The sequence below is a fragment of the Zingiber officinale genome, chromosome 1A (genome assembly GCF_018446385.1).
Source record: "Zingiber officinale cultivar Zhangliang chromosome 1A, Zo_v1.1, whole genome shotgun sequence".
NCBI classification, from domain to species: Eukaryota; Viridiplantae; Streptophyta; class Magnoliopsida; order Zingiberales; family Zingiberaceae; genus Zingiber; species Zingiber officinale.
This window is the reverse complement of record NC_055987.1, coordinates 186,909,700-186,981,624: the sequence shown is the minus strand read 5'-3', so window position 1 is coordinate 186,981,624 and position 71,925 is coordinate 186,909,700. Positions and strand designations below refer to the sequence as shown.

At 37.4% G+C, this 71,925-nt stretch overlaps 6 protein-coding genes across 8 annotated transcripts; 3 read left to right on the top strand and 3 right to left on the bottom strand.

Annotated features, from left to right (window-relative positions):
- The first annotated feature begins 28,269 nt into the window (after positions 1-28,269).
- On the top strand, positions 28,270-31,043 carry LOC122038721 ((S)-2-hydroxy-acid oxidase GLO1). 2 transcript variants are annotated; one of them, XM_042598621.1, is made up of 12 exons: positions 28,270-28,429; positions 28,517-28,670; positions 29,105-29,229; positions 29,333-29,379; positions 29,460-29,537; positions 29,626-29,750; positions 29,824-29,890; positions 29,970-30,032; positions 30,109-30,178; positions 30,265-30,365; positions 30,438-30,542; positions 30,630-31,043. In XM_042598621.1, exons 2-12 carry the CDS (start codon positions 28,528-28,530, stop codon positions 30,813-30,815), a joined length of 1,110 nt encoding a protein of 369 aa, XP_042454555.1. In that variant the 5' UTR covers positions 28,270-28,429; positions 28,517-28,527; the 3' UTR covers positions 30,816-31,043. The 2 variants fall into 2 exon arrangements, with proteins under 2 accessions (XP_042454555.1, XP_042454556.1); XM_042598622.1 differs by lacking the exon at positions 28,270-28,429 and having other exon boundaries at positions 28,580-28,674.
- Positions 31,044-31,699: 656 nt separating this feature from the next.
- LOC122038720 lies at positions 31,700-36,303 on the bottom strand. The gene is made up of 3 exons (XM_042598620.1): positions 35,802-36,303; positions 32,340-32,447; positions 31,700-32,249 (listed from the first exon to the last, which is right to left on the bottom strand). The coding sequence occupies exons 1-3, from the start codon at positions 36,096-36,098 to the stop codon at positions 31,938-31,940; spliced, it is 717 nt and encodes a 238-aa protein (XP_042454554.1). The 5' UTR covers positions 36,099-36,303; the 3' UTR covers positions 31,700-31,937.
- Positions 36,304-36,616: 313 nt separating this feature from the next.
- LOC122013455 (RING-H2 finger protein ATL70-like) lies at positions 36,617-37,433 on the top strand. Its single transcript, XM_042569743.1, has one exon. The coding sequence runs from the start codon at positions 36,748-36,750 to the stop codon at positions 37,222-37,224; it is 477 nt and encodes a 158-aa protein (XP_042425677.1). The 5' UTR covers positions 36,617-36,747; the 3' UTR covers positions 37,225-37,433.
- Positions 37,434-39,875: 2,442 nt separating this feature from the next.
- LOC122013447 (protein YABBY 2-like) lies at positions 39,876-42,442 on the bottom strand. Its single transcript, XM_042569740.1, has 6 exons — positions 42,107-42,442; positions 41,073-41,180; positions 40,846-40,960; positions 40,574-40,622; positions 40,294-40,369; positions 39,876-40,135 (listed from the first exon to the last, which is right to left on the bottom strand). Exons 1-6 carry the CDS (start codon positions 42,173-42,175, stop codon positions 40,019-40,021), a joined length of 534 nt encoding a protein of 177 aa, XP_042425674.1. The 5' UTR covers positions 42,176-42,442; the 3' UTR covers positions 39,876-40,018.
- A 14,422-nt stretch (positions 42,443-56,864) lies between these two features.
- On the top strand, positions 56,865-57,410 carry LOC122013438. The gene has a single exon (XM_042569728.1). The coding sequence runs from the start codon at positions 56,910-56,912 to the stop codon at positions 57,384-57,386; it is 477 nt and encodes a 158-aa protein (XP_042425662.1). The 5' UTR covers positions 56,865-56,909; the 3' UTR covers positions 57,387-57,410.
- A 1,952-nt stretch (positions 57,411-59,362) lies between these two features.
- On the bottom strand, positions 59,363-71,582 carry LOC122038719 (protein FAR1-RELATED SEQUENCE 5-like). 2 transcript variants are annotated; one of them, XM_042598619.1, is made up of 4 exons: positions 71,150-71,582; positions 70,970-71,067; positions 60,587-62,682; positions 59,363-59,785 (listed from the first exon to the last, which is right to left on the bottom strand). In XM_042598619.1, the coding sequence occupies exons 3-4, from the start codon at positions 62,666-62,668 to the stop codon at positions 59,738-59,740; spliced, it is 2,130 nt and encodes a 709-aa protein (XP_042454553.1). In that variant the 5' UTR covers positions 62,669-62,682; positions 70,970-71,067; positions 71,150-71,582; the 3' UTR covers positions 59,363-59,737. The 2 variants fall into 2 exon arrangements, with proteins under 2 accessions (XP_042454553.1, XP_042454552.1); XM_042598618.1 differs by having other exon boundaries at positions 71,156-71,582.
- Between the last annotated feature and the right edge of the window lie 343 nt (positions 71,583-71,925).

Sequence of the window (71,925 nt, the reverse complement as noted above, 5' to 3'; positions counted from 1 at the left end):
ACCCACTGATGGACCTAGACACATCGGATTGGACCCATTTCAGCGGTAGTGGTATTCTGGAGTTGCAAGGACTCAGAATCTGGTGGCAAATCATTATTTAAATATTTATAGGTGTTGGGAAAAATTTAAAATACAATCAGCCTCCGTTGGGCCTGATATGCTTGGATATCAGGCCCAACGTGGGCCTGATATCCAAGCATATCAGGCCCAAAGTGGCCTTGGCACTGTTCCGTGCCAACTGGCACGGAGCCATACTTCGTAATCCATGGTGTATAAATTATGTTTGACACCATAAATACCATCTCCGCACCAAGACCTTCACTGGGGACTTGATTTCATGAAAATCCAAGTAGGGGAGGGTCATCAGTGGGTTTTGGTCAAAACCCACTGGTGGACCTAGACACATCGGATTGGACCCATTTCAGCGCTATTGGTATTCTGGAGTTGCAAGGACTCAGAATCTGGTGGTAAATCATTATTTAAATATTTATAGGTGTTGGGAAAAATTTAAAATACAATCAGCCTCCGTTGGGCCTGATATGCTTGGATATCAGGCCCAACATGGGCCTGATTTGAGTGCATATCAGGCCCAACGTGGGCCTGATATGAATATCATTTAATAAAGCAGTATTATTTCAAAATAATAATAAATAATCTTACACATAAATCGAGGCGATTAAATAAAATAAATTAATGAGATATCAGGCCCAAGTTTCAATCTGCAAAAGCGCACACTCTCCTGCTTCGGTCTTCATCTTCTTCTCGAAGCCATTCAACGCAGCTCCGGGCCAAAACCCACTCTTCCTTCACCGACGTTCAAGAATCATTTCCGTACGTAGGTCGGTTGCTCATTTAGTTAAGCTTTCTATAACCGGTTAACCTAGGGTTTGTGTGGGTGTGTTAGAATAAGAGCGTAGTCGTTATTACGGGAACTAAGAGTTGTTTTTCTGTGTGTGGTTATACAGTACCTAGGTTCACAATGGCAACAAAAGAAGTCTCCACAAGTCTGTGTGCTGATCGACCAAATTATCAAAGTTACGTCAACAGAGGAAGAACTAAAAGAATGAACTGGAAAAGTACCATTTGCCACTTCAGAAAGTTTATCTCTTCTGTTAACCCGACTGCAGAACAAGAACAGATGATTCGAGGCACACCTTTTTCCTGGATCCTCGACCTCCCTGATAGTTCTTTTGTAAGAGCTCAGGTACAAAATATGTTTGATAACTGGGATCATGAGGAAAAAAACTTTATCTTCCATGGGAAGAAGCTCAATTTTACAAAGGTAGATGTGGGACTGATTCTTGGCCTACCCGACAATGGAGATATAGTTCGTCTCGATTTAAATGAGGCTTCAAGTGCACTGTACATGGAGTTTTTCCGAGAATCGGATTGTTTGGCCAAACAGTTAGAGAAACTGATTAGGAAGTCTAGATCAAACGACAAGCTGTACTGTCAGCTTTTTATCCTGTATTTTTTTACAACAGTTCTGTTTTGTGGGAGTAGCAGTGTTCTCAGAATACCTGTGCTCTCCCTAATTGACTGTGTAGATGATTTTGACAACTTAGCTAGGTTTAACTGGTGCAATGCAGTATACAGTTTCATGGCTCAACAATTAGACTCCATTGGATTGGAGCTTACATTAAGACCAAAACCACAGGTTGCTGATGCAACGCCCAAGGCCCCCTTGCTAAAGGGATTTCCAAATATTTTAGCTGTAAGTCCGATTACATATATAGCAAGATATGTGTAAAGATTATGAATTATTTTTATAATCATATTGTAGGTATGGGTGTGTGAGCACATCAGCATTATTGAGCCAGACCATCCAGAAAAATTGCCAAGAATACTCCGATGGAGGTGGCCTAACTATCATGTTGACACAGTAAAAAAAATGATAGACCGTGTAACTGCAGATAAAATTTTAGTAGATTTAATTCCGACAGAATCAGAGTTTAATTTACTACCAAACCGGCCTCAGCCATCTGAGTATCTTGAGTTGGTTGGCCAAGGATCTTTACATCAAGCCGAAGAAGGCCAACTCCAGTGTGACGATACCGTAGATTGTAGTTTGTGCAAGGAAAAGGATAACAAAATTGAGAGTTTAAAGCAAGAATTACATAAAGCTTCTCAAAGTTTGGAGGAAGCTAATAAAAACCTGGCAACGGTGATAGAAGAAAAGGATAGTCTAGTAGCAGCAAAGGATATTGTGATTGCTGATATGGAAGCTATGCTTAAAGAAAAGGATCAACAAATAAGTGAACTGCGTAAAGAACGAGATACGAGTGGCAACAAGGCTGACACTATAAATTCTGACGTGGATAACAGAATTTTAACTGTAAAAGACAAAATCATAGCCGATGCCGAAAATAAGATTAAAGAGCTCCAACAAGTCATACAAAGCATATCAGGGGAGCCAAGAGCATCAGAAGGCATAGACCCTAATCTGCCTATAATTCCAACTAATTTTCGGGTAGACCCCAAAAGAAAGAGAACCCAGAGAAGGTTGATATCCCAATGCACCAAAAAAAGGCAAACAGTTGTTCTTAGTGTCGAACCAGATGCTCCTGCACCATCAAAGACAGAAAATACAAGTTCATCACAGATAGAAACACAATGTCATGAAATTAACAAGGTCAAAACCAAAATATTGAAGGTACGGTCGAGAGTAGGTAAGTTGTTATTGTATAATCCTTAATGACATAGTATTATTTTAATTATCTCAGCAAGCGAAAACATTTTTTAAAAAGATCAAAGATGATGTGATAGCCGATGCATTGTTGAAGCTCAGTCAGTTAAGGTAACGTAGTTGCCAACTTAAATTCTTAACCCACATGTCAACAAAGGATTATTATTGGAGTTTAATGATAATTTTTTTATTTTCAATTTATTAAATACCATTGACTGTATACTTATGTGTAGGGTGACGGTGCAACCAATATGGGCAAATGATAATTTCTCCTTAGATATGCAATCTTTTATGACAATATTTGATTGGACACAATATACCAATGGGGATTGCATAAATGTTTATTGGAATATTCTTGCTAATGAAGCCAAACACTCTAACTCACCATACCACCCATCCATATTTTGTGGGGTTGGATTCCAAGTATGTCCCTTATCTCATTGTAAATTGTTTACATTATATATTGGATGCAGTCACCATAATAGCTCTATTATTTGCATAGGACTTGTTCGGAATGATGCACGTGGATGCATTGAAACAAACTGCAAAAACTGATGACGACAAGGACATTAGATATATTTTTTGTCCTCTACATAACCAAGATGATCATTGGCATCTAATAGTCATGGACCTGGAGGAACGACAAATAATTCATTATAACTCTCTTGGCACCACAGAAAATTACACTTCTGTTTTTAATCAAACTGTAAGTAACAAATTTCTTATATCCAATAATCATTGTTTATGTATTAATTACTATGGTTTGATATTTGTAGGTGTTGTTTTTTAAGGAGCTGAACTGGTCATACTATCACATATGGCATAAAGGTTTAGAACCATTCTCCGGGAGAGAGTATAAAACGATGCAAGTTATTAGCCCCACACAAAGCAAATCGTAAGTATTAGTGTATGTTCCATAATAATTCTATTTGCCTTTTTTATGATGGATTGTGCATTTGTTTTGTAGGTTGGATTGTGCTTTTTTTATAATGCGCTATGCAGAGAGTTTGATGTTCCGGAGATCTACAGACTTTGTACAAGCTGATATGAGAGCTTATAGATTTAGACTTGGACACAAAATCATGTCTGACAAAAACTTTAAACTATAGAAATAGTGAACAATTGTAATAATTTATTGTAGTAGTGATTTACTGTTTGTGTAACTAAAATTTATGGTGAATAAAAATAATGTAAATTAAATTTATAAAAAAGGATACCATACCAAGGCCACTTTGGGCCTGATATGCTTGGAGATCAGGCCCACGTTGGGCCTGATATGCACTCATATCAGGCCCACGTTGGCCCTGATATCCAAGCATATCAGGCCCAACGGAGCCTGATTGTATTTTAAAATTTTCCCAACACCTATAAATATTTAAACAATGATTTGCCACCAGATTCTGAGTCCTTGCAACTCCAGAATACCACTAGAGCTGAAATGGGTCCAATCCGATGTGTCTAGGTCCATCAGTGGGTTTTGACCAAAACCCACTGATGGCCCTCCCCTACTTGGATTTTCATGAAATCAAGTCCCCCAGTGAAGGTCTTGGTGCGGAGATAGTATTTATGGTGTCAAACATAATTTATACACCATGGATTACGAAGTATGGCTCCGTGCCAGTTGGCACGGAACAGTGCCAAGGCCACTTTGGGCCTCATATGCTTGGAGATCAGGCCCACGTTGGGCCTGATATGCACTCATATCAGGCCCACGTTGGGCCTGATATCCAAGCATATCAGGCCCAACGGAGGCTGATTGTATTTTAAATTTTTGCCAGCACCTATAAATATTTAAATAATGATTTTCCACCAGATTCTGAGTCCTTGCAACTCCAGAATACCACTAGAGCTGAAATGGGTCCAATCCGATGTGTCTAGGTCCATCAGTGGGTTTTGACCAAAACCCACTGATGGCCCTCCCCTACTTGGATTTTCATGAAATCAAGTCCCCAGTGAAGGTCTTGGTGCGGAGATGGTATTTATGGTGTCAAACATAATTTATACACCATGAATTACGAAGTATGGCTCCGTGCCAGTTGGCACGGAACAGTGCCAAGGCCACTTTGGGCCTGATATGCTTGGATATCAGGCCCACGTTGGGCGATAGAATACTGCTTTATTAAATGATATCCACATCAGGCCCAACGGAGGCTGATTGTATTTTAAATTTTTCCCAGGACCTATAAATATTTAAATAATGATTTGCCACCAGATTCGAGTCCTTGCAACTCCAGAATACCACTAGAGCTGAAATGGGTCCAACTGATGTCTAGGTCCATCAGTGGGTTTTGACCAAAACCCACTGATGGCCCTCCCCTACTTGGATTTTCATGAAATCAAGTCCCCAGTGAAGGTCTTGCTGGGGAGATGGTATTTATGGTGTCAAACATAATTTATACACCATGGATTACGAAGTATGGCTCCGTGCCATTGGCACGGAACAGTACCAAGGCCACTTTGGGCCTGATACAAGCATATCAGGCCCAACGGAGGCTGATTGTATTTTAATTTTCTCCCAACACCTTTAGAAATTTAAATAATGATTTGCTACCATATATGGCGTCCTTGAAACTCCAGAATACCACTAGAACTAAAATCGGTCCAATCCGAGGTGTCTAGGTCCATCAGTGGGTTTGGACCAAAACCCACTGATGCCCCTCCCCTACTTGGATATAATAGAAATCAATTCCCCTGTGAAGGTCTTGGTGGGGATATGGTATATATGGTGTAAAACATAATTTATACACCATGGATTAGAAGGTATGGCTCCGTGCCAGTTGCCACGGAACACTGCACAGCTTTTCTTTTCTACCGTATGGTAAGTGAATTTTAAAATTGATGTTATTTTATTATTTTGATCAGGCCCCTGTTAGCATTCTTGGAGTTTATATTAGGGGGAGAAAGAATATTGCTTTATTAATTGATACTCATATCAGGCCCACGTTGGGCCTGATATCCAAGCATATCAGGCCCAACGAAGGCTGATTTTATATTATTTTTTCCCAGCACATATATATATATATAAATAATGATTTGCCACCATCTTCTGAGTCCTTGCAACTCCAGAATACCACTAGAGCTGAAATGGGTCCAATCAGAGGTGTCAAGGTCCATCAGTGGGTTTTGACCAAAACCCACCGATGGCCCTCCCCTACTTGGTTCTACCTGAAATCATGTTCCCTGTGAAGTTCTAACTGGGAAGATGGTATATCTGGTGTCAAAACGTATTTATACCCCATTTCTAATAAGGTATTGCTCCGTGACAGTTGGCATGGAACTTAGTGACGTGCTCTGGAAACCGACTGTTGGTCCGAGCCTATTTGATTTTTTAAACAATCCCAACCGTTACCATGTTTTCAGTTTTGAGAAGATAGAAATGGTGTGCATTACAACTTATATACATTGTCTCTTTCCACCGATAAGCACCAGCATTGCATTTTGTATATTGTGATTTATATTTGACTAATCACTATGCAATATTATTAATATTCCAGTGACAATTTCTAATCTTCTCATACACTACATACCACCGTATTATACAACAAAGACTACATACAAAGATATTAAAAGTCCTACACTACGTAATAAGTGCATTTACATTCTATACAAGTTTTTGCCTTACAAGACTGGATATTTAATCCAATGTTTGAAAATATTTATCCCTCAAAATTGCTACCATTACATCAATTCTAATCTTTTTCATGTCTTCTTGTTTGAAGTCTATCTTCATATCATATAGGAGACATCGAATGTATTGCATCACAAAGAAGCCACAGTCAACGCTGTAAAGAACAACAGCATTTTAATTGTCAATATTTTTTTATCAATTATTTATATTCACACGTTCTGCTCGATTTACCTTGCTTGTTGTTGTGGACATTCAATTGTGTGAGAGACCCATCTATCAAACGGATAATGCCTTTCCAAGTTTGGATGAATAGCAGCAACGTGCTCACGACTATATAATTTAAAATCTGATACCTGAAGATTGAAAAGGAAATTTCCATTTTCCATCAACTAGCATTTATATTAAAATACAAACCTACACATTATTATTAGATGCTCACCGCTGCTTCAAATTCATATTTGTATTTACTTCCACTTGCAAGAGAATTGTACTGATTGAACGTCATTGATTTGGTGTCCACCACCAGCAAGTGGAAGTGTGCATTATCACTGCACAAAGGTATAAATATATACCTTACCTCTTCATCTCGTCTATCGGTCTTTATCATGTGTTGGAAGGCAAACTTACTTGACGATTTCATTAATGACTACAAATATGCAAAGTCATACATACATAACCAACTAATAAAAAGAATTCTATTTTTTACTATAATCAAATCAATTCCTTACTGTGAAGAATGTTGAACAATATATTGACTTGTTGTATGTGCTTCCAGACGGGAATGCCCCCTAAATAAAATTTTACAATACGTGTCGATTACATCCCCTCTTGTCAACATTTCTCCATTCACACCAGATAAAAGGGAATACAAATTTAAACAAAAGGGTGGTTCCTCCCAAACTATATCATTTGTAAACCTACAAAGTAAACAAATCACAAATTATTTTTACAAATTTCTTTTTGATAACCTTAGCACAAATATGTAATCAGATATGCATATATTATACTTTACTATTCAACTATTTAATTTACATACTTTATTTCCTCCAAGGCTTTTAACAAGTACGCCACCTCTTCGTCTTGTTTTTTTTCTTGGAAGACTTAAATTGCTTCTTCACATACTATGCATACAAACAAAAAAGGCAATTAGATAATCCATTATATCTAACAAATTGCAAAGAAATTTTCATATATCGTCTTACAGCAATTGCTTGTTTCCTCATTTTGTCATATTTGGCAAACATTTCTACATCCTTGTCTGCCTCTTCATCAGATTTGTCTCCATCATTTGTACAATATTAATTTCTTCTTCCATTTCATCCAAACCTATTTTTCCTTTCCCCTTGCCCACAACAACATATTCTTTGACAAATTTTTTTCCTTCTCCTATACTTGTAACTTTTTCCGCAGGCTCACTTATATGTATATTTCTACGCTGCCTCTTAGGTAAAGTTTTGAGCCACAATGGGCTATCAATTGGAGTATCCCTGTAATCATAGCGACTTCTGTCACGTCCTCTCCTACTTCTTGTTGTAACACCTACAGGTTCAATTTGAGGATCGTCTATAGGCTCGCTATATTGAGATTCCATGCCTTTTTTTTAACTATTTTAAGTAACTCTTTCACCCTCTCCTTCAATTGCATGTTCTCCATTGTTAGCTCTTTATTTATGTTTGCTTGAATAATGCAATTACAACAATCCTTATTAATCTGCCTTCCTCCTACACTCACTTCAATTTGTGATGCCTCCATTGCATGTGGACTGTCATCAACGCCAGCAAGGTTCTCAACCAATGATCTTTCATCTTGGTTAGGGATTAGGTCAATCACAACCTGTAAGAATATTAAACAACATGTTAAAACCATACTTTTTAACCAAACTATAGTCAAAGTATTCTAAATTTACCTCTTCAGATGAAACTTGGTTAATCATTTCTCTCACCTTACTAATATGTGAAGGAATATTCCTCCACTTATTTATTCTGGCTCCTTTTATTTTGTATGGTTTTTGGATTGGAACATGCTCCAAAAACCATGCCTGATTCACCATGACAAGGGTTAACTATTTTATAATTGTTCGCAAAATATTAAAAATTTTCACACAAATTAAACACTTACTGCCAAAAGACCAGCAAATCCCTTTAGGTAAGGGAGGTTGGTGTTAGCATGTTTTGTCTCAGTTGATGAAAATATGTCCCCAATCTTAGGTAATTGTGGAGCCATAAATTCATGGATTGCTTCAACCCAGTTGAATCTATCAAGATTCTCAAAATCATCTACTATATCTATAAGACTTAACGGGACCTTATATGTACTAGAAGAAAATAAGACACAAACAAATATATACAAAATATAGAATTTGCAAAATAATAAAACATCATCTTCGCCTTCAACGCAATTGTCATAAAATTTAAGCAACTCCTCAATTCTTGATCTAGTAGCTTCTTTTTTGTTTGAGAAGTAAGTTAGAAAAAGGTCACTGGATGTTTTAGCTGAATCAATCGGAATTGAAGCTCCTCGGTCTGCAATACCGAGAAGCAATGAAAAGTCTCCTCTTGTGAAGCAAACCGGAACACCTGACCAAGTTAAATTATTATTAGACTTCTACCAACACATACAAAAGTATTAGGAACACCGCGGACATGATACAATGTCATATCAAGCACTGATACTCCATCGTATCAGGCCCACGTTGGGCCTGATAAGATGCCGTATCAGGCCCACGTTGGGCCTGATACGATGCCGTATTAGGCCCACCTTGGGCCTGATACGGCATCGTATCAGCCCCACGTTTAGCAAAAGCTTAAATTTTATCATACAACTACTTTGTAATTAAAATACAAATTTATAAATTGTACCTGAGATTCTAAAGGTTTGACTACTTGAATCCCAATTTTCAAATATATTTACCAAAATCCCACGGATGTGCTGCATATCTTCTATGTCCAAAAAAATACGAAAGGGTGACTGTTTGATCAGCACTATGTGTCGGTCATGTAAAATAACACTGCCTCCATGCGTTCCTTTCTTCGTGAATGGTTGAAAAAAACTTTTAAAGTGACCGAGGACACTGTTCCAATGCAGTTTCTGTCCAACATCAACTGAACCCTATACTTTATAAAAATAAAAAAATTTAAATCATACTAGTTCAGCTTCTCAATATCACAGAGTTTGTAAAATGATAACCTTTACAGCTAATTGATGTGGAGAGGATGATGATTCACCTGATCTACATCTTTGCGCCATTATGATACTAGCTGATTAATGTAATGTAAACCCTAGAATCCTTCACTGATGGCTCACGAACACTCCTGGTTTTTAATTAAACTGAAATGCTAGCTAGATGGCGCTTGAGAAAAACTCGAACTGATGCCTCACGAACACTAAACTAGGGTTTCACAAGACCGAGCTGCACTCGCATGTCACGAAGGAGGGAGGTACCCTAATGATCGTTTTTTTTTTAATATCTAAGTTTTTTAAAAATGTGGTTCGGATGCCTGGGAATTGATGACTGATCAGAGGTGTTGGTTGGCGGTAGGGTTATATTCGGTAATATACATCACTTACCTGCTCCTTTTGGTAAATACAAAACCGTGATGCGCTTTTTGGTAAATACATTAACTGTAGTACGCCTTTTGGTAAATTATCGTTTTATATTTATCAAAAAAAGCACGGGTCCAACAATTATAATTATATATATATATATATATATATATATATATATATATATATATATATATATATAAATTAATTAATAGTACTGCAATAAATGTTTTTTTATTAATTTTTCAGTTATTTAAAAATTGAGTTTTAGTTTGATAATTTTTTTAATGATAAATTAAATTAGCTTCATTGATTAATATTAGAGTGATCGGTCAGATAAATTTTTTTTTTTACCGGTTATGAGAGTAAATTGAGAAGTGCTCACGCGTTCCATTTAGAGGAAAAATTCTTATAAATACGTTATAATTGGGGATCGAATCGTAGGTGTTGTTGTACCACGTGGTTGTTTTGATGTGATCAACCAAGTTAGGTTGAGTCTTGTTTGTTATTGATCTCTGTGTCTAAGTGTGGAGAAGCTTAGGAGCGCAGGAAGTCGAGTGAAAGACGCAAGTAGCGAGAAGGACGTTACGGGAAGGGAGCCGACGGGCTCGGTGCGTCCGAAGGACGAAAGAGCTGCAGAAGAGTACACCAGTGGACGAGAAGAACGTGTGCGACGTTCGAGGGATGAGAAGCCGGGGCGGAAGCCTGTTCGAGGAGAAAGCTGAAAATTGGGTTCGGGTGAGCTCTATTTTGATTGACCACAATCACAATCACCCAAGCAATTGGGACTTCGGAAGCTAAAGTGAAGATGAAAAATGCTAGAAAAGCAGCTGGAGGCACCCTCAATAGTCATTGGAGGCACCTTCGTCATCATCAGATTGAGGGCACCCTCAACAACATTGTAGGCGCCCTCAATGCCCTTGAGGGCGCCCTCGACCTGGTCAGATTGACCGTTGGCAAACGGATAAAGTTTTATCCGCTTATCTCCTTGGAGGCGCCCTCAACCCCTTTGAAGGCGCCCTCAACACTCGAGATAGAATTTTCAAGAGCTATATAATGACCCATAGAGCTAGGAAATAATCAATCAACTCTAGTAATCAATTCTTAGCAACATTTGAGCTTTCTTAGTGTGTAAAAAGCTTCTTCGCCTACAGTGAAGGAGATATTTCTTGTGGATCTTTGCAACTGTCTTAGATTAACAACCACCTAAGTTGTCAAATTAATTTTGTGTCTCTTCTTTAATTCTGCTCTTTTAGTTTTTATTATTTTAATGTTGTAATTTTTAGAGTTGAAAGAACGAGGATGATATCTTTTTCTATTTCAAGCAATTCACCCCTCTCCTCTTATCGACCCGCTATTCCAATAGATGTCTGGGTGACAATCTGAATATCCTGTCATTGCACCATATCTTTAGAATAAAAAATGATAAATTTAATTTTATATATATATATATATATATATATATATATATATATATATATATATATATAATTTATTGCCCATTAAATTAATGGGCTAAATTGAATATCTGCCAAGTAAAAAAAGTTTAAGGTATTCCTTTAATTTCTCGACTACTTTTCGTTATCACGTTCTTGAAGTGACAACAATAAGGGTGCTAAAAGGGAAAATTTTGGTCTCTTCAGATGGATTTAGTGGTTAGCACATGAGGTATTGTCATAACGAGGTCTGGAGTTCGAATCTCGACAAAATCGAGGTAAATGTCTCCTTTATGTGCTTCTCCTCCGTGTTGGCCCTGGACGAATTGACGAGAGTACTGAGACGAACTTATTCATCTTTTACCATAATAAAAAGAGAAATTTTACCTGCAGTCCCTAATCATAATTTAAACCATAAAATCACAAACCCTCTTCCACTATAACAAAAAGCTCTTCTGATAAAACGTTACAAACCTGAAACTGCAACGAGGAACGCAAGATCGCTAAACTTTAGCGGACTGACCAATGCTATATATAAATTGAGCATGCAGAAAACCAATGCAAAATCAACAAAGTAACTCGATCGAATTGTAGTTAGTCACAACGCTAACCATGAGGGAGCGGTTTCATGCTGCAGTACTTCTCCTTCTCCTTCTCCTGCTCCTGTTGGTCGTTGCTCCCCTGATAATGCCTCTGCCTGACCCTGCCTTAATCTTGATGACCTGCGGAGAGGTGGCGATGTCCCTGGCGCCATGCCTGCCTTACTTGCTCCGCTATGAGATCCAGCCGGTGGCCGTCTGTTGCGGGGACGTCCGCATCCTCAGCAACTTAGCGCTTAAAAGAGATAAAATAAAATTAGCAGAATTGACCGGATCAAATCATCAAATCAAATCAAATTAGTATTTGATTTATTCTAATAATTCTGTTATAATTATTAGAATAATTCTCAGAATTATACTAAGAATAATTCTTTTATTTATTAATTGATTAATTGACCAAATACTTTTTGAAATTATATATTGTATTGTCCTTAGGACAAATATAATGAGCATTTTATTGCTCTCATATGATTTCTTGCACTTTCCCTATTCTTTTTTTTAATGGTATCAGAGCCATCTCTTTTTATCTTCCCTCAATTTCTTGAGACGGAGATCCAATAAACGACGAACTCTTTTTTTAATTTTTTCCCCCTCAAACCTCTTCTTCTTTCCTACGTATTTTAATTTTTCTTTTTTTTTTCTCTGTTTTCTTCCGCCACCAAGCCCTTTGCCCTTTGTTTCTCTTTCCTCTTCCTTAATCTCTGTGTTTCTCTTCCAAAAAATAAAAAAAAGTTTCCTTAACGATTCTATCTCTATGTTTTTTCTCCACGGCCGTCGATCATAAGGTAGAAGCTCTTTCTTGTGACGCCGTCCAACAGTGGCCGCCGGACAAGTTATTTTTACTTTAGATGTCAAATACTCAACGACATCAAAGAGACCAAAAGCAAAGTTCAGACCGATATCAGATTTGTCACATCATTGGTCATACTGGAAATATGTCCTAAAAGACTTAATTGTCTCGGGTAAAATGTAAAATTTGTTTCGGAATTGGACATTTTGATATTCAATGTCCTAGCTCATTTGACTCAAATTTCATTGGTTGTCCTACATCCTCAAGACAACCATCTAATTCACAAGTATATCCTAAAGTCCTCTCATCTATGCCTACTTGTGATAAAACCCCAAAGTTTTCATCTACTGATTAATATATTGACACTGGAGCAACTCATCATGTCACATCAGATTATGATATCCTTATAGACGTAATGTTATATTATGACTCAGATATGGTTCAAGTAGGCGATGGTTCAGGTTTGCAAATTGCTAATCTTGGAAATACAAATGTTCATTTATCTAATCAAACTTTTCACATGCGCAATGTCTTTTATGTTCCATCTATCACTAAAAATTTATTTTCTACACGTCAATTTTGTCTTTAAAACAATGTCATTTTTGAATTTCATCATAATCATTATCTTATAAAGGATAGAGGAACAAATGCTATTGTGTTTTATGAAAGAATCAAAAATTATCTCTACTATCTTCAGAGTTCTTCAATCAAAGCTTTTGTCAGAGAATATACAAATAAACCAGCTTGGTATGCTCAACTTGTTCATCCTTCCCTTCATATTGTTCAATCAATCATCAATATGTATGGTTTACCTACTTTCATTACCCCCTCTCCATCTTATTTATGTAGGGTCTGCATGGAATCTAAAAGTCATAAACTACCTTTCTCTTCATCTGATCATGTTTCTAATTTTCCACTTGAGATAATTCATTCTGATGTTTGGGACCCTACACCTATTTTGTCTAATCAATATTTCCAATATTATGTTACTTTCATTGATCATTTTAGTAAATATACTTGACTCTATCCTATGAGAAGGAAATCTGATTTATTTGATATATTCTGTAATTTTCAAATTCAAGTTGAATAATATTTTAATCGTAAAATACTCTCTTTTCATTCTGATTGGGGAGACGAATATCAAGCTCTCCATCATCATCTTATCTCTTATGAAATTGTTCATCGAGTTTCTTGTCCTCACACTGCAGAACAAAATGACTTTGTTGAGCAAAAACATAAATATATAGTTGAAACTGTCTTAGCTCTTCTTCATCATGCATCGGTTTCGCGTAAATTTTGGGATGAAGCTGTTAGCACTGCAGTATATCTCATAAATTGACTTCCTACTCCATTGCTCAATCATAAGTGTCCTTTTGAAAAACTTTATAATCAAACCCCTGATTACACTTTCCTTCGAATTTTTGGTTGCGTATGTTATCCATGGTTACGTCCCTATTCTAAACACAAACTTGACTCTTATTCACTACAATGTGTTTTTCTTGGTTATAGCAATTTGCACCATGGTTATCGTTGCTTGCATATACCAACAGGACAAATTTATATTTCACAACATTTTACTTTTGATCAAGGTTTAAAATTTTGACCCGTGCCGAGATTTCGATCTTGGACCGGAACGATATGATTTCGGTATCGTATCATGTCATGCCGATATAGTTTTAATATTTTTTAAATATAAAATATATTAATTAAAAACTAAAATATTTAACATAAATATTTAAAAAATAAACAAGATAAAAAAATCTTTTAAAAAAGGAAAAGATATGAAAATAGATAAATAAATAAATAAAAATTTTATTATAATTTTTAAATTAAAATAAATAAAATTAATTAGATAATTTTATTAGGATTTAATAAAATCTCTTTATATTATCTCTATCATAGCTAGTAGTTGATTAAAATAATTAACCTAAGTTTAATTAAAAAAAAATCTGAAATCCAACACCACTTACAAGCCCACACGACTTCAGCGCTGTCGCGGGGTTGCACGACCAGCCATGACCGCGGGGATTGCGTGACTCCTTCAGCGCGACCACATTGGTCGTGCGACCCCTCTGCAGTGACCGCAAGGTCGCACCATGCCTTCGCGGCGGCAACGGAAGGGTTATGCGACCCCTCCGCTACTGTTGCAAGATCGAGCGACCCCTTCGTTGTGACCACGGGGTCGTGCAACACGTCGCAGCTATCGTGGGTCTGGTGCGGGGGTCGTGTCGGTGTCGGTGTCGGTTGTCGAGCGAAATGAGATGTTTCGCCCGTTTCGATCGTTTCGGCACGGTACTTTTGTTGGAGTGTATACTGAAAGCCTAAGCTTTTGTAAACATTTATGTTAAATAAAGAATCACATTTGGTCAATTTATCTACATTTGTTTGTAGTTGTTCAATTAATTTATATTGTAGATAACATAGTATGTGGTGTCACATATAGAAGATGATGTTATTAGTACCTTATAAATTATAAACAGTAGCTCACGACCAAAATGGAAAGGAACAAACCATTGGGAGGTCGTAGTGTAATTAGGAATTAGTTTATCTTGACTATATAATTACACTAGTACACTTAGAGTGTATTGAGTAGGATCATTTGAGGTCGTTTCTTTTATACTGACTTTATAAAGAAACAAAGACCTCGGTTATTATGGAAGTGTGTGCTCTTAATCCTAATATAATAACAAGCACATATATTTGATATTTATTTCTTTAATTTATCAATGGGTGAGATTTAGTTCGATGAATCAATAAGCCTGATAAGTTGGGAAATGGTATCACTTATAGTGTGTGTTGTTGATTATAGAAGGAAACTGTGTCCTAGAGATACTAGGTTGATAATGTCCTCAAGAGGAGCTCATAAGGATTGTCATGTTAAACCCTGCAGGTGGACTTAGTCCGACATGACGATAAGGTTGAGTGGTACTACTCTTGAACTAAGATATTAATTAAATGAGTTGTCAGTAACTCACTTAATTAGTGGACATTCGATATCTTAAATACATGGAGACTAACACACTCATAATAAGAAGGAGCCCAAAAAATGTAATTTGGGATTGATGCGGTAGTTCAATAATAGTTCTCTAGTGGAATGAATTATTATTGATAAAATTAAGTTGTGTGTTCGGGGCGAACACGGGATGCTTAATTTTATCGGGAGACCAAAACCAATTCCTCCTCTCGGTCCCTATCGTAGCCTATTATTTATAGAGTACTATACCCACCTATACCCACCAATAGGGGGCCGGCCAAGCTAGCTTGGGAACCAAGCTAGGGTCGGCCTAGGTATAAGATTGGGTGGCCGACCCTAGCTTGAACCCAAGCTAGTGGGGGTCGGCCAAATTAAATTAAAAAAGAAATTTAATTTTAATTTTTATTATGTGGAAGATATAATTTATTAAAGAGAATTAAAATTAAAATATCTCTCTTGTAAAAGATCTACAATAGATTAAAGAAAGAGATTAGATCTCTTTCCTTATTTGTAGATTGGTGAGATATTTTATTTTCTCTTTAAAAATTATTCACATGTTGTAAAATTAAAATTATAGAAATTTCCTTTTTATCAACCATGAAGAGATTTTGAAGAGAAAATTTATTTTTTAAAATTTCCGGAAACAAATTAGGAAGTTTTAATTGTTGATTGAAACTTGTCCAATTTGATTTCATTAATGTGGCCGGCCATAAGATTTCAATTGGGGAAATTTTATTTTATTTTTCTCAATTAAATCATGTCAAGGAAATTGAGGAAATTTTATTGTAATTAAATTTCCTAATTTGCCTAGGCCAAGGAATATAAAAGAAGGGGTGAGGGTGCCTTCATTAAACAACCTCTATTATTTTCTCTCCCTCTTTTGTTCCTTGGTGTGGCCGGCCATCCTTTCCCTCTCTTCCTCTTGTGGTGGCCGAACCTCTCTCTTCCCTTGGAGCTTTTGTGGTGGCCGGATACTACTTGGAGAAGAAGAAGAAGAAGGAGAGGAAGCTAGCGTCTCTTGGAGCTTGGTTAGTGTTTTGATTTTCTTCCTTGGTGAAGCTTCTTTCTTTGTGGCCGAACCTAGCTAGGAGGAGAAGAAGGTGGTTGGTGGTTTTTCATCTCGGAAGATCGTTGCCCACGCAACGTCCGAGGTTAGAAGAGGAATACGATAGAAGATCAAGAGGTCTTTCTAGAAGGTATAACTAGTAGTTTTTCCTTTTCCGCATCATACTAGTTATTTATGGAAATAATACCAAATACAAGAGGCTTACGTTCTAGTATTTCGAATATGTTTTTCGATGTTGTGTTCTTTTGTTTTATTTATCCTTGTGATTTGATTGTTCTTTTCGGTTAACCTAAAGTTATTTTAGGAAATTAAATATTAGCTTTCTATAAAAGGTTTTGTCTAGTCGGTGGTGGTTGCTCCCATATACAAGAAGGTCATGTGTCTCGCCACGTCAGTACTGGGAACCAATTATGGAAATTAATATTTAATGGAATTAATAACTTAAGGCGATTTGGGTCGAACGTGTTAAGTTTCGCAGGAGACCCAAGTCAAAACCTAAAAGAACGAATAGATTAAGTTTTGGATCAAACGTGTTAAGTTCCGCAGGCAATCCAAAATTTAATTTAAAAGAACACATGGTAGCTAGGAAAAGGTTCAGATCTTTGTACAAAATTTTTGTACAGTGGAACTTCTAGGTTTTCCGAGTAGCAACCAACAATTGGTATCAGAGCTAGGGTTTTGCCTCTATGTGTTTGGTATTAGTTTAATTATGCACATGTCATACATAATTTAGGCAGGATAATAGTAGGATATGCTAACTTTGTGGATGCAGAATCCAACTATTATGACTTTTAGATATTATGTGTGTGATTGGACCCTTGGACATGTCAAGGGCATTTATATGTGTGTGCATGATTGTATTAAAAATACAGCAGGAGCTGTATTTAGTTTTATTAGGATTTTATTTTTTGATCTAGATACATGTACATTCCTTTTATGGAATATAGGATCAAAATTGTAAAATTCTATTTATGTCGCGGATCAAATCTTGTAAAGCGTGGAACCTTCTGAGGACCAGAGGCGCAGCGGAACAAGGAATAAGATGGATGCGACAATTAGACCCGGTGGCGGTGGCCAAATATGGCAGCAGCTTGGGATGACAACACACGGAGGACAACTATAAAAGCCATAATAGTTGAAAATTAGATTTTCTATTTATTGCTTTTATATTATGCTATGTGTGCATGTTAGTATACATGACTAGTAGGCTAGCATAGTTAAAATTCCTCGTTTATAAATAACTAAGTGAGAGAGGGATTTTTAAATAAATCCCATGGTCTCCATTACTGGTTTGTAAGTGATGCAAACAAGCTTGCGCGTTGGCTCTGAGTGCCTTCCTCCATAACGGATGAGCTTGTTTGTGGATCACTAGAACAGACTTCCATTTTTGGATGACTATAGGAAGTTAATTAAGAGCGTGTGATCTTCCCCAACGGAAGGGCCATAATCTTATTAATGGACTTAGTGTCAAGTAATGGTATACACTTAGACACATCTAATAGTATCCTCCCCATCGGAGTCACTGCTATTATTTGTGTGACCAAAAGACACCAACTATTAATTTTATTTGTCAAAAAGTTAGGTTGACAAGATAATAAAATTAATGGGTTAAAACCCTCCTTTTACAAATGTTGAATTTGTATACGTCCACACTAACGTGGCATACAAAATTCACGGTGTTTTGAGGTGTTGGTTAATTTAAAATAGTATTGTTTGAGGAATCAATATTATTCTAAATTTAAGAGTTCTGACCAAAAGTTATTTGTGATTCTTAGGATGACTTTTAACCCACTGTCCATCATACTTCAACAGAATAGACTTACTGGACCAAACTACATAGATTGGAAAAGAAACCTAGACATTGTTCTTACTGCTGAAAGCTATAAATTTGTACTGACTGAGCAGTGCCCTGAAGCACCTACTGGTGAATCTACTCAAGAAGAGATTGAATATCATAGGAAATGTGAGATGGCGCGGTGTTACATTTTGGCTTCAATGTCAAATGTATTGCAACATCAGCATCAGGATTTACCAACGGCTTATGATATTATGAACAATCTCAAGGAACTCTTTGGTCATCAGGATAGGACTTCTAGGCAAGAAGCCATGAAAAAGATAATGACAGCCACCATGCAAGAGGGTACTCCTGTGAGGGATCATATCCTAAAAATGATGGCTTATCTGAACGAGATACAGATCCTTAGAGGAGAAATTGATGGGGAAACCCAGATCGATATGATCCTCCAAACGCTACCTAGAAGTTTCGCCCGAACTATAATATGAATAAGAGGGTTTATTCATTAGCGGAACTACTGACAGCAGAAGGATTATTTCATCACAATGCTCAAATTCACTATGCTCGAAAATGATTCTACTTCTAAACCGAGAGGAAAGAAGAAGAAACAAGCTGCAAAGAAAGTGAATAAATCTCGAGTACGGGATTTAAAGTTGGAATAGAAGTCAAGGGCAAGTGCTTCATCCGCAAGCAGTAAGGCGAGCTATCCTCGTAGGAACCAAAACAAAGGTATATCTCATACTCTAGTTGTTGAAACATGTTTAGCGGTGTTATCTACCAGCACCTGGTGTGTAGATACGAGAGCCACTGATCATGTCTGCAATTCCTTGCAGGGGTCCAGGAAACCCGACGACTATCTGAAGGAGAGATTACCGTCTACATGGGCAATGCTACTAAGGTGGCAGCTGTTGCAGTGGGAGACGTCTACTTATCTTTTAGTAGAAATAGAAATTTGATTTTAAGAAATTGTCTTTATGTACCCAGTTTTAGAAAGAATTTAATTTCAGTTTCTAAACTGTTTTTAGATGGATATTCAGTTTCTTTCAGTAACGATGTAGTTATTAAAAGAAATAAAGTGATTATCTGTTCTGGTACATTAGTTGGCAATTTGTATACTTTAAATCCAATTTCTTCCACAAAGCAAAACATGGAAATTTATAACTCATCTTCTAACTCTAATAAGAGAAAAGAACCTTCGGAAATGAACCAAGCATATCTTTGGCATCTAAGGCTTGGTCATATTAACTTAAGTAGGATTCAAAGGCTTATAGCCGATGGACTTTTGAGTTCATTTGAGTTGGAAAATTTTCCAACTTGTGAATCTTGCTTGGAAGGTAAAATGACCAAGAGGTCGTTCAAGGCCAAGGGGTATAGAGCCAAAGAAGTGTTGGAATTGGTTCATTCTGATTTGTGTGGTCCTATGTTTGTCCAGGCAAGAGGTGGTTTTGAATATTTTGTCTCTTTTATAGATGATTATTCAATATACGGATATATTTACCTAATGCGCCGCAAGTCCGAGTGCTTTGATAAGTTCAAAGAATATAAGGCTGATGTGGAAAAACGATTAGGTAAAAGTATCAAGACACTACGATCTGATCGTGGTGGTGAATACCTCTTAGGAGAGTTTAGGAATTACTTATCAGAGGCCGGGATTCAATCCCAATTGTCTGCACCTGGAACACCCCAACAGAATGGTGTAGCAGAACGAAGGAATAGGACTCTTATGGAGATGGTTAGATCGATGATGAGTTATTCAGAATTACTAAATTCGTTTTGGGGATATGCTCTGGAAACAGCAGTATACGTTTTGAACTTAGTACCTTCTAAAACAGTTTCTTCTACTCCCATAGAATTGTGGAATGAGCGAAAACCCAGTCTAAGACATATTCGGATTTGGGGTAGTCCAGCACATGTGCTGAAACCAGATGCTGATAAGTTAGAATCCCGTACAGAAGTTCGCGTGTTTGTAGGATATCCCAAAGGAACGAAAGGTGGTTTATTTTATAGTTCTAAAGACCAGAAGGTCATTGTTAGCACCAATGCCCAGTTTTTAGAAGAAGACTATATAATGGATCACAAGCCCAGTAGTAAAGTTGTTTTAGAAGAACTAAGAGAGGACACGTCTACTTTAGTACCAACAGTACAAGATGAAGTACCACAAGAGATTGCAACACGTGTCACACATGATACACATCAACAGACAGTGCCTCGTCGTAGTGGGAGGGTTGTGAGGCAGCCTGAGAGATTCATGTTTTTGGGAGAGTCTTCGGACTTGATCCCGGGTAAACATGAACCTGATCCCCGGTCATATGACGAAGCACTCCAAGATATAGATGCAGCATCTTGGCAAAAGGCGATGAATTCTGAAATAGAGTCTATGTACTCTAATAAGGTCTGGGAGCTTGTAGAACCACCTGATGGTGTAAAAGCCGTTGGATGTAAGTGGATCTACAAAAGGAAAAGAGGGACAGACGGGAAGGTAGAAACCTTCAAAGCTAGGCTTGTTGCGAAAGGGTATACTTAGAAAGAGGGAATCAATTATGAGGAAACCTTTTCACCGGTAACCATGCTTAAGTCTATCCGGATACTCTTATCCATTGCTGCTCATATGGATTATGAGATTTGGCAAATGGATGTCAAGACAACTTTCCTTAATGGAAGTCTTGAAGAAAACATCCATATGAAGCAACCAGAATGGTTCATTGAAAAAGGCAAAGAGCATCTAGTGTGTAAGCTCAATCGGTCCATTTATGGACTGAAGCAAGCTTCAAGATCTTGGAACATCCGGTTTAATGAAGTAATCCAGTCATACGGATTTATTCAAAGTCCGGATGAGTCTTGTGTATATAAGAAGTGTAACGGAAACGTGGTGGTATTTCTTGTACTATACGTAGATGATATTTTGTTAATTGGCAACAATGTCAAGGTATTATCAGACGTAAGGGTATGGTTGTCCAAACAATTTGATATGAAGGACTTAGGAGAATGTGCACACATTCTTGGGATCAAAGTTATAAGAGATCGCAAGAAAAGAATGTTGTGTCTATCCCAAGCTTCATATATAGATACAATCCTTGCTCGTTTTAGCATGCAGGATTCCAAGAAAGGTTTCTTACCTTTAAGGCATGGAATAGCTCTATCTAAAGAGATGTCTCCGAAGACATCAAAGGAGATAGAAGACATGAAAGCAGTTCCTTATGCTTCGGCTGTAGGAAGCCTTATGTATGCAATGCTATGTACGAGACCTGATATTTGTTTTACCGTGGGCATGGTCAGCAGATATCAGAGTAACCCTGGACAAGGACATTGGACTGCGGTAAAGCATATATTAAAGTACCTGAGAAGGACTAGAGATTATATGCTAATTTACCAAGCAGACGATTTGCTCCATGTGGGTTACACGGATTCAGATTTCCAATCAGATAGGGACAATAGTAAGTCTACATCAGGCTATATGTTTACTTTAGGAGGTGGAGCCATTTCATGGAGGAGTGTTAAACAGAAATGCGTATCGGACTCAACCATGGAAGCTGAGTATGTAGCAGCCTCTGAGGCAGCTAAAGAAGCAGTATGGCTCAGGAACTTTCTAATGGACTTAGATGTGATTCCTGGTTTGCCCAAAATTATCACAATTTATTGTGATAATAGCGGTGCAGTTGCAAACTCGAAGGAACCACGAGCTCATAAGGCAAGTAAACATATAGAGCGCAAGTACCACCTGATACGAGATATCGTGAAGCGAGGAGAAGTTGTCATCGCCAAGATTGCATCGGATAACTGGCAGATCCTTTCACTAAGGCCCTTCCGGCGAAAGCTTTTGATCGGCATGTGGAGGGAATGGGAATCAGATGTATGGTAGAAGATATGGCAGCTTAGTCATTAGTATAAGTGGGAGATTGTTGGAGTGTATACTGAAAGCCTAAGCTTTTGTAAACATTTATGTTAAATAAAGAATCACATTTGGTCAATTTATCTACATTTGTTTGTAGTTGTTCAATTAATTTATATTGTAGATAACATAGTATGTGGTGTCACATATAGAAGATGATGTTATCAGTACCTTATAAATTATAAACAGTAGCTCACGACCAAAATGGAAAGGAACAAACCATTGGGAGGTCGTAGTGTAATTAGGAATTAGTTTATCTTGACTATATAATTACACTAGTACACTTAGAGTGTATTGAGTAGGACCATTTGAGGTCGTTTCTTTTATACTGACTTTATAAAGAAACAAAGACCTCGGTTATTATGGAAGTGTGTGCTCTTAATCCTAATATAATAACAAGCACATATATTTGATATTTATTTCTTTAATTTATCAATGGGTGAGATTTAGTTCAATGAATCAATAAGCCTGATAAGTTGGGAAATGGTATCACTTATAGTGTGTGTTGTTGATTATAGAAGGAAACTGTGTCCTAGAGATACTAGGTTGATAATGTCCTCAAGAGGAGCTCATAAGGATTGTCATGTTAAACCCTGCAGGTGGACTTAGTCCGACATGACGATAAGGTTGAGTGGTACTACTCTTGGACTAAGATATTAATTAAATGAGTTGTCAGTAACTCACTTAATTAGTGGGCATTCGATATCTTAAATACAGGGAGACTAACACACTCATAATAAGAAGGAGCCCAAAAAATGTAATTTGGGATTGGTGTGGTAGTTCAATAATAATTATCTAGTGGAATGAATTATTATTGATAAAATTAAGTTGTGTGTTCGGGGCGAACACGGGATGCTTAATTTTATCGGGAGACCAAAACCAATTCCTCCTCTCGGTCCCTATCGTAGCCTCTTATTTATAGAGTACTATACCCACCTATACCCACCTTCTATACCCACCAATAGGGGGCCGGCCAAGCTAGCTTGGGAACCAAGCTAGGGCCGGCCTAGGTATAAGATTGGGTGGCCGACCCTAGCTTGAACCCAAGCTAGTGGGGTTCGGCCAAATTAAATTAAAAAAGAAATTTAATTTTAATTTTTATTATGTGGAAGATATAATTTATTAAAGAGAATTAAAATTAAAATATCTCTCTTATAAAAGATCTACAATAGATTAAAGAAAGAGATTAGATCTCTTTCCTTATTTGTAGATTGGTGAGATATTTTATTTTCTCTTTAAAAATTATTCACATGTTGTAAAATTAAAATTATAGAAATTTCCTTTTTATCAACCATGAAGAGATTTTGAAGAGAAATTTTATTTTTTAAAATTTCCGGAAACAAATTAGGAAGTTTTAATTGTTGATTGAAACTTGTCCAATTTGATTTCATGTGGTCGGCCATAAGATTTCAATTGGGGAAATTTTATTTTATTTTTCTCAATTAAATCATGTCAAGGAAATTGAGGAAATTTTATTGTAATTAAATTTCCTAATTTGCCTAGGCCAAGGAATATAAAAGAAGGGGTGAGGGTGCCTTCATTAAACAACCTCTATTATTTTCTCTCCCTCTTTTGTTCCTTGGTGTGGCCGGCCATCCTTTCCCTCTCTTCCTCTTGTGGTGGCCGAACCTCTCTCTTCCCTTGGAACTTTTGTGGTGGTCGGATACTACTTGGAGAAGAAGAAGAAGAAGGAGAGGAAGCTAGCATCTCTTGGAGCTTGGTTAGTTTTTTGATTTTCTTCCTTGGTGAAGCTTCTTTCTTTGTGGCCGAACCTAGCTAGGAGGAGAAGAAGGTGGTTGGTGGTTTTTCATCTCGGAAGATCGTTGCCCACACAACGTCCGAGGTTAGAAGAGGAATACGATAGAAGATCAAGAGGTCTTTCTAGAAAGTATAACTAGTAGTTTTTCCTTTTCCGCATCATACTAGTTATTTATGGAAATAATACCAAATACAAGAGGCTTACGTTATAGTATTTCGAATATGTTTTTCGATGTTGTGTTATTTTGTTTTATTTATCCTTGTGATTTGATTGTTCTTTTCGGTTAACCTAAAGTTATTTTAGGAAATTAAATATTAGCTTTCTATAAAAGGTTTTGTCTAGTCGGTGGTGGTTGCTCCCATATACAAGAAGGCCATGTGCCTCGCCACGTCAGTACTGGGAACCAATTATGGAAATTAATATTTAATGGAATTAATAACTTAAGGCGATTTGGGTCGAGCGTGTTAAGTTCCGCAGGAGACCCAAGTCAAAACCTAAAAGAACGAATAGATTAAGTTTTGGATCAAACGTGTTAAGTTCCGCAGGCGATCCAAAATTTAATTTAAAAGAACACATGGTAGCTAGGAAAAGGTTCAGACCTTTGTACAAAATTTTTGTACAGTGGAATTTCTAGGTTTTCCGAGTAGCAACCAACAACTTTAAACCATGCTTTTGATGAGTCTTTATTCCCTTTTTCAGTAGCTTCTTCGATCTCTCTCCAAATACAAGTGGCACCTTCTTGATGCCACCTAATGTTGTCAGAAGTGATAGCATCCTAGGTCCTACTCCAGAACTCTCTAATAACTCCCCTATACCATCAGAATCACCTCAAGTTGCTGCTCCAATCTTGGAAGCCTCGCCATTCGAAGATAATATGCTTTCTAGTTCTGGATCCTCGGATAATGTAAGTCCGTCATCTATATCACCATGTCAGCCTACTTCCTCGTCTCCATCAACAAGTGATTCAGATGATAATGTTCCTCGTCGCATGCTTCTCATTAGTGATATTTATGAGCGTTGCCACCAAATGCAACTCGATATCCCCTTCCATGAGCTCTCGTGGTCTCTTCAAAATCTATTGAACCAACTTATTTTACACAAACAAGCAAGGATCCAAACTGGCGTAGTGCAATGGCTACATAATTTGATGCACTTCTTCGAAATGGAACATGGAGTTTAGTTTCGCGCACTCCCTCAATGAATGTTGTGGACTCTAAATGGGTATTCCGTCTTAAGTATCGAGTTGATGGTTCTCTTGAACGACACAAAGCTCGACTTGTAGCTAAAGGATTTAATCAACAACCAGGTATTGACTTTAATGATACTTTTAGCCCAGTCATCAAAATTACATCTGTCAGACTATTATTATCAATAGTTGTTAGTTCTAATTGGTCTGTATGATAATTGGACATTTCAAATACGTTTCTCCATGGTCATCTTGAGGAAACTGTATTTATGGAGCAACCATTTGGGTTCATTCATCCACAATTTCCATCTCATGTTTGCCAACTTAAAAAATCCTTATATGGTCTTCGACAAGCTCCTCATGCATAGTTTCATCGACTATCTAATTGGTTACAAGCTCAAGGATTTTCTGAATCAAAGACTGATTCGTCTCTATTTCACAAATATAATGATGGATCTATGATATTTTTTTCTTATTTATATGGACGACATTCTGATAACCGGCAATGATCACAAGGGTATCATAACTTTATTAAGTCTTCTCAAACAAGAATTTCCTACTCGAGATTTGGGTATTGATCATTTTTTTCTTGGTATTGAGCTTAGTCCACACGAGGATGACTATCTTCTCTCTTAGAGTAAATACATTACTAGACTTCTTCAAAGAGCCAAAATGGATGGAGCACGTCTGATCCCTACACCAATTGTTATAAACAACTCTCTAACTTCATCCTCTCCTGCTCTGTCTGATCCATAGATTTATCGAAGTATTGTTGGAGCCTTACAATATGTCATTATCACACACCCTGATATTACTTTTGCAATAAATCATGCTTGTCAATTCATGCATGCTCCAACTGAACAAAATTGGGATAATGTAAAAAGAATACTTCGCTATCTTAAAGGTACTATTCTACATGGTTTTCTTTTATATCGCCAATTGTCTCGAGATTTACATGCATATAGTGATGCGAATTTGGCAAATTCTCTTGAAGATAGACGCTCTACTAGTGGATATGCAATATTTCTTGGACGAAATCTTATCTCATGGAATTCGAAAAAGCAACCTACGGTATCTTGTTCAAGCACTGAGGCAGAATATAAAGTTATAGCAAATACAACGTCAGAAATTATTTGGCTTCAATCATTTCTCTCTGAACTTCATCTTACATCAAATATTGGACAAAAAATTTGGTGCGACAATATTGGAGCATCATATCTCACAGCAAATCCAATCTTTCATGCTGATACAAAACATGTGTAAATTGATTTTTATTTTGTTCGTGGACATGTGACAATTCAGCAGTTATCCGTCTCTTATATTTCTGCTGAAGATCAAATCGCTGATATCTTTACTAAGTCATTATCCAGACAACGTTTCAACAAGTTAACAAGTAAACTCAACGACAAAGATCTCCCGTTAAGTTTGTCGAGGGGGAGGGGGTAAAAGAGATAAAAAAAAATTATCAGAATTGACCAGATCAAATCATCAAATTAGAATTATTTTTAGAATAATTCTGTTATTTATTAATTAGTTAATTGACCAAGTACTTTTTGAACATTATATGTTGTATTGTCCTTAAGATAAATATTAATGAACGATAGATTTTATTGCTCGATCTCATATTATTTCTTACTCTCTCCCTATTCTTTTTCTTATAGCGCTCATCGTAGGTGACCGCCGTGCCGTCTGTAACTGCCTGAAGCAGGCGGCGGCGTACGTGCAGAGCCTCAAGGAAGCCAACATTGCTGCCCTGCCGGCTTCATGCGCCACCCCGATGCCCTTCCCTTCCAGCTCGCACGCTGACTGCAACCTGTAGGACATATTACACATGCATGCTGTTAATTAACCTCTGCTTCTATCGATCTATTAATTGTTCTGATCTGATTGACGCAGGATAACTTAACATGGACTACTGGACGATCTAGTGAATAATAATTAAGCATGTCATGCATGCATGGGGAATGAATACCTTGCCATTATCATGTATCTAACCTAGTTACATAATGGTGTGCTGTGGCTTGTGGTTTGTGTACCACTGTTGGTGAGATAATGGAGTGAAGTTTGTGTATGAATTCGTCTTCTATCATTCTTGCGATAGATTCATGTGCTAGACGACTCTGATGGACCATGATCCTAGACTAACTGACTTGGCTCATAGTTAGTAGCAACACAATCAATCGAACCAACAAATTGACAAAACCAACTTGCCTTGCCTACCTGGATTAGCCGTGACACACTCGACCCACCTTGCTCGCCCATTTTGATGACTTGATCGAAGTGACCGACTTCATTGTCATGGTTAGACCAACCGGCATGTTAGGCTCGTCTACCCTAGCTAGGCAGCTCACCCCTCTTGAATCAATTGGCTTACTTATAGTTTGCTTGTACGGATCAGATTGATTGACCCAATCTAACTTGCTTGCCACATTTGGACTGTCCAATTTGTTCAATTATATTTATCTAGCTCAATTGAATCATCCAACTCGATCAGACCATTTAAGTTTAACTGAATTGCTAGACTCAACTCAGATCAAATTCAGAGCCGGCCCCGGGAGGGTCAAGGTGCCGTCGTTGCATTTCGATTAATTCAATTTAACTTATAATTTGCTCACCCCTACGTCAAACTGAAATGGTAGAAAAAGAGAAGATTATCCTTATCAAAATATGGAGAATATTTGTGGATCGAATTCTGTGGCTTTTATTAGCTCTCTTTTTTTTCTTACTCCCCTTCGATGTGGCAGTGGCGATGGTTTCCTAATTCTTTGGATAAGAAGAAAAAAAATATATGTATGTGAAAATGTTTGGGATGTAGAACTGCAAGCCAACGGTTGTGGATGAGAAAGCAGTGTTGGAGATGCACTTCTTCATGGCCACCTCCAAAAGCTAATCCAAAACCCACCCCTGAAATGCCCATCCCACCCCCCTTCCTCATCGTTTTGTCTTTTGTAGCCCTAGCTTGTTCTAACTCCTGCAAACCAACAAAGGAACCACCATCTCACATCCCCAGCCCATATATTTACTGTCCTCCACTCCACACCCTCCGTAGTTTCATTTCTCCTGGTATCAGCGAGCAAGGTTAGTTTCTCTCTTCTTTCTTTCTTTCTTTCTTTCTTGCAGAAATTTGTATTGAGTTATTTATTGTCTCTCTTTTCTTTTCTGTAGGCTGTAAAACCATGAGCATGGAGGTCACCAACGTGATGGAGTATGAAGCCATTGCCAAGCAGAAGCTGCCCAAGATGGTGTTTGATTACTATGCCTCGGGTGCAGAAGACCAATGGACCTTGCAGGAGAACAGAGAAGCTTTCTGGAGGATCTTGTAAGGAATCCCTTTTATGTTTTGCTAGCTTTTGTATCAATCTGTTTTACTGGTTATAGGAGAAAATTAAACAGGTCTAATAGCAGCTTTTTTGGCATCTAAGGTTGAGTTCAAGTCCTTAACCTTTTTTGGCATTATATATGTTAAACTTAGATTGCACAACCAGTTGTCAAAAAATCTTCCTGAAAAGAGAAATACTCAAAACTTTTTTTTTAAAGCAATCATTATCTAAGGTCTCTTCTTTGTGTTTATTTAGATTAATATGGATTTAATCTATGCAATCATAATCTATCAATAATAAGCATGATTCAGCTGAATGATTGGACCTTCATTTATCTGGTCTTCCTTTATCAAGACGCTTAATGGAATCATGATCTACTTGGTGTTTTTGGAGATTCTATCTTATGTTGCGTGATGTTTGATTCGTAAAACAGATTTCGCCCACGCATTCTCATCGACGTCTCAAAGATCGATATGACCACCACTGTATTAGGATTTAAGATATCGATGCCGATTATGATTGCTCCCACTGCTATGCAGAAGATGGCCCATCCTGATGGTATGATTTCAATTGAGGATCATTGATGAAATCCATATGAATTTCTAAACTGATTAACCATATCAGATTCTAAGTTTATGTTACTGCTTTCGCAACATTACAGGAGAATATGCAACAGCAAGAGCAGCATCAGCCGCAGGCACCATAATGGTTTGTTCTTTTCCTTTGTACGTTTTGTTAGCTACGATTGAAGTATCATAAACTTAGTCACTTTAATGTTTCTTTTACAGACACTCTCATCTTGGGCTACTTCCAGTGTGGAAGAGGTTGCCTCAACAGGGCCGGGAATTCGATTCTTTCAGCTCTATGTAAGCTAACTTCTTGACCTGATGAGTAACTTCAGTTCCTGTAAGTTTTCATGATCTCAGCTTATCTCATTCCTCTATTACTTGTCAGGTCTACAAAGACAGAAATGTAGTTGCACAACTCGTGAGAAGAGCAGAAAGAGCTGGGTTCAAGGCCATAGCCCTCACTGTTGATACTCCAAGACTTGGCCGGAGGGAAGCCGACATCAAGAACAGGTACAGTGGGTTCTTATGCAGTTTACAAGTAAAAAAAGAAAAGGTCAATCTTAATGTAACACTTCAATTACAGATTCGTCCTGCCACCATTTTTGAGCTTAAAAAACTTTGAGGGTTTGGACCTTGGGAAGATGGATCAGGTGAGCCTTGTAACCGATATTCTTGGAAGAGTTGATACACCTATTTTCTTGATTAAAAATGTCTCTGGTTGAATTTTAGGCTAATGAATCTGGGCTTGCCTCATATGTTGCTGGCCAAATTGACAGAACACTGAGCTGGAAGGTATGCATGCTAATTCATCTCATGATGCTTCAGAGACCAATCAATACTGATACTGATCCTTTTGAACTATTTATAGGACGTGAAGTGGTTGCAGACAATCACTACTATGCCAATCCTAGTGAAAGGGGTTATCACTGCAGAGGACAGTAAGCATTCTGATCCTTGAGCCTGAATGTTTACTTTAAGTCGAATATTAGACAGACATTTTCGACCTTTCACTCCCAACATGCAGCGAGACTGGCCATTCAGTCTGGTGCAGCTGGTATTATTGTATCCAACCATGGAGCTCGCCAGCTCGACTACGTTCCAGCTACCATCAGTGCTTTGGAAGAGGTATCTGCTAAAACATTCATTCCTGAAGCAGAGTTTGGGATATTACTGACAAAACAATGGTGCCAAATTCAGGTTGTGAAAGCTGCACAGGGGCGCGTTCCAGTCTTTCTGGACGGCGGAGTGCGCCGGGGAACCGATGTCTTCAAGGCTTTAGCTTTGGGGGCTTCTGGAATATTTGTAAGTAGAAAATGGATGGCCTTCGTTCTTCAAGTCCAGTATGAACTCCTTGATGATATATTTTTTCCTCTCTCGACTGGTAACTAGATTGGAAGGCCAGTGGTGTTTTCTTTGGCTGCTGAAGGCGAGGCTGGCGTGAGGAAGGTTCTGCAGATGCTTCGCGATGAATTCGAGCTCACAATGGCATTGAGTGGCTGCACCTCGCTCAAGGAAATCACACGCAACCACATTGTGACTGAAGCAGACCGTGGCCGTCCCTTTCCGAGGCTATGAATGATTCGGAAGACGGGCTCGTCTCTCCATAAAGCCAAGACTACAAATGAACTTAGCCAGCACCTTTGAAATGGTCTGAAGAACGAGTGTGAAGAAACTATCTCTATCCCCCACGCGGGAAAAGTTCTTCATTAAGCTATGTTTTAAGTTTTAACTCGACAGTGGAATATGTTCAGATGGAAATTATATATTCGACATGATCTGCAGAATAATATATATATATACATACACGTGTGTATTGACTTAAACGGTTCATATAGCAAATAGGAGATGACCATTCATCAAAGGGAGCTTGGAACACCATCTTGTGTCGAGATCAAGAAGACCTACCAAAGTTTGTCCATCACAATTTCATCAAGGTGTTAGTTCGACATACTCCCAAGTGATCAAATTTGATTAGGTTGTTTTGATGTCTTTAGTAAAGAATTTAAGATAAGTTTGGCTTATCAAGTGTAAAAGAACTTAGAATAGTGCACAAATGAGCTTGTGAGCCTTAATGACTCGACATAGTTGAGTTAATTTGTTGGATGGCTCAATGCAGTTGAGCTAGTTGGGTGTTGGTTCAATAGATTAAAGGCATTGCTCAAAAGAATGATGGCATGTAGAGCAAGTTTGAAGAGTTTGGTGTACTCTAAGGGGGGCTTGAAAGACGAGAAAGATAACATGTGAAAAAAGTTTGGAGAGCTTGGTATAAATGAGGTACTGAAGATTGGAAATAGGATGTACTTAGGGCAGACCAAAATAAAGGATAAGGGTAAAGGAAGATGCATGAAGCAAGCTTAACACATTCGATCAATAATTGGACATAAAGAGAACTCGAGAAAAACAAAGAGCATTGATAAAATTGGCCAATTTGTATACAAAATATCAATATCAGCTGTGGATGAGCAAGTAAAAAGCACACGTACGACTAAAATCTGAGAATCACAATTACACAGGAGAAAAGGATAAATGCACTCCTCAGTCAACAAGAAACTAAACAATCGACCACGGGCTCTGAACATGAAGTAGCAATAAAACAAATCGATTGGACAGACACAGTCACTAATCAAAACCCACGCAATAGAACAAGCTTGCAGAATAGTAGAGTCCAGGAGCCAACTATTCACATCAGAAGAGACCTTAGAAGAATTTGTTATACTGGCTGGTGAGAGAATCCCTGAGGTTCGAGTACAATCCGAAGAGAGAGTACTGCTTCAGATTGGACACCTCGTACCATGAATTGAGAACGGCTTGGTGCTTATCAGTACCTGAAAAGGCCAGTTGTATACCTATGCTGCAGTCGACAGCACCCTGGGGTTTGCAGCTAGATGTCTTGATTGCACAAACTTGATTGTTGAGGCAAACAAAAGCTGACTTTGCGTTCGAACAAGAACTGCAGCCATCTCGCTTCCAGAACAGGTTCTGGAGTCTTCCCTTCTTGAATTCAAGAACCTACACAGATGAGAAAAGAGAGAGCGAGAGAGAGCATCACGGGTAGGTGTGATAGATATTCTTCATGGCTTGACACAAGTGGAATCATACCAGAGTAAAGCTGGTTACTGCATAAGTGCTGTTACCAATAAAAATGGGAATGGAACGAGCTGCATATTTCCGGCCGGCAAATGCAACCATGAATCCCCCATTGGCAACCTGTAATGCGTAAATTTCATGGATGACGATCCCTCTTAATCTTATGAAGGAATTTTTCTAGATAAATCAAGAGGATTCATATTTCTCTAGTTTATTTTTTCCTATTTAATGCCAACATATATTATCAAGGTTCACTGGAAAGCATCATATATATATTACAATGTGCAATAGGAAAAGAGAGAGTTACATCTAGCAATAATGTCCTTGAGACTAAAGAAGCGTCCTTGGATGCTTAAAATGCAATAAATATCATAAATGAAAATTGGAAACATGGATAATATGTCAAATATCCATTATTTTACAAATGGGAATGTTGACTTCCTGATTCCAAGAATATCTAGTCAATTAGCACAGCTATAGATATCGAGGGAGTGTATCATCTATGTTGGATACTTAGCTTGTAGGTCAAATGGATTTTAACTTGGTGGAAAAACAAAAATACAGCTTATCCTCCACGAGATATTGCACTCTGATTCTGACCCCTAAAAGAGATTTTTTCCAATTTAACCACCTGAATTTACCTCTGTTAGCACTTAATCTCTTCTTTCATCTTCATAAATTCCTCCCTATCCTTTTTTCCATCTCCTTCTCGATCTGCATGAATTTCTCCCATCTTTCACTTCATATCATCCATATCAATGAACTTTTCTGATCTTCCTCCTCTTTTCTTCCTTCTTCTTCTTCCTCTACTACTACATCCTCTTCATGAACTCCTTTTCCATTTTCCTCCTCTTCACCTTTCTTCTTATTAGTCCATAATGTATTTTTCTGCAATTGGCGCTAGGGTTTCACTTCTGTGAAGTCTGATCTAGTGACATAAGCATTCGTTTCTATGTGCCTTCGAAAATCATGGGAAGAGGGACAGTGACAGTTCCCAGGGCTTCTGCTTCCCTCATCATCCTTGTTGGCAGGGTTGGGTAACAAGGAAGGAGAGAGCAAGGCTTGGGCAAGATAAGAGAGGAAGATAGCCAGATTAAACTTGATTGAGAAATACTATAACTTTGCACCTGCTTCAATGCAAACACAATTCAATAACTAGGGTGGATAAGAAAGAGGCTAAATAGTCACGGTTTCAACCCCAGAGAGCAAACTGACATAAAAAATAGGACATCTGTGCTTTACTTATAAAAGTGACACCATTGAGCATTCACAATGGAAATTGAATAACTTGAAGATAGAGTGATGGATGATAGTTATTTATGTGAGGTAATTACTCCTCCCAACTTAGGAGCAAAGAATGAGCTCAACCAACTATGCTACAGATTTGCTACATCATTGGATCGAATTACTTCAAGTAGTAATCGGGACTTTAGATCTACCCTAGCATTTCAGCTCAGAACCTATGCTCCATTTAGTGAGCAAAACATTATTTTTTTGTTGAAAGAAAACATCCAGTTTCAGTGTATCCACTTACATGATAGACAAAGCAGCTACATATTAATTTTTCCTGACAAGGATTCCTAAAACTCAAAGAAGCGTATAAACAAGACAATTCCAAAAAAAAAAACATCAAAGATAAACTTGAAATAGCATCTATCATCAATTTCTTATCAACGCATACCATAAACAAGAACAAGCCAGGTTAATTCCTACTATAATTAATAACTTGTAATCACATACATTTTCAATAATTAAGACAATTCTAGAAGACTCAGATAAGGTTCTATCAATGCAAAAGTACCTAGTAGTCACAAAGAATATAACAAAAAACTTTAAAAAGTAACACAGATTATCCATTAGCGAGTGAAGTACACAATGGTCTAGTTTCTCCATGACCTCACCTAGGGTTGTAATGGGTAATGCGCCTCGATGTTGAATGGGAAATGCTCTTGACCATTATTTCAAAACTGACCACACTCATGAGTACACTAGGGTCTAGTTTCGCCATGACCTCACCTAGGATTGTAATGGTAATGCACCTCGATTTAGAATGAGAAGGCAATGCCTTGACCATTATTTTGACTTCGCTCAAAATTGACTACACTCATGAAAAATATATATAAAAATATTTAATGCCACTTGTTTTTCATCATCATCATTAATCCCAAGTCTTAAATAGGGTTGCTACATGAATCTTATCCCTCCATTTCCATTCAGCATTACTATATATGACTATATCCCTAGTAATATTTAAATTAGTATTGCTCTACCTCTTCTATCTATCACTCTAATACAATCTATTGTTTATCTTCAAATATATTCATATCATTTCAACCCAACACCATGCCCAAGGGGAAAATAAAATGATGCACCAACCTTGCCTTGTGCACCTGGGTCAGCCTTGAGGCACCTTTTAACAACACTAGACTTGGCATTGACCAATGGCCTCAATCTTTGGGGTTATGACAATTCCATAAGATGGTGTGGAATCAGGCATGCTCGTTCTACACTTAACACCTCAGCCTAGACTAGTGTCAACGCTCAACATCACACCCAGGGTAAATAATTTACACAGGGGAGAAAATATAGTGCACAAACCTCACCTAGTTTGCATTGGGCACCTAGGTGAGACTCAGGGCGGCTTTAACAAAAGCAGACATGGTCACATGGAACCGACCAGTGGTGTCGCCATCTGGTGGAATATGAACACCACTTTGAAGGAAGTGGGAATTATCTACACAAGGCAATGAGTCTTTAGTGAGTATTACTAAAGAAACAGGATGGAAACAGCTAAATAAACAGGATGGAAACAAGATGAACACAACTGTAAATCTCTGTATGAATTTCAACTTTTTGGTAGATTATCTTTCTTTTCTGTTATATCTAATCACCCACTAATCTTTTTCACTCTATTTACTTGTCTTTTAGATGTAGATTTACAAGAGATGTGCAAGAAAATTATGTTTATAGTTAATTGATGGAGATCTAACAAATGGTTACTCCTCTCTTGTCTCTAGTCCTTTTCTACTATACTCAAAAGACTTTTGATCTTCTAACATTACTGTCTTTTTCTGATCACAAATTCACAATTTTAACAACTTGCTATTGTCATTCATCAGTAATACAGTCACCAGAGACCCTGCATATAATTTATACTTATATTTGCCATTCATCTAAGAGCTTCAGGTCTTCCTCATTATCCTGCAATTTATTTTACTTATAAGACTTGGTCAACTATGGAAGATCAAAAAACATGTGAAATTTGTTAAAGATTCCGTCATAAATAATTGAAAAAATCAAAGGGAGTACCTCCAGTTTCTTTTGCTTCGTATTCCAAACAAAATTTTCCCACTACTGATCAAGTTAACCAACAAAGATCACAAATAAACCCTAGATTCATATCCAGACACTTAAACATGAAAAATGCAGCCAATCGGACAGGAAAAGAGAGATGCGCAACGGATCCGGGTATACCGACAGGCTATTGCTGGTGTTGATAGTCAGGATGGAGATCTCGTCGACCTTGGGGCGGAACACCGCGATCTGAGCATTACCGGAGGAAAGGGAGAGGCGACTGTCGCAGGGCGACAACTGGGCGCCGTTGGAGTAGAACGACTCGCGATTGTCCAAGGCGAGGCCGAAGGTGAACCCATCCCGCCGCTGGATCTTGGAATCGGCGCAGGGGGTGAAGACGTGATTCTCGTTACCAGCCGCCGCCACTGTCGCCAGAAACGCCACCACGACAGCCGCCGCCGCTACGACAGCCCTCATTCCGCCGTCGATTTCTTTTCCTCGCTCACAGGAACAACGGATCGCGTCGTCGGCGGTGGACTGGCCGAGCTTGACGACGGCTGGGTAGTCAGATGGGAGAAAATTTGCATGCGAATAATTTGGACGGTCAAGATCGAGGGGGACAGAGATCAAGGGCGTCAGCGAGAGAGTGGTCGTGTGCTAGCGTTCCGTCTAATGAAGCTGGATCTTTAGAGGTCACGGCAACAAAACTTATGCGGCTTTCCAAAAAAACAAAGCACGTGCATGGCTCAAGGGCAGGTAAAAAAATAATTCAATTAGTTATTTTTAACAAATAAAGTATTTATAGAGAGAAAGTATTTTTTTTATACAATATATATGTGGTTATTCCCCCAGGCCCCAAGAGATTGTTCCTCTAGATTCTTTTTCTAGTATGACAATCTACCAACTCAGCTATCCGACAGGCGACATCAATTTTTTTTTGAAATATAGATCGTCGATGATTGTGAAAAAAAAAATATTCCTTTGACTTTATTGAACATTGACCATGAATATTGCTTCTACAGATCAACTTCTCCGATAGGCGACAGTTCGATTAATTGAGCGAGCTCCATCTTCTTCGTGTCCATAGTTGACTTCGCAACGAGAGTCCTCGAATGCTTTTCATCTCATGAACTCCACGGACGCCGCCGCCGCCGCGCTCGCCCCGGCCGCTGGCACGGTAAGCACCTACGGTGGCGATGGGATCCGGTACGCCCTCGGCGTGTCGGTCAGCGTGCTCCTCGTCATCGTCACCATCACCGTCGCGTTCAGGTACTGCACCAGAGCCGGCACCGGTGGATCCAGTCAACAGGCGGCCACGGACGTTGAGGCGGCGGCGGGGCTTGACGAGGCGACGCTGATGAGTTACCCGAAGGCGGTGTACTCGGTGGGCGGCGCGGCCTCGAGCTGCTCCATATGCTTGTCGGATTTGAAGGAGGGGGAGGTGCTCAGAGAGCTGCCGGAGTGCGGGCACTCGTTCCACCTGCAGTGCGTCGACCCGTGGCTGAGGTCGCGCCCGACGTGTCCGCTCTGCCGCACGTCGCCGCTGCCGAGCCCCATGCCGACGCCGCTCGCTGAGGCCATTCCACTAGCAAGGCAGCTATGAGATGAGATGCAAATATCTATATAAATTGAGACGAACAGGGGAGGAACAAAGATCCAGAATTTGAGATCTTGAGCGGATGAAGGGAATCATACAGCAGTTGTAAAGTTAATTAAACTTTGATTTCTCAGCTTTACTAACTAATTCTGCATACTTCGATTGTAAATGCTCGCCGTGTCCTGTAAAAACTTAGATAATCTGAGCTCTGAAGAACCAAGATTAATTCGTCATTTTTAGTTTTTTGCAAGGCCTTCAAGACCATTGGAATCATAACGATCTCAGTGGTCACCGTTCTGTGAATTGAATAGGCAAATCCAGAGATTCTTGAATCCACTGGAACAGCTCTGTTTCATTAGGCAGCCTGTTGACTTCACAGGCACTGTTGACATTAGACAGGGATGTTGGGTCACTTTTGCTCTGTGAGTAAACTTCTATAGGATAACCCTTTTGACTTAAAATATATTGACTATTCCAAATTCGATGTGTCCATTTAGAGTCCATTAAACTCCCTCCTTTGAGAAATATAAAAGCCCATTTACATGAAACCTCCCCTAAAGGTTGAAACAAGCATCAAACCTTGGTTTACTAAACTCAAAACTATATTATAACAAGCAATTCGTTCTTATTCTTCTCTTCTTCCGAAGAAAGACATGGAGATGCATCTAGGAGTCCTTTAAGTCACAAATTTATAAGATGAAAGTTCTTCTTCTTATCAAATAAAAGAAGAGCAAATGAATCAATATTATCCAAATGATAATTTTAATTAATAAATCTCAGAATTTTATTTTATTTTCCCATTTCTTCAATAATTGCTGCCTGCACTCTCCGGTGCTGGCGCTGTGAGTCCTGCAAACCCTGTGGGAAGTGGGAAACAGTTGAAATGACGTTTCAGATTTACGTCGAGGGTCGTGTCCAACCATGAAACGTCACTCACCTATCTCGTTGTCTTTTCACCAGCAGGCATGGCATGCATTCATTTATCATCAAAACGTAAAATCCGTTTTCAATTATTGAATTTACTGAAATCAAATGAAACCCTGCCATGTTGGAACAAAAGCAAACAAAAACAAGAACGCATCCTGGTCGAGGAGAAGAGATTAAGGATACATAGATAAGTCGGTTGAGAAGAAACAAGAGAAAATAGTGGGTGATTCAGTGTTCTACAACAGGGGAATTAATGTGTCAGTGGGCATTGTAAGAAGACCAGGTGGGGAGAGCAGTCAGGCAGGCGGCAGGAGGCTGCAAACACTGCCATGAAATCCAATGCGGATTGAGAGGAGATGTAGGCCTATAATTAAAGTGGGACATGGAGCCCGATGTTTGTGGCGCTGCAGAAGCCACCCACCCCGCGTGCATCCTCCTCCTCCTACACAGTAACAGTATTGCATATCCTTCTTCCTTTTTTTCCTTCCTTCCTTCCTTCCTTAAGTCACCCCTCGAAGCACACGCGCCCTCGCATGTAAACACTCCCGTGGTTCCACGCGCAGTACCTTTTGTCCTTCAGCTCTTGTAATTGGTTTCACAAATATGTACAACTTTTATCATAATTAATGGTAAGAACTTGGAAGGCAAGAAAGAAGCGAAGAGAGAGAGAGAGTCCTGTTTGGTTTGGAGGGAAGTGAATGCCAGTGACCTTTGCACATTCTGAATCACTGTTGATAACGACCCTTCACTGCTATCCAACAACCTCTCTCTCCCTATATGTCTGAGTGTCTTTACTAGCTATGTGATCTCTCCTGGAAAACGTCAATTGCATTGAAATATTAGTACGCGGGAAGAGTTGAAATACTGTATCTTTCATTTTTCTAACCATTTTCGAGTGAAATTTTGCCTTCTGATTAACTTCTAATCTCGTACTTATGCGCTTTATTGCAGTAGTGTTTTTTTAAAATCTTATCCTCAATATATACTCTATGGTTTCAGCAATTGAATTTTCTCAGGAAAATAAAAATCTGTGCTTTTTGTTATTTTCCCTAACTCTCTGATTACAAGTCTGCTTCAGGATTTATTTATTTTTCTTTCAGAAATACACAGACCTCTTTTGGGATGGATTTAGAAAGTGATTGGTATGCCAACTAAATGTGGAAGCAAATGAATTATAAGCTGCACCTATTTTCTCAACGAGAAGGCTTGAGTTCTCATAAGGATATAGTATTATCCTTATGAGATGCGCAGTTGACTACAAGGTGATAATTTTGGTATAATGGGATAAAGGGGCAATTTTGATGGACGCATGCACTCGGGAAAAAAAATTTCTTCTCAACTTAGTGATCAACGCATAATTTATCTCCTTTCATATAATTAACCTTCTTTAATAAAAAATAGTTTCAGGCAATTTTGATGAAAAAAAGGTGTGTATTAAAAAATATGTATTAAAATTTGATAACAGATTTAATAATAGATCCATCAAGGTTTTATGATCATACATACTAAGTATTAACCCTAAACCTTAAATACTAAACCAAGAATTATAGATATATAAAATATATGCTTTACTTTTTCCACTATGATCTAGTAAATTCTAAGCACTTATATGATTAAATAGTTAACCAAGTTTATATTCCAAGTAAATGCCTTAAATCTCAAAAAAAAAAAAAAGTCAAGCAAATAAAAATATCAATTTATGAAATATAATTAATGTGAAGCAGACACACTGAAATGAAATGAAATGACATGCACTCAAATAAATATCAGTTATTTCTAACAATAGTAGGAAGTCATATTGCATTATCAAAGTTCAATATGGAATTACATCCAGTAATATGATCATATGATCAATTATATATAATATATATTCTTAATAGAAGCCAGGGCCTTTTCCTCCCCTTGGTGCTCCTATGCCTTCATCAAGCTTCACTTGCTTGTTGCTACCATCAAGGCTCAGCCCAAAATGAATGTGAGGGAAGTGTGCCCACTAATTTTCATTTTAAAAAATTAATCATCAAGGAAACATACCAACATATTAATTACTTTGTATGCTAAGGCAATCTAATTATGAATCATGAAGGGAAACATAAAATAATATGTGGATAAATTAGTATAATTAGCATGTGTAGTTATATATATACTCACATTCTTTGCTGCAGCACTGAATGCTTCCTTATGACTGATATCAGGATTGCTGGCTTTGATCCTGTGTATCTCCTCCCTTGCATATATACAATTGAGGGTTAAATTGCTTCAATCTTTCTTAACTTTAAGAAAAATAACCAGAAGATATATATTGCAGTTAAAGCAACAAAACATGAAACATTTCTGAATTTAGATTAGATTTCATTTATGCAATTTATTACTATTATTCCTTCTGAAAAACAGATTAAATCAATGGCCATTCCTATTATTGCATTCTCACCTGATAAACCTATTGTATGCAGATGGAACACGTTGCCTCTTCTCTGGAGCTAATAACAAAGAAAAAAATATATATTAAAAAACTAATTGACTGAACATTAATCACTTGAATATATAGGGATGAAAGACCGAGACATGTTGTTCTACTGTTTAATTGATAATTTATATTTAGATTAACGTAATATGCTGATTTACTGTTTAATTGATAATTAATCCTTTATATATAACTCCAAAATTGTTTAATTAGGATTAGGGAATAATGAAGGTGCTTACCATGTAAGGCCACAAATTGCTGATCGTCCTGGATCGAGTACATCAAGGAATTCCTAGTATATTTTGAGGAGGAGCCAAGATCCAACCTATCACTTTGGGATCCAAAGTTATAGTTCTGCACAGCGTCGATGAAATTATCAAACTAATATCGCGAGACATATATTTTTCATGAACAGGTTTAACTTGGAAATCATTTGCCAAGAACTAGTGAACCAATATAAATTGACCTGGAAAGAAAAGGCTTGAGGTGAAGCTCCCAAGTTGACAGACAGCAGATTAGAACAATGGCCACATCTCACGGTCACAATGTTGAACACGTTTCCAGGAACACTAACCTGAATCAGTAATAACAAACAAATTAAAGAGATGTAGTTAGGTCAAAAGCTTGCAAATTAATACGAGTGATTCCACTGCCCATGCGATCTCAGTTTTGATTACCATGTAGCTAAAGCACCAGTAGGAAGAATGAGGAAGAAGAAGAGGAGTGGTAACAAGAGTACTGCCCTATGGATAAAATAAGTCACCTAATTTGCATGTACCATTGTTTCAAAGAATTTTTGGGGGATTTCTTTTGTCAATGTTTGTCTTTGGTAGTTCCATTAGAATTTTCTCACAGAGAAGTGTATAGTATAGTGAGCTAGATAGACTGGCCTCTCTGAAACAGCAGAAAGAGGAGAAAATGAAAAAGAAAAAAAAAATAAAGGAAAAGAAAGTTGCTTCTGCAAGTAGCCACTTTATTCATACAGCTGACACTTCTCTGAATAAGTGAAAGCAAGTAAAGAAACCACCATCTTCACTGACAAAGTTATTTATAGGAAAATAGTATTATGATTCCGGCTTCCATAAAATTTTAGAAGCTAATTTGATGAAAATGATCCAACACCCTAGACTAGATATGTTTCTGGTTGATCAATCAACACATAGCCATTTGAGAATATATTTGCTGAACAGATTCTCAGATCAACATAATTTTTAGAGGAGAAGGTCTTCAAAAGTTGATATATTTTGTTTTAGGGTTTCTGCAGAATGAAGTATGTATGTATGATCTAACTGGACAATTTCAACAAAAATTAGAACAGCAAACTTGTGGAGGATCCTTTTTAATGCAACTGGTGATCTACATCTACACTATTGCCTTAGCTAGTAGCTCTAGATCCAATACATAACCTAGCTAGCTACTGCTTGCAATTGCAAGTGACTAACCATGACTAGTCTTCTCATATGGAAAATTAAATACTAGAGAGAGAGAGAGAGAGAGTACCGCTAGGGTTGTGTTGCAGAAGTTGCAGTGGATGTAGCAAACCTGCTCATGTATGATCTGGGCTGACATTTTTAATCTGGAGATGAAGCTGTCTGCATATGCCAAAGGATATATTTGGGGAAGATGATGAAACTGATGCAAATTTATATATGCTGAGAGATGTATGTATGAAGTGAGGGCTCTCTCTCTTTTTTGTTGCTGTTGTTGTTAGACACTGTTTACTTAACACTAATGCTTTGGGATTATAGGATATTGGAGAGGCAAAAAGGATGATGGCTGGGGCTTGGCCTGTGGTGGTGGTGGTGGTGGTGCTGGTGGAAAAGATTATGATTGAATGAATGAGTGGGTGGCAGTCTCTGTCCCCTCATTAATAATCCTTCACAACCCCACATGTTTTGCCTAACTCCTTGCTCCCATTTTGTTGTTGCATTGCCCCCCAAATCCTTCTGTTAGCTAAGCAACAAAAGAGCACAGTACAGCACTATTCACTAGCCAGCAGCACATCTGTACAGTATGTCTAACATGGTGCCCATTGTTCGATTGAATCGACTCTAAATATACTGATGAATGAAAGACAAGATGAACTCTCAGCTAAATATATATGCAGATATTACTCTCTTTTTTAATTTTCTTCTGAAAAATGAAGCAATGTGTCATATTCTGATGACTGATCAAAGGTATCACATTCAAGTACTGCTTGTCTCTGCATGCATCATATATGCTATTTACTTGCGTGATTCAGAAACATGACGAATCCATTATTGTGGATCCAAGTTAAAATTTATGGATCAAACTTAATAAATTGGGTTGTGTTCCATATGTCCTATGTGAACTGCCATATTAAACTGTATTGGGTCTACTAGCTAAGTGTCATAGCAAATCATTATGAGACAGCACATCATGATGATAGATGTTTTCTAGTGATAATAATTATCAATGATATCTTTGAATCATATTTACTTGATTGAAGGATTGTTATGTGTGTAATTCGCTTTGCTGTGTTTCATCTGATCATAAGAGTGTCCTTATTTTCAGAATACCAAATTTATAATATTGACTTGACAGGTATGAGCCATTAGCCTTTATACCTAGAAAAATGGTCAATTTTATAATACTAGAGACAGATTAATTTCCATCTTCAATAGAAATTTGTTATTATAAGAATTTAGATTATTTTAAAAAATAAAATTAAAAATATGTGAATCTAAATTTTAAATTTGATTTCTCGAATTTAAATTTATAAATATTTCATAAAATTAATTACAAAGGTTAAAATTCATATATAGCCTGGATAAGAATTTTTAAAAAAATCAAGTTTTTTATTGTTTTTTTAATATATATATATATATATATATATATATATATATATATTCTATTGTCATGTCTAGGTCCTCACTTTGCTATTTACAATAAGAAAATCTAAAAAAAAATAGAGGAGCTCAAGTCATGATACAAATTTCTTTTCACTGATTATATATGCTCATCATTTTTTTCCTTTGGTAGTTAAGAAGAGCATAGAGAGTGATAGTTGTTTTCATAATTAACACAAGCAAGAATTTAATTTTTATAATTCGTTATAGGATCTGATATATAGGATAAGTTTTAAAATTAATATAATTTTCAATAGATAAGAAAATCAATTTATTAACAGCTTAGAAAACACAACTATAATATATCACTTAAACAAGTTTACAAATCCTCTCTTATTATAAGCTCATAATTTACTATGTAAATCTAAATCAGTAGACTACAACTCATGCACTAAACAGTAGGCCCGATATATATAATTTACCAAACAAATGACTGATGGGATTAATTAAGGACACTACCGATAAAACAAAAAAATAATTGCTAATATATAGGAGACGTCCTTGACAACACCATATGAACAAAATCCAGCCACTCCGTGAAGTGATAGGAACACAGCGAGTGCAACTCACCACAAAAGAATTGCTTCTCATCGTTGCCAAACATGTGAGATATGACTACAACTGTGGTCCCTTAATTTGGCTTTGCTACATTTACACTACACAGAAAGAAGAAGAAGATGTTAATTTGGACCAGTCGTCGTCTTTAATTAGCTGATCGATCGAGTATATATGTGATATAATTAATTACTGCGATGTTGTTGCTCGATTGGGCTGCTGTGCAATTGCATGTATAATTGCATGGAGGAGCTAGCACTCCGTTCTGAGTAAACGGCTTCAGACAGATGGGACAAGAGGGAGCAGGAGAAAGATGTCGTCTCTTTGAACGAGTACTGGCTCTTTTCATGGGACGAGACTAGACGATATATATCAGGATGGCAATCTTTGCAAATTGTTTGACTTAGGAAAAAAAGAAAAGAAAAGAAAAGGAGTTGATCAGGATCATTATAGTAATTATTATAATTTCTATAGCGAAAAAAGGAGTGCTCATGCATGACCTGTCTTTCTCTCTGAAACTGTTAAGTTAGATGGAAAATCACAAGGGGAAAAAGGAAATTAATACTCATACAAAAAAAAACATATAAAGTTAGATCAGTTACGTACGTACGACTACGATTGGATGTTACTTCCCTTTCTATCAAAGTAAAGCTATGGTGTGCCCCTTGGTGTAGCTGTGCAGCCGCAGGGGTGCTCATGTAGTCACCTGTTGAGATGGCACCACAATAAATAAGAAGAATCGTTGAAGAAGAAAATCGAATTGAGAAAGAAGAATTGAGAGAGGAGAGAAGATGACAATAAATTATTGTGGTTCGTCGTTATACTTACTCCACAAATGGGCAAGAAGTTTCGGTTGAAAATGTGAATAAAATAAAGAAATGGAGGAAAAGAAATTCTATTATACATATGTTTTAAAATCATATTAAGAGTCTTTTGGTTTTATTGTTGATTTAGATTATGATACATGTATTGATGTTGTGAACATATATATGGGAGATACTAGCTCTCTCTCATGCGTGGATATGCAGGAGTGTAAACCCAGAGTCCAGATTTGTACTAAACCAAGTCGACTTGTGTGCAAGCATGACCTGCGCGCATCGAATGCCGGTCAGACCAATCGAGAAAAAATTTACCAAAGTGAATGAACTAATATTTTATCACCTGAATCTCTTTTTGTTACATGCGCAAGAATGTAACGGAAACATTAAACTCATTAATGACGATTATATAACATCTCAACAATAATGATTGACATTAAATCTATTTATAATGACGATTCTGTAATGTCTCAGCAACATTAAACACCCTGCTAATTCAATTTAAGCAGCTCCAAACAATGCAAATTCACATTCAACTCCTTTCTTAGCTTCAAAACCAACTCAACATAATTTTCAACAAGCACCTACTTCAGTTCCAGATTTAACTCAGAATAGTTCTATTCCATTTCAATCAGCTTCTTCAAGTTTAGTCCCAACTACATATCAGAATTTGGGAAGAAATCTGGATTAGCAAGGTGTCGAGACTACCATTCCATTACATTTTCCTCAAAGAAGAGTTCAGCCTAGGAAGAATATGGAAGAAGAGAAGACTAGAGAGTTCATGAGGGAGTTAATAGATTAGTGGTGGAAGAAGTGAATAGTAATGATGCCATCTACCTAACTTGAAAGGGAGTTCAACTAACATTTTCCCTTATGGTGTTATTGAAATTCAGGAGGTTGCTATTGGTCAAATATTTAAAGTGAATGGCCACCGACTCAAAAAATTTCATGAGAGAGTTAATGGATTAGTGGTGGAAGAAGTGAACAATAATGATGTCATCTATCCAACTTGAAGTTGAGTTTGTTCCATTTCACACTTGTCATTTGTAGATATCCATTCCTTTATTTTGTTGCATGAATAATTGCTTTGTTTACATTAGCAATCTTTTTTCTTTCATAAATAGTGAATTTGGGTTTTGAAAATAAATTCTTCATTGTAAATATCATTTCTTTATGCTTGATCATTTCATTTTCACAAAGAAAGTTTTTTGTTTTAGGAATAAAATATACCATATTCTTTATATCATTTTAGATATGTTGAAAGTGAGTTAAATTTGATTATTAAGTTTGGAATGTATTGTCATGAATGGATTTTTGGATTGCATGACGTTACTACTTAGTGATGGATTCTAGATTGATGAATTGAGATAATAATTTCCATACCTAGTGAGGATTAAACCTTGTTTGTGTGATGCATTTGTGTGATTGTCACTTTAGAACTTGCTTTGATTCTTTCAAAATCACACTACCATAGGCTGAATCATTCTTATGAAGGTTAATCTAATTTTCTATTCTTTTACACATTTCTTGTTAATTTTCTTGTCAATCATCTTATCATTTAATTTTTCTCATTGAATATTTCGGATATATATACTTTAGATGTTATATGATGATGTTTTTGGTTGGGACGGACAAAAGTTAAAGTTTAATTTTTCTCATTTCTTGTTCGTGCAGTTCTAGTTCACAGAATAATTCATCTAGTTTTAATTTTGACAAGTTACTCGAAATCTTATAGGCATCCACGATGGATGCTCATAATATTTTCGGGAAATGTGTTTAGGCATACCTTATATCTCGTTTTTTTTATATGTGGTGGTGTTGTGTAGAGTCCATTGAGAGGATATTATTTTGTTGTGAATCATCTTATCATTTAATTTTTCTCATTGAATATTTCGGATATATATACTTTAGATGTTATATGATGATGTTTTTGGTTGGGACGGACAAAAGTTAAAGTTTAATTTTTCTCATTTCTTGTTCGTGCAGTTCTAGTTCACAGAATAATTCATCTAGTTTTAATTTTGACAAGTTACTCGAAATCTTATAGGCATCCACGATGGATGCTCATAATACATTTCGAGGAAATGTGTTTAAGGCATACCTTATCAGGTCTCGATTTTATAATTGGTGGTCGATTGTGTAGAGTCCATTGAGGATATCCTTTATGTTGGACCGTGAAGAATCGATAGAGGGGGGGTGAATATCGATAATAAAAAAAACGTCGAAAAGAGTTTAGCGCAGCGAAAAATATAAGCAAAAGGAAACAAGGCTAACACAGGTTCCTTTTACTTGGTTCGGAGCCTGTGTCGACTCCTACTCCAAGGCCCGCACTCGTCGAGTGCTTTCGTTGGGCAATTCACTAGTAATTCGAATATAGATTGCAAATTAAGTACAAAATTGCTAATAAAAAAATTACCGACAATAAGAAGAATTAGAACAGAAAAGGAAAGCTTGTCGGAGATCACAGCGTCGCAGCAGCACGAGGAAGCAGATTGTCAATTCTTAGTTGTTTTTGAAGTTCCACCCCTGACCCTTCTTTTATATGATGCTCGGGGCGCCTGGAACCTTCAGGGCGCCTCGACCATGACGTAGCAAGCCCAACCAGCGAGCTTCACGTGTCAACGTCGCGTCAGGGGATAAAACTTGCCTCTGGGCGCTCGGATCCCCTTCGAGCGCCCGGACCTACCTTTCTCCAGAAACTCCTTCTCCTGCAAGATAAGGTTAGTCCTAGGCAAATATATAATGTATATCCTGCAAAACAAAGTATTAGCACACTTTATAATTTTAACATAAAAAGTATGACTTAGATTCCGTCTATCCGAGACCGGAATCTAGTCACGATCTCAACTTAGATTTCCGAAATGGATCTAAGTTAGATCGACGCCTAAGTTCCCTTCCCGGGAACGCGTCCTTACAGTCACTCCCCTCTAGTGACTTACCTTTACTTACCTATCAGACGTCCAGTCAGCCCTTCGAGCCGTCTGAACTTCGTGCTAGCTATCTGGTCAGCCTGTCGACCTAGCTGGACTTTGTGTCAAATGTTCGGTCAGCCCTTCGACCCATTTGGACTTCGTGCCAACTATCCGGTTGGCTCGTTGACCTAACTGGGCTTCGTGCCAGACATTCGATCAGCCCGTCGACCTGTCTGGACTTCACCTACACACTCGATCAAAGTGTTAGACAACGACAAACCTAACTTAACTTAATTTGTCATTCATCAAAACCTGAGTTAAACCGTTAGTGCTAACCGCACCAACACTTTATCCTCCCGTACAGCTGACTGGTAGTCTCACGTTCCTGCATTTTGACATTAAATAATTTATTTAAAAATAAATCTCTCTTTGTTACCTTGGCATCGCTGGTTTCCTCGTTCAGTTCTATTAGCTTGTCCCAAAGTTCCTTTGCATTTTCATATGGGTCGAAGCGGTTCAACTCTTCTTTTGTTAGCCTGCACTGAATTGTGTTGAGAGCTTTGAAGTCGATTTGCACTTTTTTCTTAATTTCCGGATTCTAATGTTCTGGGTCCATTGGGATTCCAGCATTATCGACTAGAGCCTTGTAACCTCTAGTGATGCTGAACCACTAATCGAAGTCGGTCTTCATGTACACCTCCATTCGCTTCTTCTAGTAAGGGAAGTCATCACCGTTGAATAGGGGAAGACGAACGGTGATGTACCCTTCAAGTTGTGCTATTTCACAGTTGTAGAAAGAAAAACTAAAAGAGGTACCAAGACTTGGTCTTGAATTAGCAGTGAGAAAAAAATGTAGAAAAATTTAAGAGGTGTTGCACCAATCTCAAATTAAAACTGAAAAATTATCTGAACAGGTAAAGTTTTATCAATTCAAATAGAGTGCAAAAAAAAAAAATCTAAAAACGATTCCCCCGGCTTGATTGATGGTTGCACAAGTTCAGAGCAAAACTTACTCTGATATCACTTGTTGGATCGATTACGCACGTGAGAGGGGGGTGAGCCACGTAGTTTTCAAAAATTCTCTTTTTAACGTTTTTTTTTAAATAGAGTGTGAATGCAACGGAAAAGAAAAACATGAAAAGCTGACACGAGAGGAATACAAGTGGTTTAGTTGGTTCAGAGCCTTCGGTGACTCCTACTCCAAGACCCAGGTCCCGCGGACTTATCGATGGGTAATTTACTATGAACCTCTTCTGGTACCTCCGGAAGAGGGAATCGAAGTACAAGGAAAGTTAGAACAAGTGCAACACTCTACACTTGTCCTTTTTGCAGTATTTAATTACACAAAAAAAAAAATTATCGACACTTTGGGGATCGAAGTTGGAGCGCTCATGTCGATGTTAGTTGTCGGCCACGATCAAAATTCCTAGGATCAATCGTCGGGCGCAGCAGCTTTGTAGTAGAGTCGTAGCAGGAGCCCGGAGTAATCGAAACCTCAAAAGGACGTGTAGTAGCTCGTATGGTAGAGTTTGTGGGTTGCTTGGTCGAGCCTGCCTTATATAGGTTGTGGAAGGCACCTCCAATGAGGCAAGTTTGATCCCGAACAGCTCGACACTTATCCACTGCGACATCAAAATTTATCCTGTGGAAGGCGCCTTCCATAGCCATGGAAGGGGCCTTCCATGAACAGTATGAAGGCACCTTCAATGCTTGAAGGCGTCTTCGGACACTGTTTATTCGAAGGCAATTTTCTTTCCTGCAAAACAATGTTAGTCCTGCAAAATAAGTTTTAGGACAATTTAATAATAATGCAGAGTATTAATTAGTTCATGTCCTCCCATGACCAGGAATTAGTTAAGGTCTTAACTTAGGGATCTCAAATGGACCTAAATTGGACCGACGTCTACTGTCCCTCCAACCAGGACACGTCCTCACTTGGTCACTCTCCTCCAGTGACTTACCTTAACTTACCAGTTTGCCAAACATTTGGTTAGCCCGTCGATCTATCTGGACTTCGTGCCAGCTATCCGGTCGGCCCGTTGACCTAGCTAGACTTCGTACCAACTATCCGGTCGGCCTATCGACCTAGCTGGATTTCGTACTAGCTATCCGGTCGACCCATCGACCTAGTTAGATTTTCTGCACACTCAATCAAGTGGTTAAATCACGACAGAACCTAACTTAACTTATTTGTCATTCATCAAAATCCGAGTTAAACCATTAGTGCGAACCGTACCAATATTTTTTAGGCTTGGAAATGAAAGATTTGAAAAATCACAGGAGAGAACTATTGGAAGGCGCCTGGTTGTAACCGAATTCGCGAACAGAGACGCCCCTCTGTTCGTTGGAAAAAGTTCGCTTGAAGGCGCCTTCAACCTGATCGAAGGCGCCTTCCATATGCTACGGAAGTCTCCTTCAACTAACCAAAGGCGCCTTTGGTCAATTAAGGCGGAATTTTTCCCGCCCTTGTAAGGGCGCCTCCAATCGTCTCGGAGGCACCTTCAGTTAGTGATTTTTTTTTTAAGTTTAATTTTAAGTTTTTAATTTTACTTTTAAGTTTAATTTTATGTTTTTAATTTTAATTTTAAGGTTTTTATGTTTAATTTTAAGTTTAAATTTAAGTTTTTAAGTTTAATTTTAAGGTATTTAAGTTTAATTTTAAGTTTAATTTTAAGGTTTTTAAGTTTAATTTTAAGTGTTTAAGTTTAATTTTAAGTGTTTAAGTTTAATTTTAAAGTTTTTTAAGTTTAAATTTAAGGTTTTTAAATTTAATTTTAAGTTTAATTTTAAGGTTTTTAAGTTTAATTTTAAGGTTTTTAAGTTTAATTTTATGTTTAACAACAACAACAACCAAGTCATATCCCACTATGTGAGGTCGGCTGTATAAATCATTTTACGTCATTGAGCTCTATCTCCTACTATATTATCATCTATATTTAAATAAACTTTATCTTGTTTTATTGTTACTAAACAAGTCTTTTTTGGTCTTCCTCTACCTCGTTTGATATGCATGTTTATCATAGTTTCACATCGCTTAACTGGAGCATTTATTGGTCATCTGAGTACATATTCGTACTATCTTAAACATGTCTCTCAGAGTTTTTTCTCAATAGATGCAACTCTGACTTTATCTCTAATGTTCTCATTTCTTATTTTGTCCATCCTCATATGTCCACACATCCACCTTAACATCCTCATCTTTGCAACTCCCATTTTCTGCTCATATGCTCGAGTCATAACCCAACATTTAGTTCTATATAATATAGTAAGTCTAACTACCATTTTATAGAACTTACCTTTAAGTTTAAGAGGTACTTTACGATCACATAAAACACTCGACGCTCCCTTCCATTTCAACCATCTTACTTGTATTCTATGTAAGACATCTCTCTCAATCCCTCTATCGTTTTACAAAAATGATCCTAAATATTTAAATCTCTCGGTTCCGGCAACTCGTCCTCTCCTTTCTTAACAATTGTCTCATTACTTCTATTATTGCTAAACTTAAATTTCATATATTCTGTTTTTAATCTACTAAGTTTAAAATCTTTCCCTTCTAGTGTTTTCCGCCAAGATTCTAGTTTAGCATTTACTCCTTCACGTGTTTCATCTACTAAAAATAATATCATCTGCAAACAACATACACCACAATACTGTGTCTTGAATATACGCAGTGATTTCGTCCATAATTAGTGTAAAAGATAGAGACTTAGAGTTGATCCTTGATGTAACCCTATCTTTATTGGAAATGCTTTAGTTACTCTGCCTGAAGTCTTTACTCTGGTCATTACATGCTCGTACACATCCTTAATTAGTTCAATATATGTTACGCTAACACTTCTCTTTTCTAGAATTCTCCATGTAATTTCTCTTGTGACTCTATTATAAGTTTTTTCTAAGTCAATGAATATCATGTATAGATCTTGTTTTTGCTCCCGATATTTTTCAATTAATTGTCTAAGAAGACATATAGCTTCTATTGTCGACCTTCCAGGTATGAACCCAAATTGATTTTTGGTCACTGTGGTCTCCTTCCTTAATCTTTTTTCTAGTATTTTTTCTCAAAGTTTCATAGTATGACTCATTAGTTTAATACCCCTATAGTTTGCACAATTTTTTGTGTCTCCCTTATTCTTATATAAGGGAACTAGAGTACTTATCCTCCATTAATCAAGTATTTTTTTCGTTTTCAATATCATGTTAAATAATTTTATAAGTCATTCAATACCTTGCTTCCCTAGGCACTTCCATACCTCTATTGGAATATCATCTGATCCAACGACTTTTTCATTGTGCATCTCATTTAAAGTTTGTTCTACTTCTGAAGTTTGAGAATTCTACAATAAAAATTAAAATTTCTATGCTCATTTAACCAACTTAAATTATCTAAGTTAAGTTGGTCACCTACTTAAATTTTAAGTTTAAATTTAATTTTAAGTTTAAATTTTAAGTTTTAAATTTAATCTTTAGTCATCTCACTTTCAATCAGGGTATCGTATAGTTTTGTGAGATGAGTTAGATTAAATTTTAAGGTTGAGTTTAACTTTATGTTAGATTCAAGTTTAGCTTTGGGTTCAATAAACAAACATTCTTTTGATAAACTTATGAGCCATGGTAAGTCACTTGGACATCATTAGAGTAACCATGCTTTTGAAATTTTCCAAATAGTCCTATCCATTGAATTTAATATAAAAACTTTGGTCTAACCAGCTAGGATTGGTAAGGAATAACTTCAGTTAGTTCCACTAAGCCAATACACCAGGTCGAAGCCATATCTTTCTAGACATGCATAGACAAAGATTCCCTAACTTACTATCATCCAAAACTTCTCCAATGTCGTTGATCAAGTTAAACTTTTGTCCCTTTTTGAACTAATCCTAATTATCCATCTGGGTAAGTTTATTGATTTTGGAGGTGCCAACTAATTTGGAGTCTCCCCTAGTTATAATAAACTTGATGATAATTTAAATGAGCCTTGTGATTATTTGATTTTATTTTATTTGAGTTTATATTGTTTGATTTTATTTTATTATTTAGTTTCGAAGGTTTACTTTGGTTTGGTTTTGAATTAATAGGTTTAGTTTGATTTGATTTTAAATAATGAATTTCATTTTTAGGTACATAAAAATGATTGAGTCCTACTTGAGTCGTTAAGCACGCTTTCGGAACTCATGCTTTAGTTAGTTTCTTATTTTGACTTATTAGTGATATAAATGTTTTGTTAGACGAGCTGGACTTGTATCCGAGTCTGGATTTATTGTACATAGTTCTTTGTGATCCAAGTATCATATCAAGGCACTTGGTTCTAGTTGTAAATTTTTCTAGTAGTTCTTTTAGTTCAAGTATTTCGCCTTTCAATTTGGAATTATCCTCCTCAAGTTTTGCAACATGAGTCAGGATTTCAGGTTGAATTCACTTAACTATTGAGTTTGAATTTAGTTGATCGTTAAGTATTTTATTATGCAGATTTATTTTATTTTCAGACATAGTTAATTTTTTATCTAAGCATACAATGATTTTAAAAACTTTCTTGCTAAGATCTGACTGTACCTCATTGGAACCTTCAGAAATGAGTGCAAACTCGTGGCTTGATTCGGGTTCAGATCCATCTTCCGATTCATTTTCCGAGTCTGGTTCGTAAGCCATCAGTGCGAGGTAGTTGGTGTGTTTTGGTTTGTCATAGTCTGATTTTTTCGTGAATGATTCGTCCCAAGTTTCTTTGAGGGCCTTTCGTTTTGAGATTTGGGCATTTGGTCTTATAATGCCCCTTCTTGTTGCATCCAAAGCATGCGACGTTCATCTTGTTATTGTTGGAGTTGATCTTCTGCAGGTCCCTTTTGGTGAAATTCTTCTTTTTCCTGGTGAACATTTTTCTTACCAGGTTCACCAAGTATTTTTCATCACCCGAGTCTTGGTCAGACTCAACTTCAAGTTCTAGTTTAATTCTGGACTTTTTCTTTTGATGTTCCTACAATAAAGGCAACATCTTTCTTGGGTTTAGCGTTAGTCTGTTCGTGTAGTTATAGTTCACAAAAAAGTTCATCTAACTTTAATTTGGATAAATTCCTCAAAATCTATAGGCATCCACGATGGATGCCCACAGTGCATTTTGAGGAAATGCATTTAAAGCGTACCTTATAAGATCACGGTTCTCCATCTAATGGTCGATTGTTTGAAGTCCGTTGAGAGTGTTCTTTATCCTCACATGTATCTGACTGACAGTCTCACCTTCCTGTATTTTTATATTAAATAATTTATTTAAATATAGATCTCTTTTCGTTACCTTTGCGTAGTTAGTTCCCTCGTGTAGTTTTATGAGTTTGTCCTATAGCTCTTTAGCATTTTCGTGTGCGCCGACGCGGTTCAGCTCCTCCTTATTTAACCCGCATTGGATTGTGTTGAGGACCTTAAAATTAATCTGGGCCTTCTTCTTCATTTTCGGATTCCAATTTTCCGTGTCCATTAGAATTCTAACGTTGTTAATTGGCATCTTGTACCCTTTGGTGACGTTGAACCATTGATCAAAGTTAGTTTTCAGCTACACCTCCATCCTCTTCTTCCAGTATAGGAAATCGTCCCCGTTGAAAAATGGGGGGGGGGGGGGGGGAACGATGTTGTACCCTTCATTTTGGGCCATTTAAAGTTGTAGATAGAAAACTAAAGAAAGGTACCAAGATTTGGTCTTGGATTAACAGAGTTTGAGAAGAAGAATAAGAAATTTTGAAGAACTCAAGTGGTGTTGCACCAACTTCGAGATACAAATCGAATGAGAAATCGTTATTTGAAAGGTAAGTTCTACCAATTCAAATTAAATACGAAAATTTAAAATTCGAAAAGAAAATAAAACAATTCCCCTTGGCTTGATTGGTGGTTGCACCAATTCATAATAGAACTTGGCTCTGATACCACTTGTTGGATCGAGTCGCACATGAGGAGGGAGGGGTTGAATCAAGTGATTTTGAAAATCTCGTTCTTTTCATTTTTCAAATCAAAGTATGAACGCATCAGAATAAGAGAATAGATAAATGAAAAACAATACGAACACAAGCGGTTTATTTGGTTCGAAGTCTTCGACGACTCCTACTCTAAGACTCAGGTCCCGTGGACCTATCGATGGGTAATCCACTAAAAAACCCCTTCTGGTACCTCCGGAAGAGGAGATTAAGTACAAAAAGATCAGAAAAATGTAACAGACTACACTTTATGTTTGCATAAATTAAGTACAGAAACAATGACTTTGCTACCAACACTTAGGGATCGAAGTGAGAGCGCACGAGTATCGGTGTCGATCTACTGGCTACGATCGAAAGTCCTCGGAGCAGTTGTCGGGCACAGCAGCTTCACAGCAAAGTCGCAGCAAGATGTCGGAGCAGTCGGAATCTCAAATAGATGTGTAGTAGCTCGTACAGTAGTTGTTGGTTGATGCTTGGTCGAGACTGCCTTATAAAGGGCATAGAAGCCGCCTTCCATAGACATTGAAGGCGCCTTCAACGTAGTAAATCTGATCCCGACTTTGCTATGTCTTATCTACGATGGAGTCTAAAATTTATCCCTTGGAAGGCGCCTTCAAGCCATTGAAGGCACCTTCCATGAACAGTGCAAAGGTGTCTTCAGGTACTGCTCATCCGAAAGCTTTTTGCTCTTTTTTCCCTGCAAGTTGTGTTAGTCCAAATTTAAAACATCTGACCTACAAAACAAAATTAGCGCAGTGATAACAAGAAGTAGTAATTAACTCCTGTCCTCCCAAGATCAGGAACTAGTCAATGTCTCATATTAGAGAACCAAAATGGACCTAACCTGAACCGACGTCTACTGTCCCTCAACCGGGATGCGTCCTCACTTAGTCACTCTCCTCCAGTGACTTACCTTTACTTACCAATTTGTTGTTGGTTGACTAGCTTCTTGACCCACCGGGTCTTCATGTAGTTGTCCAATCCGCAAATCCAACTGGACTTCTGCAAGTTGTCCAGTCCCGCAACTCCAACCGGCCTTCCTACTAGATATCCGGTCAGCTTGTTGATCTATCTGGACTTCGCACCAACTATCCAGTCCCGCGGACCTAGATGGATTTCTACCTGATGTTCGATCCTTCATACCATCAATTCCTGCATACTTGGTAAAATAATCAGATCACAAAAATACATAACTTAACTCACTTGTCATTCATTAAAATTTGAGTTAGGTTGCTAGTGTAAACTGCACCAACATCAAAACCTGAGTGAGATTTAGCTATAGAATTAAGTATGAAATTGCCAACCTTCATAAGGTGATGGTCTATCAAATATTTCTATCTTCATAAGATTAGATTGGTTTTCTTCCTAATAAATCAGACTTCTAGCTACTGAATATATAGGTGACCAATCGACATTGAGATGGTATTAGAGCTGGAGCTCTTGTTTTTGAATTCTACTAGATATGTGTCTCTAGTTATGTTGCTCATGTGAAGGGGAATGTTAGTAATACAAAACTGGTCCCTTTTCTATAACTCAAGCTTTTAGATAAGTGGTCATTTAGTCAACTTTAAAATGTACATCTCAAGTTATTTTTTGGATTGGTTCCATATTTTTCATCGCTCTGTTTGCAACGACTCTCAAATCTTCTTTGTCTTTCGAGTTTGGACAGATTCTTGTTGAAGGCTTGCAATTTTGTTAGCCTCACTGAAAATTAATAATTAAAGAAATTATTATAAACTTACTACCACAAATGGCTCTTACAGCTTAGAGTGGACTGCAAAATGTCAAAGGTTGACTTTTACTACAATTTGCTATAAACAATAAATCTGTGTTCAAAACATTCCATCTTTATTTTGACCAGGAATGTGCAACATACATAGACTCTCTTTGTTATTGTTTTGGCTTCTTAGACCAAAACAATAAAAATAGTAGCGTAATTTTAGCGGCTAATCCAAACGAGCATTACAAACTCCATAAGTCAACAATGGCATACAAAAATGAGAGTCCGTTAAAATTAGTATAAACTTCAGTTACAAATCCACAGTCATCATAGTTGACCAAAGACTTTGACTTTTGATCTATAGAAGGATATATTTTTTACTTGCTACACAACACCACCGCCACCGCCACCGCCACCGCCACCACCGTAATATAAATTCCTCTGTTTTGGATGACATGATTAAACAGTAAACGATATGCCTTCCTCCAGAAGAGAGCTCCAAGGGCCAAGACCTCCACCATTGACGGTGAACAAGGCTTCAGGGAGAGGAAAGAAGCCGGCCACCGGTGGCACCGGCAGCTGCAGTGGTCGAGATCCAGTCGTCATCGTCTATGTGGACTCGCCGAAAGTGATCCACACCAGGCCGCAGGATTTCATGAGCCTGGTGCAGCGCTTGACTGGAAAATCATCATCATCTTCTTCGTCATCTCACGTCACCCACTGTGGCTCCAATCGCAGCGGTCATGGAAAAAGATCATCGTCTCCGGCGATGATCGAGGTCGACGGAGAAAGAGGAGAAGGCGTAGGAGGGGACTCGTTGCTGCTTACGCTTGGCTCTTCTCCAATCTTTTGTCCAAGTGTGTTTGAGTCTTCTCCTGATTACACGTCCTTTAAGGTTCCTCGGAAATTAATAGAGGGATCAAAAATGGAAAATGAGCAGATAACTAATTAAGTGCTATTTTTTATATATATAATAATGAACATGTATCGTTATCATTTACATTGAACAGAGTATATATATATCATCCTTTTGTATACAATTTATCTGACTACAATTTTGGCATTAGTTGATGTGAAGGAATTAATTCTAATTAAGAAGCGAGTCTAGATAATCAAATTGATTAAGATACATAATCAATTAACTTTGAACGGGATGATCAAAGAAACAGGATTAATATAATTCTCCAAGGCAGAACAAGAAAGAAGGGATGATCAGGCGCGCAGGATGCGGCGAAGCACACATGGCTGCGAGCTACGAGCTATAAGAAGGGGCGTACCACTTGGAGGTGGAGAACCACCATGATGCGGAGATCTGCGAGGTGGTGCTGGTGGAGGGACCGGATCCTTTGGTCCCCTCGTCCTGATCAATTCTTGGATCGGAATAAGAGGATTGGTCGGAGGTAATGATCCCATCTGTTAATAGGTGGGAGTCCATTGTCCCCCACCAATGCAAAGGTTAGATCATGAATTGATTCAGTCTTTACAGATCAGAGAATCCTCCGGTCCAAGATTCCTCGACCAATTCTGGACCCTTAGATATTTATTGGTGGAGTGAGCTGGACCCCACCTGTTTAAGAGGTAGGGTCCAGCTCACTCCACCAATATACTTGTAGGGTCTTTCTTGGTCCAGGATCTGATCCTCGACCAGAGGAACTGAATTCTGAAAGACGACTGCGACGAGATCAGCCAAGGGAGGGACCGAGCGCGAATCCTCATCTCCGGCCGCAGTGGCCTCGTCACCCCCGTGCGCTACGCCAACGTACTCGGCTTCCTCAAGAGCAAGCCGCTGCCACACTGCGGCGTCCTCCTCCGGCAGTACGCTCTCGGCGGCGATGATCATTATTGATTGATTAATCGAGCAATGGAGAAACCAATTATTCTTGAGTTTATGCTCAATTAATTAATTAAATAATGGGAAGCTTTATTTCTAAAAGCAAATCGCCATCGTTGATTGAGATATCTATATTTCACTGATGGAGAATTTAGTAAAAATAAGTTTTCATAATTGAGAATTTTTTTTTCAAAAAAAAGACCCCTCTAATTACAGGAAAAGATAACTCCCATCTCCAGGGTATTGAGATCTAAAAGGAAGGTAAATCAATAAGTGCATGAGTCCGTAGGATAAAATAAAAAAATTAAAAAAAAAAAACCTCCTATAATGATATTATCAAGAAAATACATTTCGTCCCAAAATATCCTTGTATACAACATAAATTGTTTTTTAAAAAAATAGTTTATAATTAGAATTTTATCCAAATAAAATTTTAAATGTGTAAAAATATTAATATTTTGTTTATAATATTCAGATGCTCCTTGTTAACATCTTTTATTTTAAGAGGGTATGGTTGTAAATCAATTACTTTAAAAATTAATTTTAATATAAATTAATTTATTAAATAATTATAATAGAAGATAATTACACTCCACCCACACTCTATTAAATTAGAAGCATGAATATAAAATTCATAATAATCAAAATTTTTAACTCCAATAAAACAACTTGCATCTCAAAAACCAACACAATATAAACTAATTTATAAACTAGTCATGTCTAAAAGTTTACAACAGTTAAAAATTTTATTTTTAAAACTATGTTATAATTAGCAAATAATTAAAATATTAACTTTAAACAAAAATTTTAAGGGCCACGTAAATTTAATACAAACTAAGTTATGAAATAATTTGAGATTGATGAGCTATTTTGATTATAAAAAATTATTAAACTTACAATAATTAAAATCTTCAAGTTAAAACCTTATAAAAATACACAAGCTTACTACAAAATCATATTATATAAGATGTTAGGGTTTTGGAAATTGTGATGGTATTTATAAGTAACCATCACAATCAACATTTAAGATGATATTTACTTTGTTTCGTGGCAATAATCATCTGCCACAGAGGATATTCCCTCTGTGGCATCTTTTATAAGCTAAATTTGCTATTTATAAATGAATTCTCAACAGACACATACACAGTCCATTTAGTACAAACTAACTTTGCATCATGTCCTGATATGTAAATCTAGAATAGCAGAGAGTGGGAGGAGAAAACAAATAATTAATATATATGTACATCATTTTGATGATCTGGCCTTTAATGATATCTTACTTGGATATCGCCATGTTTCCAACCTTCCCTTCAAAAGTACCAAACATCGCAAGACAAACTTTGGCAAACCAACTAGACCAGAACATGATCAGAACCTCTTTGGCAATCTGCTGAAAGCTCAAGGGTCTGTGATGATGGATAAATCAAACAGTGCTATGCATAAAATTACAAATACACCAGAAAGAAATCCTTTTATGGTGACCCCCAGTGGCCAAGTAGCTGTCCGATTAAGTTTGTGACCTGAAGAATTTGATAAAACTTAATAGTGTATCAACAGCAATCACATACATTTCAATGTTGATCTGGCAGGGAGCCAAATCTATCAATGGCACCTAAAATATACGAAAGCTTGAAGGACAAAGGGATGATTTAGTGTACCTTATCAACACTTGTGTCTTAGAGAAACACGATATCAAATAATTTTTAAATGGTCATTACAATTCATGTTTTAAAATAACCTATTGGATTTTATAACAATTGCTTGGAGCATAAATCACTTCAAAACAATTCTTCATCTACCGTAGTAGGAATCCCTGCCTCCTAGACTTTAGACTTCTCACACAATGTAAAGAAAATTGAAGACTGAGCCTTGAATGCGTGAGTCAATGAGAAGTATAAATCTAACCATACAAAGGGCATTGCTGAACATTCTTGTTCTTTTAGTACCAGATCATGGATTGTTTAACAAAGTCTGTTAAAACCCATGAATCTTTATTTATTTTTTCATTTTTTAGCCACACCATCCATAATGTATGAAAAGTCAAGACAAGAAGATCCACTGACTTCAAATTTAATCAATTGATTTTGATTAGCAAGGTACTAACTGTCTAGTAATCAACGAATTAAAGCACCTACTATTTGACAAAGGTCACAAATTATGGGGCAACAGGCAATAACCTGTTGCAAAGTAAAATACAAAATGTTGACAGATCATTTCTTTCCTGGTTAGGTATGTGCAAAGACATTCAAAATTAGATGTGAATTCGTCGCCTAAGAATAACTGAAATTAAGCTGAAATTGAAAAGGTAAAGCTCTACATACCTTTCTTTCAGGATCTTGCAAAGACTGATCATTGATCGCATCATCTATAGTAATTTCTTCATTAATGTTGATTCCATCTGTCTGTGAACCTCTTGAAGCATTTTTCTCAAAAGCAATCATATTGTCGTAGGCTTTCTTTAAAACATCTTTGGCAGCTTTATACATCTTTGCAGAAATAGCCCCTTTCTCTGCACATCTAATGGCATCTCGACAAAGATCATTGTATCGTGAAGTAATGGATTCTTGGGAAGGATTAAGAAGCTCGCCATTGAGTTCATACATTGCGGAGCCAACTTTTGCATTTCTAGTCCAACGCTGCAAGAAATACTCTTTAGGCAGAACTCGAACATCAATCATCAAGGACACCCCCAAAATATGGCGGCATAAAATGCCAGAAAACTCAAAGTTTTTGCAACTACAAGCTGCTGCCATTTTGCTAGTATTATATGAGACAATGAATGTCTCCAGAGAATCCTCATCACCTGTTACAGTGAATTTGCAATTTACTCCATCTTTTATTTTGTAAACGTTGTAACCTAAAGATTCCACAAACTCCTCTTGGAATTTATTGAATACTGCTCTTGTGTAGATAGCTGATGCTTGTTTCTCTATTGGCGAGGCAGTCTTCAGGTTTGGCTTAGTGCATAGAGTATTGTAGTCTTCTTGCACTTCTTCTTCAAATCGCCTCGCCATAATCAATTCAAACTGAGTGAGAAATACTTTTAATGAGATCTTTGTATTGAAGTACTTTTTATAGAAATCATTCATAGTTTCTAGCTTCTGAAAGGGAGACATTTCTCCAAAAAATGTATCCTTTAAGTACAATGGGATCCACTTTTGTCGGATATTATATAGTGTCTGAAGCCATGAATTTTTCCGAAGATCGTATCTGTCTATGATTGATGCCCATCTAGCTTCAAAAGTTTCAACAGTTTCAGTCTTGATGACACATTCTTCCAGTTCCCCTCTCAAAGAAGTATGTGTGGAATACAGATGAGCTAACTTCTGCTTGCTTCTACTTAAAATGAGCCACTTGCAAAATCGATGGCAGGTACTAGGGAATACCTTTGCAATTGCCGCTGCCATGGCCCTATTCTGATCAGTAACCAATGACAAAGGAGGGCGGCCACCCATTGCAGCTAACCAAGTTTCGAATAGCCAAATAAATGCAAATTCAGACTCATCTATAAGCAAGGCACATCCTAAGATAACAGGCTGCAAGTGATGGTTGATTCCAGAGAATGCAACAAAGGGCATCATGTACTTATTCTTTTTGTATGTTGTATCAAATGATACAGTATCACCAAAATAGTTGTATGCAGTTCTAGCTTTGGAGTCCACCCAGAAAGCATTAGTCACACAGCTATTGTTGTCAACTTGGATAGAATAAAAGAATGCTGGATTCTCAGCTTGCATTCTCTTGAAGTAATCTAGAAGACTCTGAGCATCACCTCCTTCACCAAAGGCATTTTGTCGAAGTAGAGTCGCAGTATCAGATGAAACTATACTTGTTTTCTCAGATGTATCAATAAAACCTCTTGCACGAAGATACCCCACTCGACTACATGTTCCAAGGTGATGATTGTGAGCCTTCTCAAGCTTTGAGACTACCCATCGATCAGAGTTGCGTACCACCTCCATCATTGCCTTGCAACCTTCCCTCATTGACATTCTCTCACGTTTTCTCATCCCTTCACTTGAAGGTTTCTTCCGGTATATGCCTTCTTTAGAACACACAAATCTCTTCATAATAAGGACCTCCTCAACACCCTTAGAACGTCGGGACCTGCCCACTCGGAAAGGGAAACCTAATCGGCGAGCATAGTCATTGTAGAATGACTTTGCAGCCTCATCAGATTCAAACTCCATACCTAATATGGGTTCTTTACTATCCTCTGTAGTAACAGAAGCCAAATCTTTATCTGGTTGAATAATGATTCCAACAGGAATATTTGAGGGATCTTCAGAATGAGCTGCAAGGGATGAATTATCATCATCACAGGGGCGGGCAGCAGCATCCAGGGACATCAGACATTCAACATAATCCTCTATCAATTCGTCTCCTTCACTTCTGCTTTCCATGAATGTGTATACAACTGCATAAATTCAACAGTTATAGTATCAAGATTATCAGTGTGTTTTACTTTCTCAGGCAAATTCTAATCTTGCCTTGAAGTTTAAGAAAGACTTGATTTTGGCCATGTTGTTCTAAGTATATTTGACACAAGTTATAAAATGTGTATTGATTTTGCCCAACAGTCCAAAACTGGTGACAATCTCTAACTTCATTCAACAAAGCATTTCATTTGTCTCTCATACTACCCGCGATGTAGGAAGTGATGCACATTATTCACTTTCCTGTTTGCTCAACCAGCATAGATTATGTGATACTGAAAATAGCAATAGGGAAGATCTACCTTATTTGTGGTGGTTCTGGATTTGTTAGAGAAGATAGTTATGATATATGGTTGGAGATTTGATGCACTTAGCCTTCCATAATCATGTGAGGTGGGGCGCATTTTGGTGTGCCAAGTCTCCCTTGGCCAATGAAGGACGATCAGTCTGCAAAAATTTTTCACCTTGTGGCTCAAGTGAGACAGCTGACTATTCCAATAGAAAATTTGGATGGCACTTGGAAACTGGCTGTTCGGAGCCAGACGGGCAACACTGGTACACACTTAGGCCTCTAGGAGCCAGATTGATGCATATGTGATTATCAAATTGAAACATTTAAAATTCAAGGTCAAATTGAGTTTTGTTTTTGAAATTCCTAGTGCCAAAATGGAATTATCCCTATTTTGTTTATGCTATATTTGAGACGTGTATAAAACTCCTTATTTGAATGTGCATTTTATATGTATATGATATGGATCCTAAACTCAATTAATGAAGTCCATAAGCATAAAAGAAATTGTGATTGGATCACAATTAGTAGGTATCTCTCCGTGTATAATTATATATGTATTGACATATTCCCTAGTTGATGAATTGATGAAATTGGACATCATCAATTCGGTAAGACTAACATATGTTATGCTGCTTGGTTTAACCAAGCAGTCGGTCCTCACTGGCTAGAAACATTAGGATGTTGAGAGTTAATATATGGATGTTGGTAAGGGTAACTAGTTCATTGGAAGTGACCTTCTATGAGACTTCATGTGATTCTCTACATGTCAATAAAGATCTCAGTACAGCTCGAGTTAAGTTTCCTTAGACTTAAAGTATTCAAGTCATCTTAGTCATGGAGACATACTTTTGTATTTTAGCAAACAACTCCTAGGAGGTGTAAGTCTGGGATGATTGGATATAAGTCGATATGCCCGAAGGTATTTGAATAGCCCACGAAGGATTCATCACTCCTTTTATAAAGAGACATATACCCTATAGTCTCTTGTCAGGATTATTATTCGGAAGTCTTTGGTTAAAGCACTACACGTCAAGAGGATGATCTTCTTGAACGCGTGTTTGAGTAATTTGAATCCGCAAGACAAGGAACTACTGCTTGGACTAGGTGTAATGTAGTCGGGGAGGGGGGGGTCTGACACATAGACCATATCCTAAACTAAGTTGGTATAAGATGAGTGAAAGGATCAAGACGCACTAATAACCGTAGCTGTTAAAGGGTTCAGAATCATTATGGGATCAACTATGATTTTTCAGTTAAATGAAGATCATGATGTAGTACTAAGTGTCACTCATGATTGATCCATAATTAATGGTTAATTATGGACGACCAACATAAACTGAGGACCTATTGGGTCACATGCACTATAAATATATCCGAAAGATTTAAAATAAATTTGAGAATTGAATTCTCAGATTAAGAGAGACTAAATCTGGTAGGACCAAATAAGGCACAAATATGAAAGATATTTGTCGGAATGGCGATGGTGGGGCATACCTCTTGTAGGCAAGGTTGGATCCCTTTTGGTTTAGTTATGAAACAAAATTGGTTTGGTTAAATAATGAACCAAAAGTGGTTTAGTTTGGAACCAAGAGTGGTTTAGTTTTGAACCAAGTTGATTTGGTTTTAAACCAAGCTCAATGATAGCGGATTGGGTTGCTATTGGTTTTGGATTTGGGAGATGACTTGCTCCCAAAGTCATTGTGAAGAGGTATATATATACTTCTCCATGAAGAGAAGAAATCAATTAATTATTCATGGGGGTAAATGTTAGCTAGAGCCCTAGAGCCAATCATTTGATGATTGTATTATGGACTTATTGTATCATATTCTTATATTAATAAAGGCATTTGTTTGGTTATTATACTTACTTGTATTGGTGCCAAATAAACTAAGTATAATAATGTCCTTGAGTAGAAGGTTCTTACCTATATCAATCGATTGGTTGAATCGATAGTGAGATGATATAGGGAACACTACTCTAAATCATTCCTAGTCGAGTATTAATATTCAGGGACAATGTTAATGCAATAAGACTAGCATGTAAGTCAACTCGATGACTTGATCTCACAAGTCATGGATATAGAGATATCAAGTTGACACATGGGTATATATTAGAGAATGTATACTGAATGACCCACCATGAGAAAGTATCATGGATCCTTATATGAGTGTATGAGATTCTTTTTGCATCCTCTCTTTTTCTTCCTTTCAAATCCTACCCGAGAGCCCAAGAAGTGCTAGCACTTGTGGTGCTCTCTTCTCCATCCTTGAGTGTTAGAGAACACTTCTTGTTCATGTGGATATCACTAGAGAGTTATCTACGTTGACAACTCTTATCTACTGTAGATCTGGAGTGTGAAACTTGTATTCGTAGTTTTAGAAATTTTTCTTTACACGGATCCGTTGGCTTTGGGGATTTCGGGGTTTTCGCGGCCCGAAAAATCCAACAGTAAAAACCTAATAGTGATTAGGATTTCTCTCCCTCTCTTGCCGCAAAATACTCTGCCTCTTTGAACAGCTGCCTCCCATCCCAGCTAGCACAGTCTACTGCCACCGGAGCCTGGGCATCTGTTGCCACCGGAGTCCAGGCATATACTATCGGCCTCCCTCCTAGCCGCTTGCCCCTTGCCGCCGGCCATCCAGCAGTCGGCATAAGGGGCGTTGGACAACAAGCAAAACTTGTTGTTTTTGCTTGCCACTAGCCCTTCCTCTCAGCCGCTGGCTTCGTAGCCACTAGACAGAAATCCTGCTGTCGGCAGCGACCTCTAAGGATGCCGCAACAACAAAAGGCCGTTGGACAACAACCTTTTGCCGCCGAACAACAGCCTCTCTGGCTGCTCATTCCCTTCGCTTTGTGCTGTCAGGTTGCCCTCGCCGTCGACCACAAAGTCGAGCGAGGTTTTTTCTCTCAGATTGTGCCATCTCTTCGTTTGGCTAGTACCAAATCGGAGACGAAAATTCATGGCTTACAAAGCCGTCTCGAAGATATTTCGGCATGGATATTGATAGAGGCAAAGTTGGTTAAGTTTGCTAGTTGATATCGTTTCCTCTACACGTCAGTATAATTTCATTATAAAATTTTGTTCTGCGGCTATGTCTGTGCATGTGTGTATCCTGTATGTGTGTGATACGTGTATTATAATAATTTAGGAAATTATTACGCTTCCGTTGCTTGTTTTCAAAACAAAAATTTAAAATGTGCATAGAAACACCCAACACTTGTTACACTGAATCTATCACTTATTAGTCAATAACTTCTATGTGATGAAAAGCAAGAATTTATTTTCCTTCAGTAAAACAAAATGATGACCTAAATCATAAGCATCATTTATCAACAAGTAAAGAAAAGAAATAAGAAAGATATTGGCATAGCTAAAAATAAGCACACTATTGTTGTCAAGGTTCTAAAATTCGCTAGGCGCTAGTCGAGCTCCAGACTAGCGCCTAGCACCTAGGCCGCTTAGGTGGAGACTAGACGCCGCTAGGTGGATTCCACGGTATTAACAAATCACATTTTATAACTCCAACACAATAACATCAAATTTAAAATGAGTTCAAAATTACACAACTAATAACATATCACAAATTTATTCTACTTCTCCATAATTTTCAACAACTCGTTTTTCATCGGACACAAACTCAATATCATCATTGTGATCCTCTTCTTCTTCTTCGGATGCAAATCATCCTCGCTTTAGAGCTTCTTCGGGTTGTTTGATGAAATGGCGTTCCCAAAGGATGAGGCTCTGGCCAACCTTCAATTCAATTGCTTCCAAGTCGCTAAGAAAAATCAGACAACCAATTTTTCTTCAAATCGATTCCTCCAGCCTTTTAACTCTCTAATTTTTCAGAAATGTGGGCTTCTTCATTCGCTCTAATTTCTCCCGCTCTAATTATTCAGTACGATGAAGATAAAGTTTGGTGCTAGCCGTTAGGGCAAGCTAACAACTCGATTTTCTTGTTGGACTAAAGTTTAGAGCTTATAAAACTTAAGCCCAACACACAAAAAAAAAATCACATTTTAATTTTTTTAATTGGGCTTTAAATTTAAAAGTCCAAACTAAAAAAAATCATGAAACCCTTGCACTATTTTCGTAGTACCTAGATGATTTGACCGATTAATCGGCAACTAGGGCCGCCTAATCCCGCCTAGGCGTCAAGGCCACCTAGGTTGGCCAACTAGCATGTTTTCGGAGCGGCTGGTTGGCGCCTAGCGCCTATGCGGCCGCAATGGCCGATTTTTAGAACATTGATTGTTGTGATTAGGGGAATTATTGCTTATGGAATCCCTAGGTAGCACCCTCTATATTTATATATGTATTATGAAAAAAAGGGCAGCCCGGTGTACGAAACTCTAGCCAATGCGGGATCGCGTAGAAGGGTCTATTGTACGCAGTTGTACCCTGCTTTGCAAGAGGTTATTTTAGCGACTCGAACTCGTGACCTCTAGGTCACATGGTAGCAACTTTACCGTTGCGTCAGGACTCCCCTTCAGTTATAGATGTATTCTGAAGAATAAAAAGAAATTAAAAGTTGATCCTTTACACATTACATATTTACTGATGGGTCCTTTGCACATAGTACTCCCCCTCAAACTAGTTCAAATATACATTATTACAAATATATTTGACTCTATCCCCTCCTAACAATTTGGTCAACAAATCTATTAACTCATTGTTAATGATCTCATTAAATTGAGCTTTCTCACTGATGAAGTGGCAATCAAACTCTACATACTTAGTCTCGGCATGGAAAATGAGATTTGAGGCTATATGCTTCATAGATTAATTATCACACTAAAGTTTTTTTGATCTAACAAGGGCATATCCTATCTCTGCTATCATATGCTTAAATGAGTTAGCACCTTGCTGTGTTCATGGCTCTATATTGTAGTTTTTATTCTAGGTACTCCCTACTACTCACAAATAATAAGTGTTGCAAAGATAATTTAGTCTTCAAACCAACCTTTTGTACTACTCTGGATCAGCTATTGACTCTCCTATCCTGGATGGATCTGACACTAGGATCCATAGGAGTATTTACAGGCTTAGATAGTTTAGTCCTGGAATGTCTACCTCCTCAAGCATATTCACTACATATTTGTTAGATATATATATCTTCTTCTATACAAGTAGCCTTTATACCAATGAAGCATTTAAAATTACCTAAGTCTTTAGTCTGGAAGTTTTTATAGAGGTAATGAAGTCATCACTAGTAATGACAAAATCAGGCAATAAGCAGAATGAGTCTTCCATACTATAAAATGAAATAGAACGCAAAGTAATCTGTAGTGCTCCTAGACACGCCATACTATAGAAGAGCTAAGCTAAATTTTACAATTAAGGCTTTCCTTGAATCGTACAAACGATTTCTTTAGCTTACACGCCATTCCCAGCTAGGGGATACTAGCAGTTTAAAGTGCTCTAAAGACTCATGGTAGAAGAGAATATATAATATCCTATGAGAAGAAAATAGTGAAAGAAATTCACCTTTAAAGAATAGAGGATGGCGTGTGTTTGATGAAATAACATGCAATGAAAATAACCACCCCATAAAGAAAAGGGATGTGTAAATATAGGCCGTCTTAACAAGATGTCAATTATTTCTTTTTGCTACACCATTCTACTAGGGTGCATGAGGACAAGAAGACTGATAAGCAATACTATGACTTAATAAAAATGACTAAAAAGAACAAGACAAATATTCTCTAACGTTGTCCTAGGACACTTGATGAAGATGCCAAATTGGTTTTCGATTTCTGTGTAGGAGAAAAAAATAGGAAAGAATTCAGAATCATCTTTCATTAGAAAACACTAAGACATTCGAGAATAGCCATCAATAAAATTGACAGGACATCCGACACCAAAGATAGAGCTAATTCAACTTGGGCCCAACACATTCAAATGAACTGAAGCAAAGGGTGCAAATATATGCTTATAAACACTGCTAAGGAAAGGGATCAAGTAAGTTTACCTAAGTGACAAGATTCACATTTAAGGGTTTGAAAGAGTAGATAGATTGGGGAGTAACTAAAACAAAGGAAGACTCATGCCCATTGTCAATAGTATAACAGTCATTGAATCCTATATAGAAACAGTGTCAATGGTAATAGAATAATTCAATGATCTAATAAGTTGACTAATGGGCAATAGGTCCAATGGAAACTTGAGGATATAAATCAAAGAAAAATATAACAAAGGGAAGTGAAAATATCTCCAATGCCTTAAACCAATGAGTGACACTCATTGCCTATCATAATATTTGTAGGTCATGTTGGTGATGTGAGATTAGAGAAAGAATATATGTTAGCACCTAGCAGAGATATGTTCAAAACACCTGAGTCTAAAATCTGTAAGGGCAACCCAAAGATACTCAATACACAAGCTGTAGAGATACCATAGGAAGATAAGAAGCTGAGATGAAGCACTAACAGTAGCCTAGAGCCAAACAAATCTAGTGATATGAATCCAAGCTTCATCATTGCATCTACTTAGAAGCATTCATATCTTTCCTATCTACTTTATTTGGTCATCCTCACATCAACTTATGGTTCTTCTCCCATAAAAATTATGATCATTTCCACAAATGTATATAACCCAAAGCTAAACACCCAATTAACTTTCAGCAAAAGGAACAAAAACAAATGAACAAACAACTTAAAGGATATGTTGTGCTCTTTGATATCCCTATATATTCGATTGGGATCAATCTTGAAGTACTTTATTGCAAACCATACTCCAAATGTAGCTAGAAGACAATTTTCTAGCGAAAAATATTATGGAATAAATTCTAGAATTTAAAATCCAAGTTTAAACTTACAAATTCTAAGAAAATGAAAGGACTACAATTAGTAGTGATTAACCCCCATCACACAGTTTTTTTCTACCTATCAGTGAACCATATGCAAACTCTACCATATATTCATCCTAGGATTACTCTGGTTGAGTGATCTGGCTTTCTGTAGAAGCAGATCTGGAATGTTCTTTTTTCCTTAACAATATGTAGCTGTTTAAGAACAGTAGTACGATAGACAGAGTGGAATGTTCCATAACTACCCTAGTAGTTATTAGGTAGCCAATGCCAGCCTATCTGTGTTCATATACTATGTATATTAATATAGTACACCGATTCTATTTGATCTTACCAATATTAATAAATTTAAATCAAACTGCAAGTTAAACATGGGCAAGTCAAATTGCATATCCATATGCATGTAAAGGGAATATTCTAATAGCTTAAACTCTTGGAAGCAATTACTGAATCAAATCTTACCAATATATAAAATACTTCAGTTCTATAGACCACCATGGACCATGAAATTGTTCAGATAGATAATATTGCATACATAACATGTAAGCATGATTTACAAAACTCTTCCTAGAACAATTATCTAATAGTAGTTTCCTGATAAAAAATCTAGCAAGAACATCAAAGCTACCAATCCATGTATGGTTTATAGTTGTTTCAATGTTACAATAGCAGTTCAAAATTTTCAAAGAATTACATATGCATAAAGAGCAGCATTAAATATCACAGATTAGCTACTAATCAATCGTATCATGAAAGTTCCCTCATTTTAACTGCATAGAGCTTTTAACACTTCTAGAGATTAAAATTATGGTCTTATTTATACAGGAAGAACTATTTCTAATTTGGCATCATGTTTGTTTAAATTTTTTATCAGCTTCCTCGAGATTAATAATTTAAATTAGCAATGTTTTTAATATGAAAAAATATTTCAAAGCTTCACGTTTAGAACAGCATAATGATTACTAAAAGTTAGAGAAGGTTAGCCTTGTCTTTGCAATCGTTCTACAATTTTCCTTCATAACAAGTGGAATGAGAATACTCTTGCATATGGAGGTAACTCATTTATCCTCTCATTTTAATTGTACAATGTCTCATTGGCTTTTCAGTTCCTTCTGCTAACAATTTTTAGAGGGAAACATCAAAGAAAAGGAAAATGAACAACTCACCAGGCTATGTCCCAAACAAAGGCTTCAAATGATTCTCAATCATTCCCTTGCTCCTATCTCCTAGGCGCACGGCATTAGAACCAAGCGACTCCAGCCATCTACCAACCAAATTCCAGTTCAAAGTCAAATTTTTAAGAGAACCAAACCAAAAAAGAGAAACTAATACAACAGTTACTGAACTATTACAGAGGATTCTTGAACGACAGATAACGAAGAGGCTATCTATACACAGGAATGCGTCCCACTAAATCTGGACGCAGCGAGGCTGCTTCCACAGCAATACTCTTCTTAGTACAGTATCAACGATTTGCATGATTTAACCGCGTGCACGGCATCCAGTCACAGCTCAACGACAGGTGCCTAGGTTACCCTACTTTTATATCTCCGGCGGCCGGCTCTGGCGGTAGATTATGCCCCGGGCAGCGCCAACAATAGCCGTGGGAGAGCAAGTTGCTAAAGATGCAAGCGTAAGATATAGAGAGAAGGTATTGAATGGATCAGACTGATGTTAAGGTTCAAGGAAAAACCACCGGCGACGGCGGTGGCGGTGAACGGATGTGAGCGGTGGCGTGCCCTAGATCGAGATGGGGAAGGGGCGGAGAAAAGTACCGGGTGTTCGTAATACCTGGCATTGTTTATTTACTAAAATCTCCTTCTTTTCTTTATTTTAATATTTAATTATATATTATAAGTTTAATCGTTGGAAAGATTTTTTTTAAGTTGGTATTATGCATCCGATTAATTAATTTTAGAAGCATCCATTTTGTCTTATACAAATTTTCATCTGTAATTCAAATAAATCATAAAGTATTTAAATGGACCATCTATTAATTTAGTATTTTAGATAATCATTCATAATATATATATATATATATATATATATATATATATATATATCATAAAATTATTATTACTATAAACTCCTATCATTTATACTTATTTTATTTTCATTTAAG

Coding starts and splice junctions, on each gene's coding strand:
- LOC122038720 (XM_042598620.1), bottom strand. CDS start 36,098: ATGAGGGCTGTCGTAGCGGCGGCGGCTGTCGTGGTGGCGTTTCTGGCG. Junction 32,448..35,801: donor ACACCAGCAATAGCCTGTCG/GTATACCCGGAT, acceptor TACGCATTACAG/GTTGCCAATGGGGGATTCAT. Junction 32,250..32,339: donor CAGTAACCAGCTTTACTCTG/GTATGATTCCAC, acceptor TCATCTGTGTAG/GTTCTTGAATTCAAGAAGGG.
- LOC122038719 (XM_042598619.1), bottom strand. CDS start 62,668: ATGGAAAGCAGAAGTGAAGGAGACGAATTGATAGAGGATTATGTTGAA. Junction 59,786..60,586: donor TGCAAGATCCTGAAAGAAAG/GTATGTAGAGCT, acceptor CAAATTCTTCAG/GTCACAAACTTAATCGGACA.
- LOC122038721 (XM_042598621.1), top strand. CDS start 28,528: ATGAGCATGGAGGTCACCAACGTGATGGAGTATGAAGCCATTGCCAAG. Junction 30,033..30,108: donor ACAGAACACTGAGCTGGAAG/GTATGCATGCTA, acceptor AACTATTTATAG/GACGTGAAGTGGTTGCAGAC. Junction 30,366..30,437: donor CCATCAGTGCTTTGGAAGAG/GTATCTGCTAAA, acceptor TGCCAAATTCAG/GTTGTGAAAGCTGCACAGGG.
- LOC122013455 (XM_042569743.1), top strand. CDS start 36,748: ATGAACTCCACGGACGCCGCCGCCGCCGCGCTCGCCCCGGCCGCTGGC.
- LOC122013447 (XM_042569740.1), bottom strand. CDS start 42,175: ATGTCAGCCCAGATCATACATGAGCAGGTTTGCTACATCCACTGCAAC. Junction 40,961..41,072: donor CTCAAGCCTTTTCTTTCCAG/GTCAATTTATAT, acceptor GACGCTGTGCAG/AACTATAACTTTGGATCCCA. Junction 40,623..40,845: donor GCAATTTGTGGCCTTACATG/GTAAGCACCTTC, acceptor CTTTGTTATTAG/CTCCAGAGAAGAGGCAACGT.
- LOC122013438 (XM_042569728.1), top strand. CDS start 56,910: ATGCCTTCCTCCAGAAGAGAGCTCCAAGGGCCAAGACCTCCACCATTG.